The sequence below is a fragment of the Pituophis catenifer genome, unplaced genomic scaffold (genome assembly GCF_029215685.1).
Source record: "Pituophis catenifer annectens isolate HBS135680 unplaced genomic scaffold, rPitCat1.0.hap2 SCAF_1, whole genome shotgun sequence".
NCBI classification, from domain to species: Eukaryota; Metazoa; Chordata; class Lepidosauria; order Squamata; family Colubridae; genus Pituophis; species Pituophis catenifer.
In genome coordinates, this window is record NW_027256881.1 from 161,054,194 (window position 1) to 161,126,282 (window position 72,089).

At 38.2% G+C, this 72,089-nt stretch overlaps 2 protein-coding genes across 2 annotated transcripts in view; one reads left to right on the forward strand and one right to left on the reverse strand.

The window, feature by feature from the left end:
• The window catches only part of MEP1A (meprin A subunit alpha), a 12,716-nt gene extending 6,344 nt beyond the window's left edge, over window positions 1-6,372 (forward strand). The window contains exons 7-13 of the mRNA XM_070956702.1: window positions 375-550; window positions 728-949; window positions 1,868-2,002; window positions 2,908-3,123; window positions 3,422-3,889; window positions 4,908-5,075; window positions 6,328-6,372. Of these exons, the coding sequence (XP_070812803.1) occupies window positions 375-550; window positions 728-949; window positions 1,868-2,002; window positions 2,908-3,123; window positions 3,422-3,889; window positions 4,908-5,075; window positions 6,328-6,356 (1,414 nt within the window). The 3' untranslated portion in view covers window positions 6,357-6,372. The remainder of the gene's footprint in view (window positions 1-374; window positions 551-727; window positions 950-1,867; window positions 2,003-2,907; window positions 3,124-3,421; window positions 3,890-4,907; window positions 5,076-6,327) is intronic.
• Window positions 6,373-25,640: 19,268 nt separating this feature from the next.
• ADGRF5 (adhesion G protein-coupled receptor F5) lies at window positions 25,641-58,991 on the reverse strand. Its single transcript, XM_070956708.1, has 20 exons — window positions 58,890-58,991; window positions 58,139-58,208; window positions 56,469-56,624; window positions 50,624-50,803; window positions 49,326-49,444; window positions 47,716-47,774; window positions 45,633-45,769; window positions 44,649-44,852; window positions 42,043-42,261; window positions 38,825-38,989; window positions 37,641-37,859; window positions 37,204-37,428; window positions 35,847-36,008; window positions 34,644-34,843; window positions 31,864-32,043; window positions 28,865-30,220; window positions 27,922-27,963; window positions 27,703-27,762; window positions 27,275-27,359; window positions 25,641-26,412 (listed from the first exon to the last, which is right to left on the reverse strand). Exons 1-20 carry the CDS (start codon window positions 58,989-58,991, stop codon window positions 26,333-26,335), a joined length of 4,020 nt encoding a protein of 1,339 aa, XP_070812809.1. The 3' UTR covers window positions 25,641-26,332.
• Between the last annotated feature and the right edge of the window lie 13,098 nt (window positions 58,992-72,089).

Here is a 72,089-nt window from a genome sequence, read left to right on the forward strand (position 1 = left end):
GGCCAAATTTATATATGTATATTTTAACTGTATTTTAATATTTGTACTTGATGTTTTTACTTGGCTGTTCACCGCCCTGAGTCCTCAGGGAGAAGGGCGGTATACAAATTCAAAATAAAATAAAATAAATAAAATGATCTTTTGTCTATTAAGAAGTATAAGAATAGTATCATCCAACATTTGCTTTTGGGTGATATAAAGTATATTTTTTTTGAATGGGTTGCTTAGACAAGTAAGATGGTATGCTATGTGGTAGATGGGAAGCTCTCATTCCACTATCATTTGGCTCCTCTAGCCTAAACGGTTATGTATTTATATTAGTTGTCATATTAAATCAGATGTTTTGAATGAATGCACATATCATGGTATAACAGATGCTGGTCTTACGTGGGAGATCTTCAGAATGGCCAGGTGGTTTCTATTGGATCACGCTGTGAATATAAAGAAACTGTGGAGCATGAACTCTTGCATGCCCTTGGATTTTATCATGAACAGTCACGCACTGATCGAGACGACTATGTTAAGATTTGGTGGAATCAAATCATTGATGGTAAGTGGAAGGGACAGAAAATGTATTACAAAGTAAATAATGTATTAAGTAATGTATTAGGGACCAAGCTGTACAAGTTTGATCTGTTATAATTGATTGTCTTGTCTAATCGTTTAATAACATATTAAAGCATTAATTTTCAAACTTGCCTAAAAGCTTTGGTATTTTCTTTTCTAGGTCAGGCATATAACTTTGACAAATATGATGACAGTTTCATTTCTGATTTAAACACTCCATATGATTATGAATCTGTCTTGCATTATGGACCTTATTCGTTCAATAGGAACAGTTCTGTCCCTTCAATTACGACAAAAATTCCAGAATTCAACAATATCATTGGGCAAAGCCAGGATATGAGCAAGATAGATCTAGAAAGGCTTAACCGCATGTACCATTGTGGTAAGTTTATTCTATTTTACTCAATTTTTATGCTATAGTAGTGGTGACCTTACATGTTAAAATGTCTATGGAGATTCTCAGTCATCCAGGTCATGGTTGTCCCAAAGGTGCTTTTTCAAGAGGCAACTGGTCTTTCTGGTTTTTCTTTGAAGACGTTTCAATTTTCATCCAAGAAGCTTCTTCACCTCAGCACCTTTGTGACTTAAATCTTAAATATTCCTTAACAACTAAGTCTATCACCTTATATTATATTAATTATGAAAACTACAGAATTGAAAGCACAAAGGTATTTGGGGGGTTCATCAGAATGCAGACACACCCATTGCAACTTCTTAAGCCTTGCATGACATCCCCCAAGAATATACAACATCATACAACATGTTTTTTTCCCAAGGAATCTTTCAGTAGCTTCTACGCATGAATTCTCCTATCCAATCTATCACCTTTGAAAAGGACCAGTGCAATGATATTAAATTAACCAAAGAAGTAACATCCACATTGTTTCATTCAACAACCACCAAACTTACATAATCAATGAATACACAACCTGTGGCCTAAGGCTGCCTATGATCCTGAAGCAGAAGGGATCAAACTATTAGTCCTCATTAATTGCCTTTAGTGCCCTCTGATCATCTACTTCACTACATCCCTTAGTCTATAAAAGATTGTGTAAAATTGACTCGATTATTTGTTCAGAACGCTTATAGCACATCATGCTACACTAATGCTCACTCATATGGAGCTGGGAATGGTTCTCAAACTGTCCTAGGTTGTCTTAACAAGGTAGTTTTGATGATGTTTTAATTCTCTGAAGGAGCACAACGCTAATTTGGGAAGAGGTTTGTTAAGCAGCACAGAGACCTGTCTTCTTTGTCTTTAGATTACTTTAATCTGAAATGTGGGGATTGTTTCCTGCAGCTTCCAGTCTTACTCTGCTTGACCAATGTACATTTGAGTCCATCAATATCTGTGGCATGGTGCAAAATGAAAGAGACAACGCGGACTGGAAACATACCTTGACTACAAGTCGGGATAACAATAACAACTGCTTAGGTAACATACTAATGTGTAATTTAAATGGATGAGAAAGTGGCTGTACAACTGGAAATCATTTAGTAATGAAAACCAATAGGAAGGATATAGCATATGAAAGAAAAAGACAAAATTAGAAATGTTAATTATATCCAAAGTGTTAATATGTGACAAAGTAATCAGAAATGAAATTCTTTATATATATTCATATATATATATATATATATATATATATATATATATATATGTATGTATGTATGTATGTATGTATGTATGTATGTATGCAAGTCATGGCGTATTTGGGTCTTTTCCCATGTAAGATTGAGAGTATCTTGGCGACGTTTCGACGAGGTCCCATTCGTTATCTTCAGGCTGGTGCCTTCGGCTTCGTGTCTGTGCAAGCAAAGCGTGATATACTGGTATATATATCACGCAAAGCATGATATATATACCAGTATACATATATATATATGTATTATTATTATTATTATTATTATTATTATTATTATTATGTTCCTCTTGCAAATATAGGGGCATTAAAAAAAATTATATGTTGTGGGCAGAAGGAAAAACCTTGAGGATCAGGAGGGAGACCCACAACCAAGGGAATGGCCAAACAAAAGAAATCTGGGGTGCAAAAGTAATTTGAGAAAGTGTCTCAGAATTGACCCTTCCCGGGTTTCAGAAAGATAACAGGAAGAAGGGAAGGAGAGGGAAGCATATTCAGACCTGCAAAAATGATGCCAGCCCCTTGAAGTAGACAGGGCTAGGAAACCAAAGTTATGAATGCTAATATTACTATTATTATAAGATTACAGTAGCACATTTTCACGAGTGCCTCAGTTTAAACCCAGTGAAATCCTGCACAATTGTCTGAAATGAATCATGGTCCACAGGACATTAAATCACCTTCATTTACTTTACAGAGAAAGACTATGTTATGAGCTTTGATACCACCAAAGGCCTTTCAGGTGAAACAGCCATTTTGGAGTCCCGTATTCTTTATCCAAGAAGAAATGAAAAGTGTCTACAATTTTATTACAAATTTGATGGCAGTCCAAAAGATGAGCTGATTATATGGCTTAAAACTGATGATGGTACTGGAAACGTTAGGAAGTCAATGAAAATGAAAAGCATCCATCGTAAGTTCTCAAATAAACTTTGAAGATTTAGTTACAATGACACATCCAGGACTACACTTTATCTTCTAAAGGGAGCATCAGATATCTTTGCCTTCTCCTATGGCAGAGGACCTTCCAACTTTTTAAAATGCACAATTGTTTCTTTAGCTCTTTTAAGTTATAGTAATTTCATCGTCATATCTTCCTCACTTAATGTCTGCTAAATATCGCTTTGAGATAATCGCGGGGAAAGTAGCATAAAATGGGTTGAATGTGTAAATGAATCAAATATTAGATCTCCCCCCCTCTCCCCTTTCAGGTGATGGAGAGAAACAGTGGAACTTTGCAAACATTCCTTTCAACAGCCGGACCAAATTCCGCTATGCTTTTCATGGCCTTAAAGGAGACCCACAGAATTCCAAAGGAGGAATTCACATTGATGATATCACTCTGACTGAAACGCAATGTCCTACCAGCGTTTGGCAGATAAGAAACTTCACTTCCATTTTAAAGAGTTCCTCAAAAGGAGATTATGTGTCAAGCCCTATCTTTTATAACTCTGAAGGCTACTGCTTTGTGCTCGGTCTCTATCCCCGTGGTCCATACAACTCAAATGGAGATTATCTAGGAATCTTTTTTTCTTTATGTAGTGGCCAGAATGATGGAGCATTAGAGTGGCCAGCTGGGAACAGGCAAGTGACATTCACCATAATGGAGCAAGATCCTGACATCACCCAAAGGATGTCAGCAAGCCGAACTTTTATTACAGATCCCAACCAGCGTTACAGTAAGTCTAACAGTTGTTTGGGTTGTGGACAACTGACTGCTTTCTCTCTTGCTTAGAAGCATAATTGTACAGCTGCTAAAAATCTGATCCCTATGACTGGATAGATTAAAATCAAATTGTATAGGTTAAAAATCATAGAATTGTTGAAGATAGTGTAGCATCAATAGAATAGAACTTTTAGTTTTGGAAGGTTAGGTTAGCATCAAGAAGCAGGTCTAATTTTGTGCAGAATTGAATTAACTATTGTATTTTATACCCTTTCCTCCATTTCTAATTTACTGAGTGAAATCCAATCTGGAAATTCTACAAATTCTTTGATTAGTGGTAAATTTGAGACAATTCCTAGAATCTATGACAAATTCAGGTGATAATAAAGTGAAAAAAATCAGGTATAAAAGTATTTGTAGTTTGAACCTAAAAAGAAAACAAAATGTTAGGCACTTGGAAATGTGTTTACAAATAGTATTACAGAAGTCAAGGCTACTTGGATAATTCCCCCAGCTCCTCCAATTGGGACAGCAGGTGCACTCAGAACATGACTCTTTAAAGCTTATTAGTAGCATTTTAAATTACAGCATGTCTCTGAAAATAAACATGCATCTAGCTGCATCTGTATTCACTGGCAAAATAGAATGCAGAAACAAGTCATAAACAAGATGTGTCTAAGCCAAGTCTCTATTTTTCAGAAGTAGCCATACTCTGTAACGTGTGAAGCTAATTATAATGAAAGTTATGGTAATTAGTTTTTTTTCAGGAATTCGCCTGTAGAATGATATAGCTTATTAACACAGATTTTATAAAATAATGTAGGGAGGACAACATTCACACCCCCCACCACCACCACTGAGGCAAAATTATCTTATATTCCAAATAGGTACTTTTTCTATAAAAAAGGTTGGATGGGAATGTTGTCTGATTATTTGAATCTTATATAGCCTACTAAAAATGTTGGTGGTTGTATATATAAAATATTGATCCACTTCAGTTTTTTATGATTATTTGTTTATTTTCTTGACAGATGGCAAATTTTTTTGGGATAAGGCCGACATTACTGGAACTTTTGATCCTTTCTATAACACTCATATAGGCCCTGGATGGGGATGGCATTACATCTTGCCATATAGTGAATTGTATCGGAAAAAATTTGTTAAAAATGACAATCTCATCATTTTTGCAAGTTTTGAAGGTAGGTTCTTATTGTTATTTTATTGAAGTCTTTGAAAGTTGTAGCTCTACACAGGAAGATTTTAAATATTTAAAGCACTGTCGCTTCACCTGAGTTTGAATTGTCATTGGTTTGCCTATTTGTCCCATACTCATTTAAGTATTTATTGAGATGTTGTTTGAAAAGGCCGCACAGCTTTTTAATATGTGTGGTTTGCTTTTTAAGGCTGGACAATAATTGATTCACTTTAAAGGTCTTCGCCCAGTTAGGGAAGATAGCTAAGGCCACATTTGCCAGATAGAAGAAACAGGTTTTTGGACTACATGTGGTAGCAGAGCTGTAGCAGCAACACCAAGGCCAGGCACATATCAGGACAGGACAGTCGAGGGAATAGGAGACCAGCCCCATGGAATGTCGGAATTGGACTCAGGAGGAGACAGGAAGCCCAGATAGAAATCAAAGAAGGGACTGTGGGATCAGAGTGATAAGGGAAAAAAATGACAGAAGAATCATGGACACAAAGGATATGAAGGTGGTTTGGCAGGTGTTTTAAGCAGAAAAAGTAGATAAGAGCACTGTTGCCATTTTTAGGTTTGATGTGATCAGACTGTTGCATAACTTTGATAGGTATCAGATGAGAAGGAGCAAATCGGAGCAAGAGGCAGTATAGGGGGAGGATGAATTGCATACATTTTTGATATAACTAATAGGAGGGGCGAAGGGAACTCACAAAGAACAGTGTTCTTGCTAAAGATAAGCTCAAACAGTGCTCAGCACAATGTGTGGAATCCTCAATGCAAAATCAAAGAGCAAAGGAAATGCTAGGGTGAGAGGAGAAGAAACTTAGTCAGGATAACTTGCCAGTCTGACTGTTAAATCAACAACAAACAACAGGCAGCGTGGATGAAATGTCATAGTGGCCATGATCAAGTGAGATGCATACAGGAACTATATAAGGTATGCTGGCCATGTGATGACCACACACATTTAAACTTACCGGTAGTTGTTTTATGTGGACGCATGCAGAAAAAACCTGAGCTCTATTTGGGCTTCATTGTAAGATAAAATATAGATTAAGGTAATCCTGTAGCTCCCTGGGTTCAGTTGCATGATTGAACTTCTATTTTTACATGAAAGCTCCGCTTACTGGGCAGAAAAACTTTTATCAGTTTATTTCTCAAGTCCAAAGATCATGTAATTTATCGTTCTGCTTCTTGCTGACAATTATAATTAAAAGCTTTTTCTTTTTCTCCCCTTCTGGTCATATCTGCAGTTATTCACGATCCAGGTAGTGTTTTATAAATCCTTGGAATTCTTGACAAACAAATGTCCATCTCATCTGCTTTCATCAGCTATCCCAAACAATTTCTGACAGTTGGCCTATGGATTCACGCTTACTGGCCCTGTTCCCTTGAAAACAGAAGTGGAAAATAAAATAATAATAACAATAAAATGCACTGTTTCATGAGTTAATCTGAATATCTTTTGTCAAAAGGAGACAAGGATGTATCTCAGTCTATAATTCTTCAAATTTTGTTTATAACTGTGGCATAGTCCACATGCTGTATTTGTCAAAAACAGAATAATGTCTTTATAAGCCATTTAAACTGCAAACAAGTTGAAATATCTAATAGAGAAAATTATTATAATTACAATGTCACATTAGCAGTTCACTAACTATTTCTGAAGATAGTATAGATTTAATGTTTGAATTGAAATAAGTTTTATTTGGGGTCAGTTGTTTTTGCAGTTCAAGTAAATAAAAACAAATTCAGTGAACAAACATTCAGGCATGAAAAGGAGAATTCTGAAGAAAAAGAAAGGTACATCTAGAGATTTATTGAAGTAATGCCCTCCACTTAGTATCAAACATAAGATGAGGATTTTTGCCTGCTAGATGCTATCTCAGGTGGTAGATTCTATGTTTCCATAGTAATTCTGTAGATCAAGTGTCTATTGAGATTCTTAGTCATCCAGGACATCGTTGTCCCAAAGGTGCTTTTTCAAGAGGCAATTGGTTTTTCTTCTTTTTCTTTGAAGACGCTTCGCTTCTCATCCAAGAAGCTTCTTTAGCTGCTGAAGAAGCTTCTTGGATGAGAAGCGAAGCGTCTTCAAAGAAAAACAAGAAAGGCCAGTTGCCTCTTGAAAAAGCACCTTTGGGACTGTAGACCAGTGTATCCCACTATTCTTGAACTCAGGATCACATTTAGCATTTTAGTGGCAGTTAAAACATATACTTCATTCTAAATTTAATTAATTAAACCCAGTTAATAATGGATACTAACATCCATTAAATGTTAGTTCAAAAATATTTTGGGAGGTGCCCAGAAGAAGAGCATTATCTAAACCAGGGGTTACCAACCTTTCGGGCCTCAGGGACCACTAATTCATAATTTTAAATCCTGTGGACCACTAATATGATCTGCCTAATGACTGGCTGGGAGGGTGTGGCAAGGTGGTCATGTGACTGGGTGGGCATGGCCAACTCGATGTCACTCACGTCAAGGGGTGCCTTGCCAGCCTCTACTTGATACTCCTTGCCTGCCCGCCCGGGCTCCTTAGGGCCCCAACAGGAAGCAGTTGCTGGAGCTAAGCAGCCACCATGAGAAAGAGTTGGCAAAACAGCTGGCTCAGTTCAAATTGGATCTGACTGAGAAGGAGGCTCAGCAGAAGCACCTCACTGAGGACTATGAACATAGGCTTTCCAAGCAGAAGGAAGACCTGCGGGAGTGCAAGGCCAGGTACTGGCGCTTGGAGGCTCACAAGCTGAGATTGTCAGTCAGTTCCAGGCCCTGATGCAGTCCCACTGGAACAAGACCCACTCGCCCCTTCACCACTAGTGGCACTTCCTTCCAGCCTTCACCCAAAGCCCCGCACCAGGAGGCTGAAGCAGACCCCAAGTCGAATTTCTCCCCCCTCCCCCAACCTGCACAAAAAGACCCCGAAGGGGGAGACTCTCTGCAGCAACACAAATGTTCATTGCATGTATCCAGCCCAGGGGGCGTAGTTTTAGGACCCCTGATTTAGTGCAATATAAAAAATGCAAATAATTTTTCTGCGGACCACCAAAATTTTCCCACAGAACACCAGTGGTCCACGGACCACCAGTTGGTGACCTCTGATATAAACCAAACCAGTGCAGGATATTCTAACACTGACCCTGACAGAAATCTCTCCATCTGGTTAAGAATCTAGTTACTACCAAGGCAGTCTATTACATCAAATACTTTTTTAGCTTCTTCCAATGTCTACCCAGTTCTAAGCCATACACTCTAGAATAGTGGCTCACAAACAGTTGCATGCATACCATAGATTGGATTTATAGTCCAGGTAAAGTATAGCAGCCATTTCTAAATTTATTTAAATATTATATATATATATATATTGTACTAGAGTGAGCTTTAGGTTCTTTGATAAAGTGGACTACTATGCTCTAACGCAATAGAGAACTGCTCTAGAGCAACAGAGAAGCTTACTTCTTCATATTATACTTTGTTTATTTGGTCTCTTCTTCAGACTAAAGAACATTTAAGAACGTTGTTTCTTATTTTTATCATTATTTTTCACAACCCAACCATTTGTTCAACAGTGGAAACTCAACTTTGCAAAATATTATTTCTTCTCATTATTAAAGAATCCCAGGTCAATCACAATGCACCTTTGTCAGTGTAATATAGCTTACTCCATATGATGTAAGGACGGAGGTTTCAAATCTTCCCTTCTAGAAGCCCTCTAGGTCTTTAGATCTGGTTTTACCTCCTGTACCGAGTTGCAGCTCTTTTGCCCCAAGGTGTCTTCCATGAGGTGCCTTGGTGTATGAGAGGTAGGATGGTCACAACAGGTACTGCCTTTCTGGTAATTAGAAAATCAGTATATGGAAGTTGAAAAAAAAAAAAAAGCTCTATAAAGTTCTATCACTTTGAAGGCATATGGATAGAGGATTCAACTCTTCCCTTTTGGAAGACTGATTTTGTTTATTGCTTGTAAAAATATTCTAACTATGGAAAAAAATAAAAGAAATAAAAAATTTAAACCTTAATTTTAAGTAATCAAAAATCTGTGTTGAAGGGGATAAATTGCAGGGCTATTCATATCAAAGGACCCCATGCAACTCTTTGCAAATTAGTTGAAAGGAAATCCCAAAATAAAATGCCGTGTTTTGTTAAGACCACAAGATGGCAATGATCTGCTGCACTATTTTTTAAAAAAGTATATAAAGATATTGCAGCAGAATTCAAATTATTTCAGATCACAAAAATAAAAATGGTATCTTCATGTCTAGCCTTAAGTTTGGATAGAGCTAGATATATACCTAGTTCACCAGAAAAATATAGAATACATAGTATATAAAATACACAGAATATAAAAATGAAACTTTTTTCATTTGGAGAGATTTTTTCAGATGAGAGATTTCTGGTTAACTGTCTATCTAATTCTAAAGAAATAACATGTTTTGAACAAATGTTATCTGGTTCGGTTAATTCTCTCAGCTTCTCGGAAATTCCAAATATTATTCAGTGAGTATAAGGAACATGGCTGTGTCCCCTGCTTTACAGTACAACTTCTCTTAAGTTTCTAGTTTTGAAAGGATCAGGCCTTTTCTTTCTCCTGCTGAGAGAGCAGCTGTGATATGTTATACCTTATGTATCTGAAAAAAGGCATATCTTCTTCAGGAGGGTGCTACATCTAGTCAACAGTCTGCAGTACTGTGTAATAGGATTAAGTAATCTGCTATAATATATAGAGCAAGAATGAACTTTGTTTTCGGACATCTTTGGAGAGTAAATATTTGCTGATGATGCATTGTGCTGGAGCAAGTCTTAGACAGGGCAACACCTAGCAGTGGTAGAGCCCATGTTTCTCTTTCAGGAATCCTTCTCTCCCCTTTGCCCTCTTACAATACTTCCTTTCCCTCTCTCTTTCCCCTCTCCTTCTACTAGATTGGGACAAACTGTTCTTTCGGAAATGTAATTTGGAATTTCAGGAAGGTATTATAATGAGTGCTCCCCTTGAATTCATGATGGCTTGCGGAATTTAAAAAAAAAACTATTATATAGTCCAGAGTTGCTGAGAAGGGGATGAAATATGCCAATAAATAACATATCCAATTATCTCAGCAGCAGATATACCAATATCCCTGATTTATTCAAATAGTTGGAATCCCCTTTTTAAGTCACTTCTTGAAACATTGCCACTTGGTTTATTCATTTTAGAAATGCTGAGAATTCTGCTGAAATTGAGATTATACTTATTTTAGACACTTCACAACTAAGCAATTTTTAAAAAAATAAATAAAAGTGCCATACATATGTATATTCAGTTCCTTCTGATCAGGAGGAATTCATGGGAACTGGTGGGAGACAAAGAGAAAAACTTAAGACAAGACAGAGAGAGAGAGAGATTTATAATTGATCACTGTTCCCTATATCCCATCTTTCAAGATACTAATAATACCAGACAGCTTGCAAGTAACATCAATCATTATGAAACCTAAAGCTATTTTGGGCAGTAGGGGTGCGAAGGAACAGCACCAACAGCTAGAATCTTTTTAATAAGGCAGTTGGTGGAAATGGTCAAATAGATAGTGGAGGGAGGATTCCAGGCTTTAAGTGTGTTTTTCCCCCAGGTTTGAGTTTGTCACTATGCACACTCTTCCCAGAGGGCAGCCAGTGGCAGGGACTTTATGAGGGGTGAGGAAAGAGGCCACTTGAACAGACCAATTCAATTCAGCAAACCTACGCATCTTGAAAAACAGTTACCTAAGGTTTCATAGCTGTGTTTGTAGTCTAAACACAGCTCTGCTATTCTATGGTCCCAACTCAATTGCTTATCACTTGCCTCCTGTAGCCTCCCTAGATAGACCAGAGCAGGAAATCAAGTCCACATGAAATCTACTTTTATTGAAACTGGCCAAAATAACAGAACTTTTGCAAGTCTGATTATGCTTTCCCTCCTCCTCCCCCTTATATTTCAGTGAATTAGGGAAGCATTTGCCTTAGTCACTTTCAAATGTTATACATCGTTCCCTATTTAAATTTCAAACCCTTTTGCCTAGGTAACATTTCCTGCATATTTCTGTCAAGATCATCTTTCTCACTCTCTACACCCTGTTCCTTCAAAGGTCCCATCTTTTGAACGGCTGTGAATATATTCAGCAAGTAAAAGAAAACCTACAATTCTTCCCCTTGGGTGCCTGGCATGTCCGCCACCATACAGCTGCCTGTCTTGCCAGAGAGAACAATAATGAGGAAGGAAGATCCTGGCCATGGGCTGCTTTTCCTAATTTTGCCCCTGGTAAAAAAAAAAAAAAAGGGGGGGGGAACCAGTTTCCTAGTCTTTCAAAGTTTCCTGCACCCTGGAGGTTGCAAAGCTCTCCTTTGGGAAACCGACCCTTGCATAAAAGGCGGCCACTTCCATTAGCGCCAATGAGGCACTAAAACTAAACCCTCCAATCTCTATCCCATTTAAAAACCTTGCCTTGACTACAGGCTGTAGAGGCTGAGTCTTTGCAAGCTTTAGCTGCCCAACTGACTGCCTATAGAGTCTATAGTCTAAATCCAGGTGGGCTCTACTGGCAGTCAGTTGGGCTTGTAAAGACCCAGCCTCCTCCATTTTGTTGCGTGGGTTTCTACAGCAGGAAGCAGCTTTAATACAGAACACTTGAGCTAAGCTATGGCCAGGCTCCTTCCTGTCTCCTTCTTGCTCACACAGCAATACTGTTTCACTTTCCAAACAGCCCTCTGATACTTAGGAGTTCTACTCCCCCTCCCAACCTGAAAAAAATCTGTTCCATGCTCTGATGCTAAGGAGTTCTACTCACTCTCCCCACCTCAAAAGAAATCTGTTCCAAATGCAAAACACAAGCAGAGGAGAGGAGTTTCACGTTCAGTTTTACTTTCACAGCAGCAAGCAGCTTTACTACAGAACAGTTGAGCTAAGCCACGCCCAGCCTCCTTCCTGTCTCCTTCTTGCTCACACAGCAAATGCTGTTTGAGTTTCCAAAAAAACCCTCAACTCTCTCACACACTGACAGGATAATAGCCAGATGAATTCTGATTGATGCTGCAGACTGGGACATTCTACATCCCTTCCCCCTCTGTTCCAACTGCCAGTTGCATTATATCAACACACTCTGATACTATGGAGTTACACATTCTACATTAAGTTTCAGGCTGAAAGTGTCAATTTATCAAGCCTGAGCACATAGTTTCGTAGCGAAGCATGGGCGTCCAGCTAGTAATTAGAATAAATTGAACTTCAATGAATTAAATCGCTGGTCCTTTGGTTGAACTGGACTGAGGTTTGGGTCTGAACTGTACTAAGAAGCTATTTCTGCTGTCTGGGGAAATAAAGGAACTTTTTCTGCCATGATCCCCAAGACTAGAAATTTGGCAGCTGTTCTCATCCATCCTTAGATAATCCTAAGGTATGAGCTAACAAACTTCCAAGAGGCACGCTAAGGGATTTTCCCACTTGCAACAAACCATGGAACAAAAACGCCTTGGCATTACTTTTTATTCAGTTAGATCTCCATGTCATCACTTTAATTTCATGCATGAGTGAGAAAAGATTGTATTGTCTTTAGCTGTACAGTATGGGTAGTAGAGAATAATTTGAATTATTGAGGGTGGATTTCATGCGTACTAGATTTTCCTCTTGTTTGCTGTGATATCTGATGCATTCCGTCCTTATCTGTCAGCATAAGGTTTTGCAGTGACTTTTGAAGTTAGCTACGTAGCCAGTTTGGTTTTTGCGCCAAAGAGGTTTTTTTTTTTAATTGAAGCTTCCTTATTGTTATGGGTAATTTGTTTTTCCTGGTTTTGGGGGTTATTAGTGGTACGTATAGTTTGATGATTCTTTTGACTTCATGCAAAAAAATGTTATAATGGTCTTTGGCAGTGTTGCAGCCTGTGAACAGAGTTTGCCAATCAAGAGATGAGAGATCGTCAGTTATGAGATCATAGTTGGCTTTTCTAAAGTTATACTTTCGGATACCATCATTATGATCATATTTGTAAGGACGTAGATTGAGACAAAAGTTAGCCATGCTGTAGTCACAGTTGGAAAAGGGTTCATTTATTTGTAGACCATAGATTGAGTTTATACTATTGCAGAAGATGAGATCAAGGTAGTTGTTGAGTCTAGTGTTGTTTGTTACTAGTTGACTCAATCCCAGATTAGTAACGGCATTGTACATGGTTGTATGTATTAGTTCTGTTGTACATTTGTTTAGGGTCCAATTAATAAGAGGTAGATTGAGGTCACCAAGAAAGATAAGAGGGCGTGGGCAAGAGGCTGCCCATGTTAGTAGTGAAGTTAGTTTGTTCTCATGTACAAGGTCGTAATCAGGGGCTCTGTATTTGGCCTGGCTAATATTTAGTTGAGATGAATGCCATAGAAAAAATGTTCAGTGTACTTCAAAATTTTACCAAGATTCAGTTTCAAGTTTATAGAGCATTGATAGAACACTGATGCCATTAGCTCTTATTTTCATATGTCATAAGAATGTATCTATTCTGTGAAAACCTAGCAAGAATGTAATTGAGGAAAATGTCATTTCTTTTCCCACAGCAATCAATTGCAAAGTCTTGTTTTATATCAGCTTGATTTTCTTGGCTCTGTGAGTTTTAACCTAGTAGAAAATCCTACTCAAGCAGGTTTTATCTCCTGATATACTTATTTTGTAACCAACGTGAAGGAGGCAGGGAAGCGTGCCATTCGATATCTGTCCATGTGGGTGAGGCAGCAATTAAACAGTAAGTTTTCAGACTTGAGATTGAGATATGCTCAATATTTATTGCAAAATCCATGCTAATGTGTTCTAACAGTGATAAGACAATTTTATGAGTTTTCCTCTGGAACTGAAAAATACTGATTCATGATTTATTCCTCCATTAAGAGGTTTAAATGAAATGTTGTTGCTAAACATTACGTTTCAGTCTAGAAGCATAGTTTGGGGTAGTCATTGTTTCAGTGTATGAGTGTTGATCAGTAGAAAGCCCACGGTCACTCTGGCTTTCTAATTAAAGTTGTACCTTAGCTATGTTGTGTAGATAGCCCACTCAAATTAATATTTATTAATAAATTACTTTTTCCAGAAAAATCAAAATAAATGAGGCAGAATATTTTTAACTGGTCCTTCGAGTACACATGCTTTTACATCGTTGATTTAAGCAATAAAAATTTCACATCTATTAGTTCATCAAATTTTACATTACCAATAGATCTGGTGTTAATGACCAGATTCATGTGCCATATTATATGAACTAGAATTTAAAAAAAATATATTATTTCAGGAAATAATGTATTTATTCATTTTACAGAACAAATGCACAACTTTGAGAAATATGTAACAAACTGACTTGAATATTACCTATGACTATGAATCAATCATGCATTGTGGTTCCTTTTCATACAGTACAGTAAAAACTCAAGTTTAACAACGATTACTGCCAAAATGCATGTCTGATCTAGAAAAATGTAATTGCCTACTGTATACAACTGCACTAAGTCTTCACTCACATAACAAATTTAAATTAAATTAAGTAGTATATCACATTTAAATACATTTAAGATTGCAATCCAATAAACCCTTTCAGAGAATCCCAAAATCATAGTATTTATTGATTCTTCCTTCCTTCTCAGATCCAGAGGTTAGTTGATAATATCAGGGTTATCAAGTTGATAACATCATTAGTTGATAACACCCACAAGGCTGTGTGCTCTCTCCACTTCTCTTCTCTCTATATACCAATGACTGCATCTCAAACGATCCATCAGTTAAACTACTGAAGTTCGCAGATGACACAACAGTGATCGGTCTCATTCGAGACAATGATGAATCCGCATACAGACGGGAGGTTGAACAACTAGCCTCGTGCTGTGACCGGAACAATCTGGAACTGAACACACTCAAAACTATAGAAATGGTGGTGGACTTTAGGAGAAACCCTCCCATACTACCATCTCTTACAATACTAAACAACATAGTATCAACAGTAAAGACCTTCAAATTTCTAGGTTCTACCATATCTCATGACCTAAAATGGACACCCAACATCAGATGCGGGCCAGATACGTTACGCAATGTCCATGACCATGCTCGGTTTAGCGAAGGGGAAAAAAGTTGCAATACGTCACATGATGACATTGTGACGATGTGAGTTTGACACCTGTTCTAGTAATTAAATAAAAACAGGAAACTTAATAAGCCAATTTTTGTTCTGATAGTGGTGCTATCTGGCTAAAGGATATGCTTGTGCTGCTTTAATAACTGCTGATGACATATGCATAAATATTCAAAACATTCAAAAATATTTAGAAATCAAATAGTCTGTCTCAGTCCAACTCATCTCACAAGGTGGGGAAAATAAGAAGAGGAAGCAGTACTATATATGTTCACTGCCTTGAATGATTAATAAAAAGAGAGGGAGAGAAAATTCCTCAAGATAAAAAAAAGCAGAAATGTCGACAAAATCCATGTTCACCATCAGACTTACTTTATATCTGCAATATACTTAACAAAGTAATAAATACGACAATAACAACTGCTAAAAGTTAGGTTTAAAGGATATAGGTTGACATCCTTTTGTAAGCAGCCAGCGTGGACACTTTCAGCTTCAGAAAAGAATTAATTTCACCACTTGGGAGAAATTCTGGAAAAGAATCTTTCCCACAAACATTATCTGATTAAAGTTGTATTTCTGTAAATTCATGGCTCATGGCTTGTTTTTTACACTTCTCTTCTTCACCATCCTCAAATATCAATGGATGTACAATCCCCTTTCAGGATAATACTGTCCACTTCAACACTGTATGTGATAAAGTGGACAGATGAGGTCTTAACCTAAAGCCTATGATGACTGCGCTCAAAGATTTAGTAAAGATAAGGGCAAAAAGATAACTTGTGAGTTACCACTTAACTGCCAAGTGTCAATAAAGCTCTCCGGAGCTGGCTCAGCCTTGAATAGAACCATTTTAACTACCAAAGATTCTAGAACAGTGCTTCTCAAACTCAGCAACTTTAGTTATGTGGACTACAACTCCAAGAATTCCCCAGCTAGTCATGCTGATTCAAGATTAATATACACAGATTGAAATGACTCTAGACCAGTGCTGCATTTCTCTCTTATTTGTTGATAAATAAACAAAACTAATAAAGTAGAAAGAATGAATGAATATTCACTATCATCATTTCCCCTTCTTGCCAAGCAGTGGCCAGTGTTTTTCAGATGCAATGAAGCTAATGAGTTTAGCATCATTAGGCAAGTTAGACTATTTTGCATAGTTCAGGTTATTTTTCAACACTTAACAACCAAATGAAAAAATTAGTAACATCTTAATTCTTGGGGATAACTAATTAAGTGCCCTGCCCTCCATGTTGTATTCATTTAGTTTTCAGTTCCACATTTCCACCATTAAAAAGCAAATATTCTGTTGATTAAAGTACAACAGTTTTAGAAGAGGTTATTTTACAGTTCAGAAGTATACTGAACACTTGCAATGTAGAAAATAGCAATTTGTGTGATGCATAAGGTTTTCTAGAAGAACTATTCTGGGAATCTTCATCATTTAATATAAGAGCCACATCTTCAGCAAAAAGAGAATGACTAAATGGCAGCAGAATGGGTTGAGTATAATAACATCTGTAGTATATCCTGAGAATTCAATATAAAGTACACTCTTTGAGACCAAATTGAACAGAAACCCTAGAGAGGAAAATGAATAGAGCATGTTAAATCACTCATTTAGTCTCTTGACTTAATCCAGTAGAGTTCCAGCAAGTACAGTGGGGCAACTATGAGAGACAAAATGAGAAAACAAATCCAGACAATCACATTGTCTGATTTGGAAATAATTTATTTGCAAATTATGGTGGAAAATAAGTATTTGGTCACCTACAAACAAGCAAGATTTCTAGCTCTCACAGACCTGTAACTTCTTCTTTAAGAGGCTCCTCTGTCCTCCATTCATTACCTGTAGTAATGGCACCTGTTTGAACTTGTTATCAGTATAAAAGAAACCTGTCCACAACCTCAAACAGCCACACTCCAAACTTCACTATGGTGAAGACCAAAGAGCTGTCGAAGGACACCAGAAACAAAATTGTAGACCTGCATCAGGCTGGGAAGACTGAATTTGCAATAGGCAAGCAGCTTGATGTGAAGAAATCAACTATGGGAGCAATAATTAGAAAATGGAAGACATATAAAACCACTGATAATCTCCCTCGATCTGGGGCTCCACGCAAGATCTCACCCCGTGGGGTCAAAATGATCACAAGAACAGTGAGCAAAAATCCCAGAACCACACGGGGGGACCTAGTGAATGACCTGCAGAGACCTGGGACCAACGTAACAAAGGCTACCATCAGTAACACACTACGCCACCAGGGACTCAGATCCTGCAGTGCCAGACGTGTCTCCCTGCTTAAGACAGTACATGTCTGGGCCCATCTGAAGTTTGCTAGAGAGCATTTGGATGATCCAGAAGAGGATTGGGAGAATGTCATATGGTCAGATGAAACCAAAGTAGAACTGTTTGGTAGAAACACAACTCGTCATATTTGGAGGAGAGAGAATGCTGAGTTGCATCCAAAGAACACCATACCTACTGTGAAGCATGGGGGTGGCAACATCATACTTTGGGGCTGTTTCTCTGCAAAGGGACCAGGACGACTGATCCGTGTACAGGAAAGAATGAATGGGGCCATGTATCGTGAGATTTTGTGTGCAAACCTCCTTCCATCAGCAAGAGCATTGAAGATGAAACGTGGCTGGGTCTTTCAGCATGACAATGATCCCAAACACACCGCCCGGGCAATGAAGGAGTGGCTTCGTAAGAAGCATTTCAAGGTCCTGGAGTGGCCTAGCCAGTCTCCAGATCTCAACCCCATAGAAAACCTTTGGAGGGAGTTGAAAGTCCATGTTGCCCAGCGACAGCCCCAAAACATCACTGCTCTAGAGGAGATCTGCATGGAGGAATGGGCCAACATACCAGCAACAGTGTGTGCCAACCTTGTGAAGACTTACAGAAAACGTTTGACCTCTATCATTGCCAACAAAGGATACATAACAAAGTATTGAGATGAACTTTTTTTTTTTTTTTATTGAAAAAGTTTTCAAATACAAATTTTTCCCCCTTTTTCCCCCCCCTCCCCCCCCCTCCCTAACCCCCCCTCCCCACCCTTCCCCCCCTGTGACTTCTTCGTAACAAAAAAAAAACCCTAATTCATAACAGATTACTTACTCCCTCCTCAAAATACTGACCTTTACTTACTAAAAGTATTATAAATCCCCCTTTATCCATACATTTCAGAAAAGAAGAAGAGAAAAAAACAAAACAAAAAACAAACACATTATACTATAACTATTATAAAATAACTTCTAATTTAGCATAATAGTGTTTTATATCTATACATTATTGCAACAATTCAAAACCACCTTCCACTTTAAAACTATACGATAAGTCCTACTTTAATAACATTTCAAAGCGGACTCCCCATAAAATCTAATTTAACATTTATTCCACTCTATCCATTTCCTCCACTCCCCTAAATGTATCACTTAAAAATCCCTTTTCTTAAACTAATCAATCTGTAGCTAGCTTATTCACCCACTGTCTTACAAATTTACCATACACAACAATTCTTGATATCTTTAATTCACTGCCCACACTACTTAAAAATATATATATATATATATTCCATTATATCTAAATAAAAAAAGAAAAGACAATAACTTTAAATTTATAGTCCATATAATATCTTCTTGAAGTCTTTCCACTGGATTGTTAGAACCAACATCCATAATAGGGTAACATAGCTTGCTGATGCAACAGTTTATTCAAGGTCTCCAATCATATCTGCCCCCATCAGTAATAAACATCTTCTTATATATATAAAAGTAAAAACAACCACCCGAGTGACATTATAATTATATTCCATATAATAATAATTGTGGGTTTCATCAGGATTATTAATTTCCATCATCATATTGGGTAACAACCCGATCTTCTGCATGTCCCAATGTGATTCTCTTGCCTTATAATTCAAAATAATTATAATATATTTATCAACACAAAAAGAAGTTTCAAAGTAGATAATTCAAAACCATCAATTTGAGGCTCTTTCCATGTCCCAAAATTACGGCAATGCAGAGATCTGCCACTATCCTCAGGATGATATTGACCAATGTGTCGCCTCCTCTATGTTTTCACATAATCATTCATATTTTAAAATCACTGGCTTCACTGTTGCTTGGGTTAGAAATTTCTATTTTTGTACAACCTATTTCTTTTTTGTTTTCTTTTTGTGGGTTTGACTTCCATCCTAATTTTTTGTGTCTCGCGTTTCTTTTTTATCCCTTGTATATCCTCTAATTGGTTTCCATGCTTGTCCTTGCCTTGATAAGTCATCACATTAAAATCAGATGGCACTTCTCTCGAATTTGTAGATAATCCAGGTGGGGTATCCGATAAATCCAAAGGCAATTTATCTGGTACAGTCTCTGTCTTTAGTTCCAGCTCCTTCTGCTTATCCTGTATTATATCTGAAGACGTTAAATTCATTTTCAACCTATTTTGATAAAATTCTTCCGCTCTTTCAACAGTATTTAACTGGTATCTTTCTCCTTGATATCTCAATATAATACCAACTGGGACGTCCCACCGGAATTGAATATTTCTCCTTTTTAACTCAGACACCAGAAAGCCAAATTTCTTCCTTTCCATTAATATCTTAGGTGGGAGTTCCTTGTAAATCCAAATCTTTCTTCCATACAATTGCAAATTAGAATTGAAGGAATTTTGCACAATTTTATTCCTAATTTCTTTATCTGAAAAATAGATTACCACATCTCTAGGCAATTGCCTTTGCTTGGCAGTCCAGGAGTTTATTCGATAAGCTCTGTCAATCCTACAAAACACTTCCTCAGGTTGAATCTTTAAAATCCCAGCTAGAAATTCAGAAGATATTTTCCTTAAGTCATCTCTGTTATTTTCCTGCAAACCTCTAAGTCTTATTGCATATTCTGTAAAATTATATTGTATCTTTAGAACCTCTTTTTCAATCCTCTGTTGCAGAGTTTCTACATTACCAGACTTTTGATCAGCATCCATTTTAAATTTTTCTTCTGAACTATAATCCTGAATATTTAACAAATCATTTTCAATTTTTTGAATTCTATTGTCCAATTTGTCTTGAATTTCATCCATTTTTGACTCTAGTAAATTAGCATTTGTTTCCAACCGAATCATGAATTCTGACATTTTTAAAAATTTTTGCTGCAAAAAGTCAAACTTGGATTTCACCAATTCCTTAGTTTCCTGCTTAAATTTTTCAAGTTGCTGATTCACAATCTCATCCCTTCTTTCAATCTCCTCTAAGAGAAATTCTATTATATTAAAATCAGGTTTCTGGGACTGAAGAGTTAAAACTTGTTCCTTTAAATTCTTAGTGGGGGAATCCCCCCCACCTATTTTTTTGTCTGACTTCACAAGCCTCAGTGCCATGTTTCCGCCTAAGCAGGCTTTGTTAGAAGGAAAAAAAAAACAAGACAAAAGACTTCCAGCCAGCAACAATCAGGCCTCCAGGGGAAAAAGAGAAAAACAAAAACAGGAGCGGAGTTTTGTCTACAAATGTAGCCAGTGGTATTTATTCCGCTACATTGTAATAATAAAAAACGGAAGAACTTTCCCTCTCAAACTCTTCTCCAGCCGCGGCAGACGCCATTTTAAAAAAAACCTTTTTTCCTCTTTCTCCTCCTCTATTCTCTTAAGTAATTTTTAAAAGATAAGTAAAATACTTGCGCTTCAGTATTACAGGTCCAGCTCACATTTTCTTTGAGTAATCTGTCAAATTCGCAGGCTTGCTTTTGACGCCTAGCTCTGCATTAGCAGAGGTCTCCCAAAGCCCGGAGCAGCGGCTGGGGATATGGGGCATCTCATCCGCTCCATCCCAAAAGTAAAAGAAAAACTTTTGGGACTCTGCAGAGAGTTCTACCCACCCCTGCCGGCTCTATCTCCGTTTCCTCATGGGAACGGAGTTTTTTCGAGCCGCCGTTCCGTTGTGAAGGCGGCTCTGACAGGCTATGGAAGCTGACGATCCCAAAGGAACGTCTGGCGGCGGCCAGCAGCAAACAGGAAGTCGAGATGAACTTTTGATATTGACCAAATACTTATTTTCCACCATAATTTGCAAATAAATTCTTTCCAAATCAGACAATGTGATTGTCTGGATTTGTTTTCTCATTTTGTCTCTCATAGTTGAGGTCTACCTATGATGGCAATTACAGGCCTCTCTCATCTTTTTAAGTGGGAGAACTGGCACAATTGGTGGCTGACTAAATACTTTTTTGCCCCACTGTATGTGTCAATGCCAGTTCCCCCACCCAGTCTTCAGAACAGACTTCAGAAGGGCTGGACTGGAGCTATTGACTCCCAGGAATTATTATCACTTTAAAAAGCTGATGCAGTTAAAACTGCCATATTTCAGTAATATACAATATGATCTGTGAACCCTGTGGTAATAGAGGACTTTCAACATCTGTTATGAATTTCATTCTCACCTGATTTTTACTGAGGGATAAAAAAGCAGTTCATAACCAGCTGATAAATATTTACAGATTAATTGTGCTTAATCGTTTTGATTCAGGAACATTTTCTCTAAAGCATGCATGAATGCTGTACAAAGGACTAAGGTCCTTTGTGCAGGCACAAAAGCTTGTTAAGCTTACATTGTGGAAGGAGAGAAAGTACAGTATCCATTCATCCATTTTAATGATGGCTAACATGATGGTTCCTGAGTCTTCGATCTATATGGGCACCACCAGGGTGACAAAATGGTAAGATTCAAATCTAAGAGATACAGTACAGATGTTATTCAGTAAGACAAAAATTTTATCTACAGACATGGCCATTTCATGTATGTTAATATCAGTGCTGGGTGGGAAAAAGAGAAGCAGATGTCTTACAATCCTGAATTCTCTAACCAAGGAGAAAACATCAGTGTCTCCTATTCTTCTTTAAAATAATATGAAGTGATCAGTGTCTGGGTGGTGGATGGTGATGAAAAAAAATGATAGAAGTCAAAACTTTGCGTGGTAATTATGCAAATCAGTTTAAGATTACTAGAGTAAATTTGTACAGTCATTTCTTTAAAAATACAAGAGATTTGATTTAGTTATCTCAGTGAGTTGAGTGGTCATGTGCTTTTATCAGCATATATTAAATTATTAAATTATAGCTATTACACATTTTGCTGCTTCTGTGGTGGAGAAGAAAAACGCTTTTGTTTCACTGTATTCTTCCAAAGCAGAAATGTAATTCCATGCTATTCTAGAGTGGGCAGACACCTCAAAGTCAGGTTGTGAAAACAAAGGATGTTGCCACAAACTTTTGCCATCAGATAACTCTAGGTAACCAAAATTTGAGAACCAAAGAAATTCCTGAATTCTTTGAGTATTTATTTAACATAATTAAGTGATGATTTCTGCTACTATCTAAGAAGAATATATATATATAGTGTACCTCCAAGTGCAACCACAAATGCAAGGCATGAAACAACTTCCATTTTATTAACTCAGCATTTGATACTTGGTTTTATATTACCGTATACTTCATGTATTAATCAAGCGTGAAAATAATCCTCTAGCACAGAAGAGGAGAGCCCCCACCACCACAGAAGTCTGGTAATCCAACCAGCAAAATGAGTTGAACCCAAATCCCTGCTAGAATGATGACATCTTTGAACACATCAAAGGGAAATGAATTGCAGGCATCCAAGATATTTTTTCTGGTGTCCTGCCATTTTTTCATTTCTCATTTGTGAATTTCTGTGAGAATCCTCTTGCAAGAACAGTTTCAACAGTTTCATACTTTGAGACATGGCATGTTTGGATATTTTTAGCGCTTTTACTCTACATGTTTACTCTTAGATGTGATACTTTTAAGGGACATGGCCCAGTGAAATAAATAGATTAATACATCATCTTAAAGATAGGACCATATAATACTGTGTTTTTCCTTGACCATTATATTTACTATCCCTAAATTCTGCTGAAGCTTTTTCTAAAAATCAGATTTGAGAAACATAGCCAGGCAATGGCAACAATACTGCAACCATACAAATAGTTGCATTTCTCCTTCCTTGCAGCTGTGCTGGATTACAGAGTCAGTCTGACAATTTTAATAATGTTCTGAATGTTATGAAATCAGGCACCTTCAGCTTTTCACTTCTGCTTTTCTTTTCTGTCACCTATGTGTACCTTTAAATTATCAGGGAAATTTATTGCATGTATATGTTGGTAGGCCCAGAATGACAAGATATGATTTTTTGTTTGGTTAGATAGAGGTATGAATTGCAAACAGAAAGAATTGTTTAATATGCTGCCATAAAGTTAATTATGTGCCATAAAGTAGATTATAGAATATAGATCATAATGTGTGCTCATAACATGTGAAATATTAACTCTAGTAGTTTCCCCCAGTTTGTTTACAAGTGCAAGTTTTAATTTTGTGTTTCTGAAGGAACAGTGTATGCTGTGTCCATAAATATAATCCTTATCTTACTCCCTTTTTTAAAATTGTAAGAGATAGGTAGGGGAAGATGTTGAGCAGTACATGCAATAAAAAGCAACCCATTGACTAGATATTCAGGTTTCCTTGTAAAATCTGTCTCTCTTCCTTTTTAAAAATATTTTTATCCAGATGCATCCCAAGCAAAATCTTCCCCTAGAGACAGTGTGAAATGCCAGGAAGCACCCATCCACTGGAATCTTCTGCTGGTTGTGGAGTTGCTGGAAATCTTGCAATAACCATCATAATTGTTTCTATAGTAGCAGGAGGAAATGCTTCTCTGAGAAATATTTTGGGACTGTCATCATATATCAACTCATATATCACCTCATCAATACACAGTATGGGCCTGATGGATCTGTTTTATATTTCTTTTGATAGATGAGTGATATCTGGTCTACCATTCCTATACTGTCCTCTCCACCTCCATCCCCCATTTGTAGCCTGCAGTCCTATGGATGTGGAGAATAAAGGGCCTGCTTCCTCTGTTTAGTTGTGCTGTAGAGAGCAGGCTGCTTTGCTATTTCAGTGAGTATCCTTTCTACTTCATTGTTGTGCTGCTGTTCTTTGGAGCAACATTCTCATCAACAAAGACCAAGAATATGCATTATTAATAGCTAGCACATAGGCTTGCATGAAAATTAAGCGGCTGAGTTATATAATAATCAGTAGATTGTTTGCTTTATAAGAAGCCACTAGATCTGCTGTGGTCTTTTCTGCCAAGGGGTTAGAATGTTAGGTACAAGAAATGCTTTTCTTTTAATCTCATCTCACAATATCTTAATTATTTAGAAGTGATGAAGGCATGAAGAAAATTTTGTGTTACATAAAATTATGTGTTACATAAATCCTTTCTTTTCTTAAATAAACAGACAAAGTATCGCTGAGCTCAACTCCTGTGGACTTCATAGACATGCATCCCTGAGTAGTTGACAGAAATGATCTGACATTGCCTTCTTCTTGGACATTTATTTTCAATTTTCCAGATTAGCCTACAGCCCTGCTGACAACTCATTCAAGGATTAACCTGGCCTGACTTTGCTTAACCTTTTGAGATCAAACAAGGTTTACTAAGTGCTGTCACAAAGTAGAGCTTTTAAAAATATGTTCTTTAGTTTTTTTATATTCTAAAAATGAATTTGTTTGCTTCTTATCAGTAGCAAACCAGTATAGAAATATTTTTTTAAAATATGGATGCTCTTTTGTAATTTTGGAAATTTGCATGGGGTTACCTTCAAATCCTGGCCTCATCCCTGTTGCAAAAGGCAGTTGCCATAGATTCTCTAGAATGCTCGCTCGCCAATGCTTCAAGATCAAGTTTCTGAAACTCACCTTAGAAAGATTCTGCTTGTATACAAAAAGTTTGAGATTAAGTTCCGGGCACTCCAAATGGGACTGAGAAAGACACCAAGTCTATAACATGGAACCCTTCTTTTTGACAAAACAGGTGAATTGTCAGATTTATGAAGACAGTGGTCATAAAAAAAAATGCCCAGCATTCCCTAAGTCTTCTGTACAGGGAAATAATGGTGAATATCTGTAGCTTGGGTGTAGGATGAGGGTGAAGGTTTGTTCTCTGAGCTTATGGGTTAGTTTCCGAACATTTTGTTACCAGGATAAGTAACATCTTCAGCAGAGTTTAGGGGATGTCAGTGTCAGTGTTCTTCTGCTTATAAGGGCTTCAGGTGTGGGTATGTCAAGTGAGGGTCTAGTGATGGGTCAGCTGTGAGTCATCAGTGAGTCTTATGATGGATTTTGTGATGGGTCTTGTGATAAGGAGATTACATCAAGTCAACTCTTCACAAACAAAGCATGCCCAGAAGAAAAATGGCCTCCCCCCCCATTATAATTATATCCCATGTTGCAGTTTTCCCTGTCTTCCTCTCTCTAGAAAATTCTTGCAGAAGCCCATAAAGATAATCATGAAAGAGTAAGACACTTAAAAAAAATTCTGGACAAGCAGGTTTTATTAAGTAATATTCTCATAAATATATATTTACATAGAAAGTCTCCTTTGTTTTTTCCTAGTAAAACAAGTAGCAGAACTGGAAATGTTTCTATAATATAAAAATAAAGTGCTTCTCTTTCTGTAGAGGCTGATAGCACAAATGTTCCAGTTTATTTACAAGGTGATCAGTGCAATTTCATTGCTTTAACTCAGAAGCCAGTCTTGCTAAATTCAATGGAGTTCTTCCCAGGTGAGTATATAATGGATTTTGCCTTAGAAAAGGATGTACCAATGAAGAGAACCACTGAAAATTATATTTACTTCTGAACTGACATCTCTAGGATTGCACTAGCAATTTTTTCACTTTCAGGAAAATAATAAACAAATGCTCCTACAATTTATATGAGCACACATAACTTTTGGGAAGTATATTTGCTCTTGGCAGTGATATGTCTTTCCCATTGGTCCATTTTTAACACTGGATTGGAACAAATATGGCTACATTGAAAGATACTGTAAAATAAATAATGCTGTAAAATAGCATTAGAGCTTGTGTCACAGAACGTCTAGCTTAAAAGATTTCAATTATTTGTCTGTTCATTATGTGGTATACCAGGAAAAAAAAGTTAATTAAAAAGCCACTTCCTTTCCACAATCTGTAAATCTGTAAAGTCAGCATTCTATTATTCACTATTTATTCTGTAGTTATTATTTGAAAAATACTTGAGCTCTTTCAAATATGCAGGTATTTAAAAACTCATGTCAATATAGTATGTGCCTTCGAAGTGCTTTCAGTCAATACAGTTGATGATTCCATAGAAGAGACTTGGTATTTTCCTGTAGAGTAGAGAAGTAAAATGGTAAAAGTCTTGCTTAGTTATTAATTACGGTATAAAGCACAAAACAGTTTCTAAGCCTACTTGCCTTTAAACTGTTCTTTGAGCTTAAGAGGAAACCAAAGAAAACAACAATAAGCCTGCATAAGACCACCAACATTAAAATATGTAGGTTTATAGTAAATTCTAAATAGTCCTCTTCAATTCTTAGCCTGTCAGTTGCAATCAACAACCTTTTTCAAATTGATTTCCAGTGTAACTGCCTGCCTTTCGAGTGTGATAATATCAACCATATCTTGAAAATGCCCAAAGATAATGAAAATACCCACACGGTTTGGCCCAATGGGCCTCATATCAGGACCAATGGAAGAGTTAGCATTGAAGAAGTTACCTAGTTGGGTAGCAAAACATCTTCAAGCAAACCACCAAGTGTAGAGAGCACCAAGGACCCCTCATATCAAGGAGTCAAATCAGAGACTCATTTTATTATCTTTAGCTGTTTTCCAGACATGATGACTGCAGTTATAAGAAACTGAAGTTTCAGAGATCCTGAATGGATTGTTCATTTAAAAGGAACATTTATATTGAACGTATTTGCATACATAACTGAGAAGGCAAATTGTATGCACATTTCAAGGTTACCAAGCCAAAAAGTTGGACTAATTGGATCTTTAATGATTTAATGAAGTTTTTATGTTTCCGAAGGCAAATGTATAAAGAGTTTAAGAATTCTTTAACAGTATAAGTGTTAAGAATTTGACTGCCTATGAAATATAAATTTGAGGATTAAGATGATGAAAAAAACTCAAAACAGAATAGCAACAATGGGAAATGAATTGATGCCATATTTTTTCATCACATACCTGCTTTACCAAACAAATTATTTAAAGTTCTTGAAAAAGGTGAATTGATGGAAAGCACAGGAGCCGACATGCCTTGCGATATTGACTACAAAAGGGAAACAAATACTAATAAAAAAGATATCAAAACCTATGCTTGTACATTTTCATTTTGCCAACAATATACACAATTAGAAATAAATCTCTCTCAAAACAACTGCTTTTATTTTCAAATCAGCATGGATTAATTAGTTTTCTTCATCTCCCAACTGCAGAAATAAAGTGACAAATTCTTCTCATGATTCACTTGCAGAGGTGGAATGCTATCTTTGGATCTAAATCCACCATGCCCTGCTCTGGCTAAAGCCAGATACTGTATAGAATAGCCCCTTTATCGACACAAGTCATTTTCTCCATGTAGAAGGATATTCTTTATTTAGAAAGAATATTACCTTTGAGTGTTGTGAACTCCACTTGGACCAAGAATATTTATTCCGTATAGCTTCTCGTACCTGTGTGTTTCAAAGAAAATGAATGTTAATATTTAATCATGTCTGTAGCTGTAGTTGTAATTGTACAATTACAATTATGTGTAATTGTATACATATAATTTTATTACACAATAAAACAATAAACACAAAACAGTAAATATCCTAAAATTATGTTCTTACCTTCCTATCCCAGAGAGTTCCACCCAATAGAATGAATAATCCCTGAAAAATATTCAAAGATTGAAATTACATATTTCAGTTATTACACTACTATACGAAGTATTCAATACATCTGATTTCCTACTAGTATTATTACAGAGGAAAAAGTATGAAATATGAAGAGTATGAAGAAAATTGCCCTTTCAGCATACAGAAATTGCAAACAATCTAAGACAAAATTTAAAAGGGCCGATAACCAAAAGATTGATCCATACTAGAAACGAATTTGCAAATTTTCAGAAAAGAAATGAGCGTTCTGATCACTCCCTGGTCTGGAATATTCAGAAACAACAAATTGTCTCAGGACAGGTAGCTAGGAATCAGGAAAGAGAACATAATTCCCCACAGTTCTCAAGACTCAGAGATCAGAAATGCTACTTTATTTTTTTTATTTAATTTTACACTCTGGATGCCATTTAGTTCCAACACTGATTTGTTTAGTTTGGTCATAGACTAGCAAAGTATATGCCAATTAAAATCCAAAGAGATAATTATGATTGTTTATTTTGCACAAAGTAGTTTGGCTTATTTCTATGCCAAACCAAAATTCTAGAAGCAGGTAACTGAATTCATTCAGTCATTCATTCATACAATTTATTCATTTATTAAATTTATTAAAATTTTATGCCACCTATCTCACTGTTACAGCAACCCCGGGTGGCAAAAACTGCTATTAGCTTTGTCATTTTCAAGAACAATGTGTTTTTCCAGAAACTCATGGTTCATCTATAGAATGCTGGTATCAATGACATCATTAGATTGCATGTTATGGAAAGAGCTGCTTGAATCATCCCTCAGTTTAGATTAAGTATGTATTATAACACAGTGAGATACCCAAAGAAAATGTCGATGGTGTTTTTGACATCTAACTATTCCAAATAGCTGATATTATCAATCCACTTACCTGAAAAGCATTGAAAATAGTAAATAGCATATGGAATATTTTGGGACTTCCTGGAACAACTGTGGCCAGTCCAAATCCCCAAGTAAGACCTAACAGTGGTGTCAGTACACCAATGCTCTTGGCAATTCGATACAAAGAACTCTTTTCTTCATTGATGGACTTTTCCCCAATTGAACGTCTTGATATTTTTGCTATAACCACAACAGTAACAATAGTATTAATAGCAACAATGATCATGGCAGGAATCACTAAGGCCAAGAGGGCTTTGCTTTCCTCCCAGTTGAGAAAGCAGCTCTTTTTCCTTGTGTAAGAGGAATATGGAAGGGTACTGGCTACTGTGATGGCTGATATTATTAGAGGACAGACGTATCCCAAGCAGAAGCCAATGGTTTTCATGATAGTCTTGCTTGCATTATGTAGAAGAAAGACCAAGTGATAGAAGAGCATCAGTCCCAAAGCGAGCATCCAAAAGAAAACACAGAGGTAGAAATAGTGAACGAAATAAGTTGCTACTATGCAAAGATTCCCCTCCACTGCATAATTTTGGTCATGTGTCGCAGCAACAACAATGAAGCAGATATCTGCACTCAAGAGAGAAACTGCAATGTTCAGAATGCAAACATGGCGCATGTATGCAATTCTTGTTTTAGTGACTGATTTCCACACAAGCAGTTCTATTCCAAGGCAAATAATCAGGCTCACTATAGAAAGGCTCAGGCCAATGTAAGTGATATAAGTCAGTTCATCCAATGAAGTTTCCTGATTGGAAGACATGAGCATGGCAAAGGAGGTTGTGTGATTGCAAGAGCAAATGACACTGTCCCCATCATCCTTAGTTTCACAGCCTGTATTATCCCAGTCTCCTCCTTCTGCCAAACTGAAATTCCAAAAGACACATTGTGGATTGCTCATGGCCTTTTCACGCTTTGCAAAAGTCATTTTGATCTGGAAATCCTCATTTATTTGGGGCTTTATTACCGTCGTCATTACCAAACTATTTACCATTTCCTTTCTATATTGTGGAATGATACGGTCAATTGTCGAATAAGCCACACTGATGATCGTGATTGATTTCTCAATATCAACATTTGCATCCTCAATAAGCACACTTCCCCTGAGGCCTGCAGACTGCAGAAAAGCAAAGCTGCTGTTATAAATGGAGGTACTGCTTTCCCCAAGAACTGTTCCTTTGATTTGAAGACTGTCATGTATGATTGAAGGAATTGATTGATTAATTGGTTGGAGTGATCCTAAAAATTGTTCTACTGAACCAAGTAATTGAGAGCTCCCATTCTGTACATGTTTCCAAGTTTCTGTTGGACTGGTGATAATAGTTTCTACAGTAGATCCAAAGTTCTGCCAAAAAAAAAAAAAGGTGGGGGGGGAGAATAATAATTCTTTTTAATTACCAGGTTGCATTAGAAAATCCTCTTCCTGTCAGTGTATCTCAATCCACTTACCAACTTCCAAAACAAAGATCCTAGTGCTGAAGTCTAAAATTCTTCTCACACTTGAAATATGTTATTAAGTTCAGATATGATAGTATATTATAACAGTGGGGAATTATATAAAGGATTAGTCATTAACCTCCATTAGCATCAGCTAGGCATCTATGAGTAAGGGGCTCCATCAAAATTGGAACCTTGCTCTGATTTTCAGGTTATCATCAAGCTTATCATGAATTTAACATGATCCTCCCCAAATTATCATCATGTCACAGTTATTGTAATTTCAAATGTCCTGCAGTATTTCAAAAAGGAACATTAAATAGAAAGAATTATAAGCACAAAAATCCTATACAGTGCTTTCACTTTGTCATCAGTCAGTCCCAGTCAGGGAGCTTTGACCCACCCAAGAAAATGTGTTTGTGCATGGCCCATTTATGTATCTCTATGCACGTATATGCGTCCATACGTAACCACCAGAAATAGCACTCCAAAAAAGGGCATTGCCAGAAAAAAAAATTAAATCAGTTTGGGTTTCAGTAGTGTTGACCGAGACCAACTGAGCAGTTAGGAAATTTTGGAGAAAATACTGAAAAGACATTCAGGAGTCCTGGGTGGGAAAAGTTGGTTTAAAAGGTCATGAGGATTGACTCCAGTGGTGGGTTGCTCACAGTTCTGTCCGGTTCTTGAGAACCGGTAGTAAAATCAGTGGGAGGCTCTGCCCACCCGCCCTGACATCATATTTGGTGATCTGCGCATGTGGAGAAACCAGTAGTGGATTGCTCCCGGTTCGCACGAACCGTTAGTAAAAATTTGTCGTAGTTCAGAGAACCTGTAATAACATTGGCTGGCCACACCCCCGAACCGGTCCCCAGCCCAGTAGCTGCTTGCTTATTCCACCTCATCAGAGGCTTTTTTTTTTTACTTTTAAAAGTATTTTTTCTACAACCTCTTCGGCCGAAAAAATGCTTTTAAAAGTAAAAGAAAAAAGCCTCTGATGATCCCGTGGCTCAGCTGGGATCGGCAGAGGCTTTTCAAAGCATTGTTTTCTGCAACCTCTTTGGCCAAAGAGGTGGTAAAAAAAATGCTTTGAAAAGCATCTGACGATCTCAGCTGAGTTGCCTGATCGGCAGAGGCTTTTCAAAGCATTGTTTTCTGCAAGCTCTTCAGCCAAAGAGGTGGTAAAAAAAAAAAATACTTTGAAAGCCTCTGACGATCCCAACCTCTTAAGGTAGAAAAAATGCTTTTAAAAGTAAAAAAAAAAAAAAAGTTGGCCATGCCCACCCAGTCACATTACCCCCCACACACACCAAGCCACGCCCACAAAATAAGCCATGCCCACAGAACCAGTAGTAAAAAATTTTAGAACCCACGTGCGCGCGTGCTCCCATTGCGAACCGGTAGTAAAGGTAAGTAGAACACACCCCTGATTGACTCCTTCTGTAGACAGCTGTTCAAGTAGAGCTATTGTGTTTCTTATTCTGTTTTCAATACTGATAATAACTCCCTTCAAGTATAAGCAAGTAAAGTACCCCCAAACAGTTCGCCACTTACTGCCATATTCTCTTCATTTGCCTCTACAGGTATGGCTGATACCAAAGTCAGGGTTTCAAGAACAGCATTTAGGTTTGCAGCAGATTTGTTTATTTCCTCCTGTGTCTGCTTGGTGGTTTCTTTCAGTTTTTTAAGGAATGTGGGCAACTTCTTCTGGGACTCTGGACTGGAGGCCAAAGACTAGAATTAGAATTAAACATGTTAAAGACAAATTAGATGGCACGGCTGGATAATCAGCTAAACTGAAGAGCTTTGGCTACTTGAAAAAAAAGTACTGAATGTTGGGAACTCTGCTTGTGATATGGCAATGAAGGCACATCACTTACGTTTCTTCACAAGTTAACAATGCCCAATTGCCACTGAATGGGACAAAGAGACATTCCACTTTGAAGAAGACACCATAGTAATTTACTGTTTTTCCTTTTTGGGTTAAAGAAAATATAGAATATTTAGCCCTGAATATTCATAAACATGAATATTAATCTGCATACTTAGAAATATGTCTTAATGTGTGATTTCCTTTGTCTGTTAGCTGGAAAGTATGTCTTAAGGCATCGTTCCTGTTTACCTGCACCTTCTGTTCCTTGTTCTATTGAACAGGAGGAACTGAAGTTATGGGGAATAGGGAACTAGGCATTAACAGTACATAGGAAAGGGACACCATTGTAAGATTGTGGTTGGCAAAAGAGCAACGGTGTAAGATTGAGGTTGGCAAGAAAACAATGTTGCATAATTATGATCGGAAAAAAGGGGCAACTGACTCGGTTGCTATGACATTAGGGACAGATCCCGAAAGTCACATGATTTGTGGCTTTAAAGTATAAAAGACAAAGGCAAATAATAGAAAGTTGCCAATCGGCCTCAAGCTGACCCATTTGACTGCTTGTCTGATTGATTGATCCTCATTGCAATGTGATTAATGTAAGCGTTTGATGTTTGCTATGCTTTAAATTCTAATAAACCTCTGAATCCTAAAGTGAGACTTTTTGTGGTGTGCTGTCTGTTCAATTGTTATTACCGGTAAATGAGGCTATGCTCAATAATAATAGTTTTTTTCCTCCTGACAATACTGTTCAGATGCTGGCTCAGTGCCTGTGTAAAAACCTGAGAGGGGAGGGGAGAAACTGGCTGCAACTCATTCCCAGAAAGATGGAGTGGTTACATAGTTTTGGCCCCTTAGAGTCAGGACAATTGGTATCTCTGATTCTGGATGGAGTAATACTCCTCCAAATCTGATGTACAATTTTGGGGTCTTCCTGGACTTATGGCTTCTGATAGAAGAGCTGGTGACAGATGGGGCCAGGGAAACCCTTGCATAAATTCATATCATCCACCAATTTCACCCATTTCTGGACTGGGAAGATTTGCTCATGGTCATTTCTGTCTTAGTCACCTCCCATTTGTTTATTGCAATGCATTCTGCATGGAGTTGCCCTCGAAGACTATCCGGAACCTGCAATAGATCCGGAATGCAGCAGCATATAGTTTTGGATGCCTGATAGTTCACCTGAATTCACCAGTCCTGTGTGAGCTTCACTGGCTCCCAGATGCTTCTGGATGCAATTCAAAGTGCTGGTTATCTCTAAAGCCTTACATGACATAGGGCTAAATTATTTGTGGGAGTACCTCATCCTGAAGTAAGATATATCTATCTTACTAGGTTACGTAGGAAGGGCATGCTTCAGGTGCTTAAATGTTGTCATCTGATATGGTATGCCTTCTCAATGGTCACCCCAATCCTAAAAGGTTAGTGACTACAGTCTGAGGGATCCCTATCCTTTTAGCCTTCCTCCAACATTGAGTTAGGATGAGGATTAACCCAGGAGGCTGTTTGGTCTGTCATCTGCAGAGATGGGTGTTTTTGTTTTTAATATCTATTTTCTTGTTTTGAGACATCTAGAAACATTTAATGAGATAGGCAGCTACAGTATATAAGTTATGTAAATAAATAAAAATGACATGTTAATTAACCCTTAGAGAGAGTGTGATAATGGAACTCTGCTTTTTAACTTTAATGATTCCACAGAGAATCAGAAGCAAAAAGCTGAGCTCACTTATGAACCAGACTGTCAACCTGACACAGACGATAGTCTAATCTAGGACAGAATTCCCGCATATTCTTTAAGAGAGTGGAGATATTTCTTGACATATGTAAATATATGTAAATATATTACTGATATATATATATGTATTCTTGTGTGTGTGTGTCTGTGTATGTGTCTGTGTGTAAAGCCAAATTAATAAAATATGTATCTACATCTAATCTTTATTTATAGCTATAGCTACACACACACAGAGGTAGTTTGCTGTGTAGTTTGCTGAAGTACAGGTAGTCCTTGAATTATGACCATTCATTTAGTGACCATTCAAAGTTACAACATTGTTGAACAAAGGAAACTTAAAATGTTGCAGCATATGTGATATGACACTTTGCGGCCATGTTGTTAGCAATGGCAATTTCAGTCCCATTCAGAAACCGAAGACCACCTGTGCTGTCCAGCTGTTCAAAGACTGTGGAATGAGATGGGAAAATGAATCTATATTCTTGACCATTAATCAAAGCTACTGAGACCTTGTTCTTCCTAAACAACATCAGTAAAAGAGAGTCAGTCCTCCCTATGAGGCAGAAAACACTTGGTTCTAACAACCAGGTCGAAGAACCAAAGGGAAGCTCACTCAGGCCTCATCCATTGATCTCAATTCTCAGAGCACTTTGTTTCAACAGACCTCAAATCCCCTGACTTGGCCTGGGTTCACTGTGGAGACTGGAGCATGATTACCTCAGCAGAATTCAAAAGGTCATTGATGGGACCGGCCAGGCAGCTGTTTCTAAAAACAGTCCATTTTGTACGTTCACATCTATAAGTGATGTTTCCTCTCACAGAGTTACTTGTCCCATGGAAATTTAAGCAAGGCTTTATGATCTGCGCTTCATTTGCTCCCACACCAATGTCTGAGGAATTGCACACCACATTCTTTGCTGTGGGAAAAAAAAAGGTTTTAAAAATTACATCTTGCTTTCTGAGTCAGATGTCTACTTACATATTTATAAAGCTAGCTACAGTTCGTCAGGAATAAGAAATCTCCCATTGCACATATGAACAAAACATCTGCTTCTTAATACATTACAAGGAAACTCCTTTTAACTGAAAAATCCTGTAGTTTATTCCAATGAAAGTGTGTGAAGAGTTGATCATGGATAATTCCCACCCACCGGGGTGAAATGCTCCTGGTTCGGACCGGATCGTCCGATCCAGTAACGATGGCGGCGGGTGGTTCAGAGAACCGGTAGCAAAAATCCCTGCGCCCCCTCCCCCATGCCCAGCTGAGCTGCGTGATCATCAGAGACTGTTTTTTTAACTTTTAAAAGCAATTTTTCTTCTAACCTCTTCGGCTGAAAAAATGCTTTTAAAAGACAAAAAAAAGCCTCTGATGATCGTGCAGCTCAGCTGGGATCGTCAGAGGCTTTTAAAAGTTTTAAAAAATGCTTTTAAAAGTTAAAAAAAAACCTAGTTGGCCATTCCCACCCAGTCACATTACCCCCCCACCAAGCCACACCTACAGAACCGGTAGTAAAAAATTTTACATTTCACCACTGCCACCCACCCCCCAATAAGCTTAACTTTTAGATGTTAAAGGAGGATGGCTTTTTTAAGGACAGAATTATGTAGGAATTCAACGTTGGAAGGAAAAGGAAAGTATGACTTCGTATTAAAATTCCTGTTTTCCAGTGAGGAAGTACAGAACAAGATATTTTTGGAACAGAAAAAATATCTCCCCCATTTTTCTACAACGTGAAAGACAGTCTTCAGAGAAAAATACAAAATATAAAAGACCCAGCATGAACAAATTATCCGTTATCATTCTCCAGTTATTTTTCAAGCAAACTTGTTCCTACTAGAGCAAAGCAGATAATCCTATATTATAATAAGATTGACTTGCATGCATTAGTGACTGATTTATGCAATGGCATTCTCTCTTACCTGGTACAAAATGTAAGACCATAGCTGGACTTGTCACATTTTGATTGATTTGATTCATAAACATACAATGCATCTGGAGAGCATGCCCTTTGGAATTGCAGTATATGTCTGTGAAACTTTGTATGGAATAGTAGCAATTGAGATTATTTTTTCTTCTTCTTTCTGTAAAGGAAGAAATTATTTAATGTGGGGTTAAGGTTTCAACATCCAGAGTAAGAAGCTAGTCTCGCACTCTTAACCTAGATATTAGTCAGGTTTATTAAAATAGATGTATTCATATCTAGCTAAGTGAAGACATTTTGTGTTAAATCACTGAGAAAACAACTTTTTAACTGTTTATAAAAGGCTTGACAGCTTCAGTCGAGACTCTGAGAGCTTAGGCCCTGTTTTCATCCAGTTGCCTTCTATAATGAAGACTCCTGATAATGGAGAATATTTGTAGCTCAGGGTTGAAATGAGAGGTCTTTGGTGCTCTCTGAACTTGGTTTTTTTCTTGCAGACGTTTCATTACCCAAAGTAGGTAACATCATCAGTGTGAGTAAGGAATGGGAATGCTTACTAGCACGGATGATGTTACTTAGTTTGGATATACTACATGAGCACACAATAGATACAAACTTAAAGTGAACCGCTTCAAACTCGATTGCAGAAAATATGACTTCAGCAACAGAGTGGTCAATGCCTGTAATTCACTACCTGACTCTGTGGTTTCATCACAAAACCCCCAAAATTTTAACCTTAGACTGGCTACTGTTGACCTCACCCTTCCTAAGAGGTCTGTAAGGGGCGTGCATAAGAGCACCAGTGTGCCTACCGTCCCTGTCCAAATGTTCCCTTTAATTGTATTCATTTTATGTATTCAATTCATGCTTATATATATTATCTAATACGTACTCAAATAAATAAATAAAATAAAATAAAGTAAAACAAATAATGAAACATCTGCATGAAAACAGCCAAGCTCAGATAGCACCAAGGAGCCCTTCACATAGACACCTGTACAGATTTTTCCTTTAATACTAATCAACATTAGGAAATTAAGAATGTGGAGATCACTAAGGGAACTGGTGCTGAATCTCAGATTATTCAACCCCTGCTACAAAACTCTGGGACAGTGTTTCTCACCCTTGCTAACTTTTAAGATGTGTGGACATCAAACTCCTGGAATTTCTCGGCCAGCATGAATTGAGGTTCACACATCTGAAAGCTGCAAAGGTTGAGAAACACTGATGTAGAAGCAAACAGTGATTTTCATGGTTGCATTTGACCTTGCCAAACCCCCATTAAGTTTTCAAGAGAAATGGATATCTAGCTATTCATCAGCAGCTCTTCTTCCACCCAGCCTATGATTACTTACCTGCCCTAATCGGTAGAGGCATATTGGGATCATAAGAAAAAAAATAAACAATGTAATTTTCCATCCGGCGTGTACAGCATTCCAGACTTCTTGTTGCTGGACAAGAAATGACCGTCTCTATGGGATCTCTTATGATCTCTTGAGGCCGGAGCAAAGGAATAACTTTAATTGTTATATTTCCAAAGCTGCTCAAAAAACTTTGAGAAAAGTTGCATGTATAGATGCCTAGAAAAATAAAACCAGCAGGTTTAACAAATGCAATGCTAAAGAAATTAACAACAGAAAGTTTAAAGCAGCAGCAACTACCATTCAAGTCCTCTAAAATCAAGGAGTAGAAATGATTGAAAAGGCACTTTAGTGAACACGTTATTTCATTGATAAAATTATTTCTCTCATCAATGGGATGGTTGAGTGAAACAATTCATGTTTTGACTCACCAGTCCAATCCTGGTTTGCCCTAGGTACAGTCAGCACAGACGTGGCACCTGTGAAGCTCTTCGTGGTGGTGTACCACATACTATCTATTTCCTTAATAGTCCTGCCATTCTGAATTTTCCAAATGACTGTGTCATAATTTCTCACATCACTCTGGCATGTTAAAAAGAAAGCATCTCCCTCAGAAACAATGTCCTTTGAACTAGAAAGGGTTATTTTTGCTGGTGAAACACAAATAAAGAGACATTATTTAGTATTTCATTATGAGACCAGCATTACAAAAGAGACTTATTGTGGAGAATTGTGTGATTTGCCTTCCTAATACGAAGATTAGTTCTCATACATTAAGATATTAGTTCTACCATACAACACATGTTCTAATTTTTTATTGACTATTCTAGATCTCAGACCTAAAATGTTTTGCTTCCATCATTTGCTGTGTTCCTTAGCATGGTTTAATAAAGTATTACTCCTTGTATTTTTAAAACAGCTGGCACAAAAATATTTGTTTATGTCATCTTGTTAATGGCTGTGGGTGGTTTTTGATGTCTGCAGTCCAGAATGTTTCATCATATCCTATGAAGATTGTCCATTAGTTAACAGGCATGCTCTAACAAAGATTCAATAGCAGAAAAATTGGAAATCACCCCACCCTTCATCTCTCTCTCTCAATCTCTTTTTTAAAAAAGCAGAAAAAAAACCCCTCCACTCTATAATATCAGAAGGATGAAAAGGATACAACACATATTTACAAACAATGTGTGACCAAAAAAAGCAATGTGAAATGAGATGAAAGACTATATGGAGAATTGTATGAGTCAAACCTATATCAAAAATTTAAGAGCAAAGTTTAAAATGAGCAGTTAAAGTTTGAAGAACTTTTAGAATCTAGTGGAGGAACTGAACAAACTTTCCATGGGTCAAAGTCTGGCACTATTGTGTCACAAAAAATCTCCTTCTTGCTTTCTCAGGATCCCGATCTCTTGCCAGAAACTTTGTACAGTTTAATTTTGTCCACATTCATTGATAGTCCATCCCTTAAACTGCAGCCTAGCTAGAAGCATTTATGCAAAAGTGCTAACTTCAATACTGTATTCTAAATCTAGTACTACAGATTTTCTCAAATGATTACTGAATCCATCCACAACAGTCAGAAAACAGGTGCTGTATCCAAAAAGATGCTTACCCACACGAAAATATGTCACTTTGAGTATTTTATTGGCACGAGCACCATAGGTGGTATTTAGCTCACATGTGTAATCAGTGCTGGTGCCAGACTTGTCTACTGGGCACTGAGATTCACTAGCCTGTAGCAAGTAGATGGTACAGTTGTTCATTGAAGTAGTCCTTCCTGCAAAGAAAAGCAATCAATCTGAAAAAGATTGCAAAAAGGCTGATGCTTGAAATAAAGCTATGTAGTATCTCAGTTTCTGCTTCCTATAGCACTTATACATTGCATGCATTGGAATTATGAAGAAGAATGGAAGAGGAATTTGTATGTTGTTGTGATGGTTAAATTTATATACCACCTTTCTTACAGAAGCTCAAGGCAGTATACATAGTGCTCACTCCTCCATTCCCCCCCCCAACAAAAACCTATGAGATGAGTTGATCTGAGAATTATGTTCCCTTTACTGAACATGCATACACAGGAAAAGATTGAGTGCACACAAAATAATAGTAACCCGACCTAAGTTACACAAAATAATAGTAACAAATTCAGACATCAGAAAACATTGTTGCTTTAGATAGTGGGATGAGCATCATATAAATATAATAATTAAATAAATCAACTGTGGGCTCATGACTGCAACAGCAAAGGCTGCTTGGTCTTGCCAAGCTGTAGGACAGTAGGCAGGGGATCCTTTTTTAGCCTCGCAATTGCAGCTCTGGATCGGGTCCAAGTGGAGACACATCGACATAAGTTCAGAGCCTCCTGTACATGAGGAGCCTCCTTCCTCCAAAACAAAGTTAGTATGTGTGGCATTCTGAACAGATAACGTCCATGATCATTGTTAACTTTATAAGCATTTCAAGTTTTAAATTAATAATAATTAAAGTTCAAGAAAGTTCAGAGTACATCCAGAGAAGAAGGAAAGAAGGGGAAGAAAGAGTGGTGTCTATCTAAATACTTTTCATATAATGCTTCCCTCCCTCCCTCCCTCCCTTCCTTTGGAGTCAGACTCTAGGAGTCAACAATGCCTTGAAAAATGTGTGTAACGCATTATTATACCTTTTACTTTCCATATTTTAACGAAGAATATGTGAACATTTTAACATGTCAATATTGCATGTATTTACAATTTATTCATATACTTGCATTGTGGCACATAAATGTGTCCTTGGCTGGGGAAAAGCTACTCAAAATATATATTTTCCCCACATGGCATATAAGAAATTGGAGGGAACACTGGCTGAGAAAGAATAGTTGGATCAAAGCAACCTAGAGAGCTTCAATGCCTGAGGAGGAAGCAGAAATTAAGTTTCCCTGCTTCTCACCGTTAACTCTTGCCCCACACTGGTTCTCTGATCAACGCATTGGTTTAGATGCATTCAGGAAGGCCTAGAAATAAAGAAAGTGGAGCTCTGGAAACAGGATTATGATTGAACTACTCCAGACATACAGATAATAGAAGTTTGTGTTTGACTGCAATTGACTTTGGGTGTGCCAGTAATATAGAATTTTTTTCCATGCTTTTCCAACAATCGCAAGCTTATAAATTTACTGATTGATGGAATTTATCTCCACTACGAAGAGTCTTGTGGCAGTCTACAACACCCATCAGTCCAGAGTTTAAAAAGTGGTAAAAATAAATCGATAGCCAAGTAAGTCCTAGTGTGTGCTACTTTATAATTGATGATTCAAACCTTAGGGGTTCAATTTTAACAGCCTGCAGAAGGACAACAGTATAGGGACAAACTGAAACTCTGGTACAGCCAATTCCACAGACCAGGTGCATCAACTGAACACAGTCCCTGCCAGCATCCAGTCTTCTCATTTTCTTCTACAACATTAGGTTTCCCTTTTTCAGGGAGTTATTTGAGCTATTATTTCCTTGAGTGTGTTGTAGGGGGGATGTCATAAGGAGGTAGTACAGGGCATATATACTCTTCTTCTTCCCCACTTCATATCCATAACTACTTTACAGTTAACCAGTTGCTCCTAGATGACCAATCCACTGAACATACATATTGGAATTTGCACCAAAAGGTGTGTGAATCTCTATGCAATGTATCTCCACTACCATTCAGGTCTTTCTGATTTCAGAATAGGAATCAGAATAGAGCTGGAAGGACCTTGGAGGTCTTCTAGTCCAGCCCCCTGCTCAAGCAGGAGATCCTATACCAGGGGTGTCAAATTCAATTTGTGTTTGACCTTGGGGGGGTTGGCATGGGCGTGGCCAGGGTGGGTATGGCCAGCTCAACATCATTTGTGTCAGGGACCCCTGTGGTGACCCAAGCATTCTGCAAGCGAAAACAGGCTCCCGAGCTCCGTTTTCGGCTGTGACAGCCTCCTGCAACCCTCTGCCAGTGAAAATGGAACTCTGTTTTTGCTGGCAGAGGCACTGTGGGGAGGTCTTTTGCTGTTTCCAGAGTGGCCCTGTGGGCCAGATCTAAGCACACTGCAGGCCAGATCTGGCCCTGGGCCTTGAGTTTGACACCCCTGTCCTATACCATTCAGATAAGTAACTATCCAGTCTCTTCTTAAAATCCTCCAGTGATGAAGCACCCACAATGTCTGAAGGCAAGCTGTTCCATTGGTTAATTGTCCTCACTGTTAGGAAGTTTCTCAATTCCAGGTTGCTCCTCTCCTTGATTAGTTACCATCCACTGTTTCTTGTCCTGCCCTCTGGTGCTTTGGAAAATAAATTGACCCCCCTCTTCTTTGTGGCAGCCTCTCAATTTTTCAATCTCAATTTTTCTGATAAGGAATGCTACATTTCCCATCAACAGATCAACTACTTTCATTCTCCCCTTTGCAGGCAAATCTGGAACTCTAGGTTTTGTGAAGGAGAAGAGAAAGCAGAAATAGGAAAGCACCTAGTTTTCTGCCCCACATTTCCAACTGAGATCAAGAGATTGGAGCTCTCCATGACCAAAGATTATTATCTTTTTGGTCTAGGAAGGGAACAAACAGTGAATTTGCTTAACACATAGGCTGGTGCAAGTTAGGCAATGGTGGAGCAAGAGAAAGTTACACAATTTCAGTTCAGGTCTTGATTTTGCTTTGATGGAAGAATGTATGAAAGTCAGATTCTGGGCCCATGTTTGTGTCCAGTTTACTGTGACCCACAAAACAACTCAAATATTGAGAGATAGCTACACTTTCTATATAAAGAGTGCTGGAAAGAGAAAAATGGTCAGCTATAATCAGCACTTAGTATAGATGATATTGCTACATACCTGAAATATTTATTGCTCCATTGGGTCTCCAATAAGGAGAGAAAAGTTGTATGTCTCTATCTGTGCAGCAGCTCAGTTCTCTTATGTCTGTACCATCACAGACAATAGAAACATTTTCTGATGGCACAAGTTTAATCTGAGAGACCACTACATTAACTTCAGCTCTGTATATTGAGGACAATTTCGTTGAGTCATCTTTAAAATTGCAACCAAAATTATCTGCAAAAAAGACAAATATGTTATGGGCAAACATAGTTTCCTAATATAACACACTTGTTAGGCACAAAAGCCACTTTTGAAATATAACAATCTTATCACAGTTCTCTAATAAAATAAATGTATGTTGCAGTTCTAATACATGAAGATATATTAGAGAAGTAATCAGTCCCAGACTGAGCATGAGCCAGAAGGGTGAGTTTAAAAAGTATAATGCAGTATTATTTTGCTTTCATAGAATAACCAGTTCAGCTAACATTATAACAGCCAGCAGACCTCTAGTCGTGCAACAGGAATTTGTTTTCCATCCTAAATCTGCTCTTGAGAATTTCCCAGAATAATATAGGCTGGCAGGATAATTTTTGTTAATTTTGCTAAAAAGTTATTCAATAAAAATTATGTAACAGTGACAAAGCATAGCTTGTCTTCATCATTTCAGGCACCACATCTTAAGAATGAGATAGGAAAATTAGCATTGGTTCAAAGAAGGCCACCAAATGATCAATCAAATAAGTGCTGTGAGGAAAACTGGTCAGAAACAGGATCCCTAGGCAACTGCAGTGGGCAGACAAGTGCCAGAGCACACAAAGCCTATGACTTACACATTTGTATTCACCACTGAGAAACAAACATGTAAGGGCAAATTTCACATGTCTTCATTATGTGCCTGCTGTCATTATGTACACTGATGTGGTGCTTATGACTGAGTCTATTGACACTGGACAGGAGAAGGTTGAGAGAGAATGTGTCAGCTTTTTACAGGTCATCTGAAGAACTGTTCCATAAATCAAACCAATAATTCTGAAGAGCAGGGCTAGATCTACATTAGGAAGCACCTTTTAACAATAAGTGTAGGTGGAGCCAATTAGCCAGTGGGGTGGTAGGCTTTCCCTCACTGGAAACCCAAATAATGATTCCCCAGCTATTTGTTGGAATGGTCTAAATTCTAAATCTCCTGCTCTGAGAAGGGAGTTATCCATGATGCCCTGTAATACCTTTCTTTCTGGTCTTTGCTGGTTCCATAAACAAAAGGACTGATGTTAAAGTGGCCTAGGTAGAGGCAGATGTAGGGTCTCCTGCTTGGGCAGGGGGTTGGACTCGATGACCTGCAAGGTCCCTTCCAACTCTGTTAATCTGTTAATCCCAGCAAAACCTCCACAGTCTCCCACCACAACTTGGAGACATTGGTTGGAATGACTGACCAAGACCTTTGATATACTGGAGAGGACATGCTGATACTATTGTAGCTATCAGCTCATCCATACATGTTGTTTGCCCTGGCATAAGGATAACCCATTCACTGTTTTTTTGAGGACAGAAACTCATAAAATAATCTTCAACCACACCCCAGACCATTACCAAGGCCATCTCCACCCATCTTTCCTTGCTTTGCCTCCAGACTGCTGTTTTCTGACTTTTGCCAGCACAACACAATAAATGCCATGTGTCTGCCATACAATCAACATCTCAGCAGCCTTCAAAGTTTGCAGAAGGGCAAAATATATTTGGGAAAGGAAAAGGCATGGAACCTGACTAATGATTGGTAGGAAAAATGGAGATCCTGATGGAAATGGAAATGACTAGAGGAGGATAGGAATGCCTAGAATAGTGAGCAGAACACACACTGCACTGAATTCCTGCTTGTTGATTTCAATTCAGCACACAGCTTGGGCTGATATTCTGACTCAAGACTAGCTGAAGCTCTGAGCACAGGAGACCTGCAGCTAATCTCACCACTGATGGAGGAAAATTTGCTGAAGCAGGAAGAAAGATTATTATTGGGAACACATCAGAGCAGGTTCCATGGTGTTGCCAGCATTGATCCAATCTTTTAGTATAGTCTGGCTACAGTTGATAGACTGGCAATATTCAAGTGGCAGTAACATTTTATGTCATACTTCAGTAACTTTGCCTAGAGACAGTGATAGCATGTTGTTTTCCCAGCATAATAGAATAAGTGTGTTTGGTTATACTTGCCCAAATTTTAGATCTATGAGGAATATTATTTTCAAACAATCCCAGTTTAAAAAGGGATGTTGTTGGCTCCAACAATGGACAGCAAGGAACATAAATTTGTATCTTCTGTCTGATCCTGCCTTTGTACTGCACTATTTATAAGAAGAAAATATCTGTAGCTTGGGGTGAACTGTGGACTTCTTGGTGCTCTCTGAACTTGATTGTTTGCTTGCAGACATTTTGTTCCCTAACTAGGAAATATCACAAGTGCTAGGAAGTGTGGGGCTTGTTCCCTGTTTATACAGTTTACAATGGCTTACCCTGCTAATGTTGGCGGGGGTGTTTATAAGAATTGTTTCTGATCCCTTGATTGCTGATTATCAGGCAACCCAAACAACGGCTCCAGCACTCTTCTATTTAGAATTCAGAATTACCTGCTTCGTTCAGCTTGATGTTGGTTATTGTCAGGGTTGCTATCTTGCTTCCCTCTTTAACCTCTTCTGTCAAGGTAAATCTGTCAGGCATGATGACATTATAACTCCAGGACACCTTTCTTGAAATGTATTCTGTCATGCAGGTTATTTTTACTGTATCTCCCTCGAAAATGTGTTCAGGAGAAACAGAGATGTTTACATTACCTAGCATGGCATAAAGAGAGATCTTCAAAACTAGTGGAAAATGAAAGGTTTATTATCACCATATATAATTTAGTGAAATGTATAATTTAATAATTGTACTCTCCTGGACTCCAAAGTATCTTTTGGGGAGTGAAAATGAAACTTTATGTGGTCCTGTAATTCAATATATAGTTAATCTTTCATTCTAAATATCCAGCTAGCCACATATACATATACATCTATACACATATCACACACACAGACACACTGTTTCAGCATGAAAAAATAATATTTTTCAAAATATGAATTCTAAAATTGGTATTCATATGTAAAGTAACATATAATATAAGAGTATTGCTTGTATAATGATCAGCTACTTCATAGTATTATTTTGTACTTTTCTGAACATGTTTTGGAAATCTACTGAAACTACCTAGCAAAATTAAGACATTGGCATGTATATCTTAATTGCCTTAAACATTGATGTCTTCAGTTGAATGGAGCTCTGGTTCAGGAGGTAAGATAATTTTGCATGTGGGATTTTCCAAGGTGATTAACAATAATTTAGCTTAATGAATACAAACATCATTTTGAAACAAAGCGTTGCCAATCAATGACCACCTGTTCACAAATCTGTGGTCCAGACTGAATCTCCAAGTTTGATTCTTCACTACCATAACTTGGCCTGTGGTTGTAAAATGATATTAAAACTCTAAAGATATTTTCTTACCACCAAGGACAGTAACTGTATTCACCAAAACAGAAATACACATTTTAATAAAAGACATTAAAAAACATTACCAAAGATTTCTGTTGCAAATGTGGAAGATGCTAAGTGGTAGGGATAATGTAAAAGAGCAGCTATCTTGGGATGTGCATTTTCAAGCGGGATCTGCCTTGCTGAGGTTATTTCATAGCCAACCATGATGCTTCCAGGCCTATGTAAAAAGAATATTGTCCAGTAAGTTGAAGCTCATTATGTAATAAATGATACACAATATCATTCTCCTGCCAACCTAGCAGTTTGAAAGCATGCAAATGCGAGTAGATAAATAGGTACCACTTCAGTGAGAAGGTAATAGCATTCTGTGCACCTTAAGCATATAGTCATGTCAACCACATGACCATGGAAGCATCTTCAGATAATGCTGGTTCCCTCGGCTAAGAATCAGAGATGAGCACTGCCTTCCTAGGGTCGGACATGACTGGACAGGGGAAACCTTTACCTTTACCTTTTTAAATGGCTTTTAAAGCTATATTTTCATGGTAGCTGGAGGAAAAGAAAACCAGATGTGGATTGCCTCAACATTCTCTTCTACGATTCTGCCTTATCTACTCAGAAAGCAGTATAGTCCAATGTGATAGTTTATGGCTAACAGGAGAAAGGGATATTCCACGGTGAACTCGTGCTTCTGCAGTAGATTTTCCATCTTCCTGGGTCTCCAGAATCTATTTCAGATGGCCCACCAATCTTCCTGACAATTGTTTGTTTGTTTGTTTGCTTGTTTCTTCTAGTAAATGCTGTCCTTCAATCTCTCCCCACCAAAAAACCACTAGTGAGGGTAACCCGAAGTATCTTAACTGCTATAATTTTATAATGGACTGTAAAGATGAATTAAAATATCCACTGCTTTGTTTTAAGTGCTTACATTGTGTTTGTATGTTTATCTCTGCATTTCAATTATGAAGAGAGATATAATATCCTTATCAAACTCAACTACTGTACCTATATTATAGAGTCTATGTGTCTATATGCTATTTCTTAATTATACAATCAGAATGATGAAAATTTCAAACTGGAAGAAAGTTTTTTTTTCCTGATTGGACACTCCAGAATATAATGGAAATGCCCTTAGAGATCCCTTGCTAATTGGAGATTGGCATTAGGATTGAGGAAAACAAATTGTATAGGAGTCAAAAAGTAATCCTTGATGGGTGATCATAATGGGAACAAGCTCTTCAACTTAGAATAGGTATTACAACATAGACAACAAAGATATAGCTCTAGAATGGATTTGAGGATTTTTATCATGGACAATATAATTTATTTTGCTTTCTTCAAATATCTATGCAGTTCTTATGATTGTTTGAGTGAGTTTTGACTCTCCAGGTGACTATATGCAGTTTACTTGGAAACATTTTTTTAAAAAAGTGGTTGGTTAGTACCTTGTTCATGGATGTTTTTCAACTTTCTAATTCAGGGTGACACTGTGTTTAGCCCAAAGTCACCCACTTGGTTTCCATGCAAAGGGGCTTTCTGTTCCCAATACAATACCTTTAACTATGACAAACTTGTCTTTCAATTATCTCCCAGGGGGAGAGCCTTCTCTGTGGGGGCACCTACCATCTGGAATGAGCTCCCCCCGGAGATACGGAGGATCCCGGATCTGCACACCTTCCGCCGCGCTCTCAAGACCTTTTTATTCCATCAGGCTGGCCTGGCCTAATTTTCCCTTTTTTCCTTTTAAAATGTAAATTTTAATCTGTTCTTAATTATTAGGGTGTTTTAAATCTGTCTTGGGCCAAATTGTTTAATTCGGTTTTATTTTGCTTTTAAATTTTGTATTTATGTGTTTTATCTTGTGGCTGTTCACTGCCCTGAGTCCTTCGGGAGTAGGGCAGTATATAAATCAAATAAAAAATAAAATAAAATAAATAAAAAAATCTGTAGGTTATATTTATAGAGGTTGTATTATCTATAGAATGGTGGGGGTTTTTTGCTGATTTTACTGCAGAAAAGCTTTTCTCTGCATTATAAGTTTGCCCTACTTGAAGCTAATTTTCATTTTAAGCTTAGCATTTATCAGTTGGATCATTATGTGAAGTCGAAACAAATCATTTTTTTCCTATAAACTTTTCAAGTGAAACAAAAAGGTTTTCATACCTGAATCCTGTAACTGTTGCATTTATGAAACCCGGTAAAGTTGAATAGCCCTCAATAAACTGAAAGAAAGCAATACATTTTGCAGAGTATTTATTATTAATTAAGACCATATTATTTCACTTACTATTACAGACATCCTACATACTTTCATGAAACATCAAACAAATATTATAATTTTCACAGTCCTGGTCTCATGGACTAAGGATTCTTTGTCGAATCTAATATAGAAATAATCTACTAAAAGTGGATGAAGAGATATGTTGGATTACAATATCCATAACACCCAATCAGCATGCTTATCAGTTAAGAACACTGTTATCTAAAACAGGGCTCCCCAACTGTATGGAACCAGGTTGTGGAAGTGGTGGGTGAGCGCGAAGCTTCATTTGTGAAAGCGACGAACATGTGCCTGCAAAACCATCTGCAAGAAAACAACCAATCTCAAACAGCATCAAGGAACCCTCATTTCAACTCAGAACTACAAATATTTTCCTTTATTAAATTAAAGGCTGTATATGGCATGTGGAATGCTTCTTCTACTCTTTCACTATGCTATTGCCAGATAATCCCTAGTTCAGTGGTGAAATCTGAACCGGTTTGCCACCGGTTCGCTGGCCACATATGTGTGGTGTGTGCCAAACGCGCACTGCAAGCGCATGCACAGTGCACACCAAATGCATGCTGCACACACGTGCATGCGTAGTATGCACCAATATATCACCCGAACTAGTGCAAACCGGTAGCATTTCACCACTCCCCTAGTTGAATATATCTATGTATTATCTTCCATATTAGGAACTTGGGATCCACATATATCTGCAAGCATTTATTACTTTCTGTTATATAGGTGTTTCAATTAAAAATATGTATCTGTTTTTGTAAGTTTGATACTATCAATCCCATAAAAATACAGCACCCTTCATAGATCACTTAAAGTATCAACTCCATTCCCAACTACACACAAAAAGCAACTGGACTTACTTAATTTTTATCCTTGAAAACATTTCGCTTCTCATTCAAGATGCTTCTTGGATGAGAAGCAAAACATTTTCAAGGAAAAAAAACTGAGAAAGTCCAGTTGCCTTTTGAAAAGCAGCTTTGGGACAACCATGACTCCCCATAGACAACTAGAGACCATTTTCACAATTTCAGTGTAGTTCTATTATACACTTACAATAATAAAAACCCAACAACCAACAGTGTTGTGGGAGAAAGCCAATGTTTGTTGCTCCAGGAGCTGTGGCAGTTCAGGGGATAACAATTTTTAATCCTCCTATTGGTCATCTGGAAAGAGAACACGTTGGCTTATTGCCTGCTCTGAGCCACCAGAAATGAAGATAATCTAAGGTCAGTTTCAAATTCTTTTGTAACAGGTTGTAAATGGACATGGAGTGAAAACTGTGCAATATGAAAGGCCTACGGAGAGCTTATTTGGGTGGCTTCAGTTAAGAGTTTAGCTGAGGCACTAAAAAGACTACAAAATGGTATTTGCATTTGTTTAAACCACCTAAAATATCTAGACACCTTCAAAAGAAATCCTCTTCAGCTAAACAATAAGAGTTTTAAAATATCTTGGCCACGTTTTAGCTGAAGAACCAGCTCAGACTTACTGCCTCCTCAAGATCATGTTTGTATTGTCTGAACAACACAGAGGACGAATTCCATAGAGCATTCTTAAAGGGTATATCAAGTCGGACAGACATTTTTGTTATGAGCACTGAAGGAATATCTGTGGTAAAAAAAGAAGAGAAATAATCTTATTAGCTGAAATAAAAACTTGAAAATAAAGCGTCATTTAATCATAAAATTCAGTCTTGGCTAAATGCTTTAGTCCATTCATTTAAAATTCATATTAATTTAGTTATATATTCTTTTACTGGAGCTTGCATGTGGAGAAGAGAAAATGGGAATAATAATCTGAAATCTGGCAGTGTGAGCAAATAGAAGAACATTTACAATAGAGGGATTAAAATCCTGGGACCGGAGTAGGAGCAGTAATATAACAAAAGTTGAAAACAAGAAATTTAATGGAAAATAACTAATAAATATGGAGGATGGGAACAAAGCACAAACAATATGAAATGATCAAGAAGGGGTTCTTTTGTGAAAAGATAACTTTTATGTAGTGCCAATTATGTATACTAGTATGCAAGAGAGACCAAGCTAAGGTCGCCATGCTTGGGGATCAGTAAACATATTTAGAATGTTGATCGAATATCATAGGCACCTTCCCACAATGGTTGTGTTGGTGGATACAGCTATTCATAAAGGATCCATTTACCAGAAGATTGCAGCCCACCCATCCTCTTATTTTCTAAGAATACCTTCAGTTTCTGTGTTGGGAGCATGAGAAATGCAGGTAATGCTTGAGATCCATGCTTTGATTTGCTACATGCTAGCTTTCCATTCAATTTTCAAAATCAAAATATTCTAAACCAATACAATTAGATGTAGCAGAGAACTCAGCAAGCACCAAACAGTGCATGGTCACTCCACATTGGGGATTTAGGCTAAGTAGAATAAAAATATAATGAATGCAGTTGCAAAATGCAGGTGGCTTTTTAAATTTTGCAAACCATAGGATGAAGTTAAAGATCTGAATCAGATTTCTGATCTGAAATTCCAGTATTTTGTTTGATTGCATAGATTATAGAAGCCAAACATTATTTAGATGACATATGACAGATTCCAGAAAGTGAAGAATTGGCAAATAGCTATAGTGTAAAATATAGGCTGAAAAGGCTGTGAGCTGCTATCCTAGTGCATGTAAAACTCAATCAGAACTTTCTGATTTGAAAGTAATTTAAGCTTCCATTTTGGCAGATTACCCATGAAAAGTTATTTTTTCATGAATGAATTGCTGTTGCCCATAAACCACCATTCATCATCATTTGCCACCTTCTCTTACCTTCTGATTGAAGTTGACAAAAGGTCCCTTGAGGGGGAAGCTGCGCAATACAGTTGCAGTTCTCTCCTCCTGCAGTTGTAGTATTATGGCAGACAGGATATGCTTTACAGATCTTGGCAGACCATCCGTAATCAGGCTCACAGAAACAATGAGAATGATTAGTGCCAACTGAGTTGCACACTAATGTGAGAAAAGAGAAAACAAAAACAAAAAAAGACTTAAATCATTGTATCTTACTGATGTTATTTATCTCATTGATTATGTTTACTCTGTATGCATTATTCAAACCTTATACAAACTTGGAGGGTTGAATATCCAAGATCCTAACCCAGTGTTTCTCAACTTTGGCCACTTGAAGATGTATGGACTTCAGCTCCCAGAATTCCCCAACAAGCCAGGCTTTAAAAATCGCTTTAAGCAATTTTTTTTTTAGTATTGGCTTTTCAAAAGTGTTTTAGGCTATAAATCGTAAATACACTTTGAATATTGGTTAAGTATAAATGAATAAAATATATGAAAACACATCTTTAGCATCACCGGTTGATTCATGCAATAATAAAAAATATTGGAAAAGTCATAAAATAATCAGATCTGTAGTAGCAAAGGTAATGTGTTGGGTCTCTTATTGAGTCTCAATTTGTCTAGCAAATATTAAGTGTGGTTAATCTGTTCATGTATGAATAGATTAATAAGTTAAATCATTACATTGGATATTATTGATTTCAGGGTGAGACATTCAAACCCTACGGACTATTTTGCAGAACATCAAATGTCAAGAGGAACTTAAACCTTCATACAGCCAAGGGCTTCTCATTTTTCAGGTATAAAACAATTCTTACCAAAGCAGTCTAAATAGGAGGAGGAAGGTGTGTTGGATATGTTTGCTGCTTTGAGTTAATTGTAAAAATAATAAAGGTGGGACAAAAATAAATATCTGCAAGTAATCTGCAACCTAACCAAATAACAAAATAATAGGGCTTGGAGGTTTCTAGTCCAACCCCTTGCTCATGCAGGAAACCCTATACCATTTCAGACCAATGGTTGCCAAATTTCTTTTTAAAAACCTCCAGCATAGGAGCACCCACAATTTCTGGAAGCAAGTCATTCCATTGATTAATTGTTTTAACTGTCAGGAAATTTCTCCTTAGTTCTGGGTTCCTTCTTTCCTTGATTAGTTTCCATCCATTGCTTCTTATCCTGCACTCAGGTGCTTTGGATAATAGCTTGACTGTCTCTTCTTTGTGGCTTAGATTTTGGAACACTGTTATCATGTCATTTCTAGTCCTTCTTTTCATTAAACTAGATATACCCAGTTCCAGCATCCATTCTTTATATGTAATCATCTTGTTGCTCTTTGCTGCACTCTTTCTATAGTCTCAAAATCTTTTTACATTGTGGCAACCAAAACTGAATGCAGTATTCCAAGTGTGGCCTTATCAAGGTATTATAGAGAGATATTAACACTTCACGTGATCCTGATTCTATCCTTCTGTTAATGCAGCCTAGAACAGTGTTGGCTTTTTTGGCAGCGGCTAGCTCACACTGCTGGCTCATATTTGATTGTTCACTAGGACTAAGCTGAGCTGAACTCTCCCTACAGTCCCCCTTACCAAGTAGAGATTCCATTGTAAATGTCATTCTTAGAACAAGGAAGGATCTGGATCTGGTTTTTGTCTCTGGACAGTGGCTGAGTGATCTTGAGATAGGGGATATAGTTACCGAGCCCTTGTCATGGTCAGATCACTCTCTCCTTCGTCTCGACCTTCAAACCGCTGCACCCCGCCGCAGGGAGGCGGAGCCGGTAAGATGGTTCCGCCCCAGGCGCCTGATGGAACCTGATAGGTTCCAGATGGAGCTTGGGCCATTTCCCGAGGTTCTGGCACACGCCTCGACTGGAGACCTAGTGGCCGCCTGGGATAGGGCGGCTGCTGGAGCTCTGGATCGGGTCGTGCCTTTGCGGCCTCTGACCCGGCGCCAATCTCATTTGGCTCCTTGGTTCACTGAGGAGCTGAGGGAGTTGAAGCACCGGAAAAGACGCCTAGAGAGTAGTTGGAGGGCCAATCTTTCTGAATCGGACCAGACACTGGTAAGATCCCATATTAGGAATTACCTAGTGGTGATAAAAGCAGCGAAATGTAGTTATTTTGCTGCTCTTATTGCGTCATCAGATAACCACCCAGCCACCCTGTTCAGGGTGACCCACTCCCTGCTCCACCAGGAAGCGCGGGAGGACCCCTTGGAGGGTAGAGCCGAGGATTTTGTTCAGTATCTATATGACAAAATCACTCAGATCCGGGAAGATCTGGACTCCGACTGGATAGTCTCAGGGGGAGGGACTGGGGCAGGTCTTGAGAATGTTATCTGGGATGAGTTGATCCTGTGACCCCTGAGGACGTGGACAGGATTCTGGGCAGACTGAACACGACCACTTGTTTATTGGACCCGTGTCCCTCCTGGTTAGTGCTGGCTTCCCGGGAGGTGACGCGAGGCTGGCTCCAGGGGATTATAAATGCTTCGTTGGTGAGGGTGACTTCCCCGCCGCCTTGAAAGAGGCGGTGGTGAGGCCTCTCCTCAAGAAGCCTTCCCTGGACCTGGCAATGTTGGTTAATTATCATCCGGTCTCCAACCTTCGTTTTGTGGTGAAGGTTGTCGAGAGTGTGGGTGCGCAACAGCTTCCCCAGCACCTGGATGAGACGACGTATCTGGATCCGTTCTAGTCGGGTTTCAGGCCCGGGTACAGCACGGAAACGGCATTGGTCACATTGGTTGATGATCTCTGGAGGGCTCAGGACAGGGGGTGCTCCTCTGTCCTGGTCCTATTAGACCTCTCAGCGGCTTTTGATACCATCGACTATGGTATCATGCTGCACCGGTTGGAAGAGTTAGGGGTGGGAGGCACTGTACTACGGTGGTTCTCCTCCTTTCTCTCTGGCCATTTCCAGTCTGTGTTGGCAGGGGGGCAGAGGTCGACCCCGAGGCCCCTCATATGTGGGGTGCCACAAGGGTCAGTCCTCTCACCCCTTTTGTTCAACATTTATGTAAAGCCGCTGGGCGAGATCATCCATGGTTTCGGGGTGAAGTACCACCAGTACACTGATGACACCCAGCTGTACATCTCCACCCCGGACCACCCCAACGATGCCCTTGAAGTGATGTCTCGGTGTCTGGAGGCCGTGCGGATCTGGATGGGGAGGAACAGGCTCAGGCTCAACCCATCCAAGACTGAGTGGCTGTGGTTTCTGACATCCCGATATAGTCAGTTGACGCCATCGCTGACTATTGGGGGCGAATCGCTGGCCCCCATGGAGAGGGCTCGCAACTTGGGCATCCTCCTGGACTCACGGCTGTCTTTAGAAGAGCACTTGACTGCCGTGACCAGGAGGATCTTTCATCAGGTTCGACTGATTCGCCAGTTGCGTCCCTTTCTGGACCGGGACTCCCTACACACAGTCACTCATGCCCTCGTCACCTCCTGCCTGGACTATTGTAACGCTGTCTACATGGGGCTCCCCTTGAGGAGCACCCGGAGGCTCCAACTGGCGCAGAGTGTGGCCGCGCGGGTGGTTATGGGAGCAACATGGCGCTCCCGTGTGACACCTCTCCTGTGCAAGCTGCACTGGCTCCCGGTGGTGTTCCGGGTGCGTTTCAAGGTTTTGGTTACCACCTTTAGAACGCTCCATGGCTTAGGACCTGGCTACTTACAGGACCACCTACTACCACAAACAGCCTCCCACCGGCTGGTACGCTCTCATAGAGAGGGGCTCCTCCAGGTGCCGTCAGCCAAACAATGTCGACTGGTGGCCCCTAGGGGGAGGGCCTTCTCTGTGGGGGCACCTACTATCTGGAACGAGCTCCCCCCAGAGATACGGAGGATCCCAGATCTGCCCACTTTCCGCCGTGCTTTGAAGACACTCCTATTCCAGCAGGCCAGCCTGGCCTAATTTTCTCCCCTTCTTTTAAACTTTTAAATTGAAATTTTAATTTGTTTTAAATTATTGGGAGTTTTAATTGTCTCGGGCAAAAATTATTTAATTGGGTTTTAATCATGTTTTTTAACTTTTGTATTTTGTGCCTGTTCACCGCCCTGAGTCCTTCGGGAGTAGGGCGGTATACAAATTTAATAAAATGAAAAAATAAAATGAAAAATGATTGTGTAAATCTTTTCTGAACAATCTACACTAGAGGTATCAAACTTTATTTCATTGAGGGCCACTTCAGGGTTGTGTTTGACCTCGGGGGGCTGGTTGTGTGTGGCCGGGGGGGGTGGGGTGGCCAGCTTAATGACACTCATTGAGGCTCCATTTTTGACTGCAATGGCCTCCTGCAGGGTTCTGCCAATGAAAATGGAGCTCAGGGAGGCTGCATGTGGCCTCCCTGAATCCATTTTAGCTGGCAGAGGGCTGCAGGAGGCCATCATGGATGCATGCAGTCCTCCCAGCTCCGTTTTTGCTGGAAGAAGCACCATGGACAGGTCCTTCACTGTTTCTAGGATGGCCTTGTGGGCCAGATCTAAGCAATCTGTTGGCCAGATCCAGCCTGTGGGCCTTGAGTTTGACACCCCTTGAGTTTTAAAACCAATAACAGAACTATCCAATCTGAACTGCAAAGCTCCAGATTTTACAACCCAGATATGATAGGTCCAATGCTCACATTTCTCCACTGGATTGAAACAATATGTTGAGAAACAGGGAGGACAAACATTTAAGAACATTAAACAAATTAATGTACCGTTTTGATAAATCAGATTGTTTTACAGAATTTTATCTGTTGCAGGAAGTATTGCTAATCTTTTATAAATATTTTAGACTTTCCTGCCTATCTTAATTCTCCTAAATACATTTTAGTTCTGAGTCCTTTTATAACTTCCAAAAGAAAGTCACCCTCCAACTTCTCATCAGGACATTAAAGGAGAAAGGAACTAAGTGAACGAAATGTGCTTACAACTTCCTGGAACATGAGAACATGAGAAGTTCCTAATAGAACTTCCTGATTCCATTAGGTTGAACTGCAAAGAGCCACCCTATACCGCAAAAACGCTCTTGTGTTTTCAGCAGACTTTCCCTTTCTTTTTTCATATTAAAAGGCATATAAAAGGCATGTCAGGCATTAACAAATGTTTATAGAAAGTGTTTTGTTTCATTTTGAAAGAATAGATAAGTCTCTTGATAGCTATTCCTGAACATATAGTCTTTCCCTTGGCATCTCGACATGGCCTGCCAAAATTGTAAGGTGCCAGCAAAGGTAAAATGGTCAAACATTTAGTGATTGTTTAAAGCAATGGTTCTCTATGGACTCTGGGTCTCTGGGACTTTTTCAAGGGGGGAGGTCTGAAAATTCTATAAAACTATTTTTATAATGATACTAAAATGTTATTTAAGTTTTCCATTCCTATTCTCATAAAGGTAGACTGCAGTTTTTTAGGGGCTACATGACAAGTGATGAAGTCATCACTCTGATGGGTAATAACATATGTACTTGTGTTTCCCCATATTTGTTGGGGTTTTTTAAGGGAGCAGGTTTAGGATATAAATATGTGTGTTTTCAGAATAACTCAGTTTAGGGTTAAAGTTAGTTAACATGTAATGGGTTTATTATTGTTATTTTAAATGAATAAATAAACCCAACAAACCATAACTGTTTGGTGTCTTCAATAACTTTTAAGGATGTAAAGGAGTACTGAGATTAAACAATTAAGAACTGTTGGTTTAGTTTTGTACCACAGATCTAGCAACCCTGATTAATCATGATGTATCTTAAGCCACACAACACACACCAAAAATACCCCAAAATTAAATTAAACATAGAAAAAGCAAATGTTGATAATAAATGGTCAAAGACTACTTACCAGTAGTAATATTAATTTGTGAAATGCTTATATCTGAATCAGGGACATTTACTGAAACTGGGAGACTAAAGTTTTTGAAAAATCTTCTGAGGTCCTCCTGGAGTGAGATGTCTACAAAGTTTATCTCAACAGCAATCGTGTATTCTGGCGACATGTCTAACAAGGGAGAAAATGATCTGTCATAATTAATTGTGTAATAAGAGTGACTCAGCCATGTCCTACTATCTTCTTCTCAATGACTGTCCATGTCAGAAAATCTCAGGCCCAGGAGTCAGAAAATCTCTCACAATGAGCATATCTTGTCAACTACCTTGCAAGTTTCATCTAGTACAGAATGCAGCAATGTAAGCAAATACGTGAATTTTTCAATCAGTTCTTGTTGTACCTCTGTTCCAGCAGCTGCATTGGTTGCCAATATGCTTCCAGGTTGAATTCAAGGTGGTGGTAATAAATTCATGGCATGAGGCTGGGTTATTTGAGGGACCACCTCTCACTGGTTACATCTACCCATCCCATCAAGATTGACATGTTGTAGGTCTTGTCCAAGACTCAAGAAGAGAGCCTTTTCTATCATCGTTCCTATCCTTTGGAACATCATCCCCCACACTCACCCGAAAGATTAGATTGGCTGCAAATTCTGCTTGTACCCTCTTTCCTTGGTCTTCCTGTGATTGTGCAAGCACGCACACACACACATGCTCCCTGCCCCCTGGTCTCCCTGCAATTGCACAAATGCATTCACCCAGCACCTTTTCCATGGCCTCCCTGCAATCACAACTACTCCAGGTCCTCTTTCAACAGCTTCCCTACAATCACACACATGCACATGCACACATACATCAGCTCCCAGGACCTCTCTACCCCCCCCCCCCACATTCCTTACCTGGGACTCCCCACTTAATGACTCACACATCTTGGGTTACAAAAACAACCAGGACTGCCTGAATTGCTGTTGGTAAGGGTCATGTGATATTGTACTTTATGGCCCCCTTACTTAGTGATGGCAGTCCTGGTCCCAACTGCAATTGTAACTTGAGGACTACCTTTATCTCCATTTAACATGTTATACTGTATGTTTACCACAACAAGCATTGGTGCTTTTGAGCTGCCCTGTATCCTATCTATGCATCCCCCAGTGTGATGCCCAATGATCCCAATGACATCTTCCTTGATGACTTTCGGATGCTCTTCCCAGTTTGCTTGAGACTGACCATGCTCAATTGGCATCCTTTTGTGAATAGGCAAGCTCTCATACCAATGTGCTTTAACATTGCAAATGTTGATATACCCATCGAAGTTGACATCCTATGTCTACCTATTAAGAAAATGTCTGCAAGAAAACAAGCAAGCTCAGAGAGCACCAAGAACCCCTCATTTCAACCCTGAGCTACAAATATTCTCCTCTATCGGTATATAACATTGTGCTTAACAATTGCACCTTATTTGTTTCACAACTGCAGTTGGAACTGATGTCATAAGTCAGGCATGGTCAAGTAACATTTTACTTTATGATCACACTGTTAACAACGGAGTTGTCAGGCCCAGTTGCAGTTGGCAAGCAAGGCAGAAATCAGATCATTTATCAAAGCAAAGCGATTGTACAAATTGATGTATATCAGAAGATGAAGCTACTATTTGTAAGCAAAAGACATTAAAAGATATCCACCTACCCTGACGCTTTTGTCTGTGTAACTCTAGTTGTGTGGTGTTCTCCTCTATTTTGCCCCACTTGCTGTGAATCTGAAAGACAGGGATTTTCCTCTTTATAAGAAAAGAATTATACATTGGGAGAGGGTTTTCAAGAAGAACCATAAATATTCATTCCTGGTGAATTAAACACCAGGGATTTCAACCACCTGATGACTCAGCTGTCTGGAGCCAACATTTACATAATAGTTCATGAATGAAGGTGAATATACGTGTCCCATATAAAGTTAAAGTTGCAGGACCCAATCTGGGCTGGTCATCAGGACCAGAGGTTTTGTCTTCCGAGCTCAGGAACTTCTTTCTCTCTCTCCCTAGGCTAGAGATGAGTTCCCTGAAGATGGGCACCAGCATGAGTCCAAAAGCTCGGAAGACAAAACCTCTAGTCCCAGTGACTAACCCAGATTGGATCCTGCAAAACTATACTTGTTAAAAGAATGTTCCATTTTTGAGAATTTGCTGCCTCCAGCAATTAGAGCTTCTAGCATTCCCTATTATGCGGGAGAAGCTATTGACAGTGTGAAAAGGCATAAAATCAAGGTGCTGCTGAACTGCGATATCCAGGATTGCTCCTTGGAGACTCAGTGACACATGCCACTTTCTCTTATTATAGCCTCTAGATATTCAGAACTATAGATTCTCAGAATTCCAAGTTACTACGTCATGTGTAAGATCTGATCCTCAGCCAGAGCAAGTATGAACATTATAGGTACTCACAGATGAATAGATGAAGGTGTCCAAGATGAAGTCCCATGAAATCTGGGAAGAGGTGTGCACCCTCATGAGAGCGCTGAACATGGCTATCCTCCAAAAGAACATTATTTACTGTGTTTTGTTGCTGCACCAAAGGAAAACAAGTTTTATTTATGTTCATAAAAAAAGAAACACTTTGTTCTTTACTCAAAGTCAACCCAGAGTAATTAAGCTTACTTTTTAAAAGTAAGTCACGTGATCAAAATTTGAATGCTTGGCAACTAGCCTGTATTTATGATGGTTGCAATGTCCTGAGGACATGTGATCACCTTTTGCAATCTTCTGACAAGCAATATCAATGAAGAAGCCGGATTACTAATTTAACAACTGCAGTGATTCACTTAATGATTGTTGAAAAAAAAAGTCATAAAATGGAGGAAAACTCACTTAAGAACTGTTGCTTAGCAACAGAAATGTTGGGCATAATTGTGGTTGTAAGTTGAGAACCACTTGTACAAGTTGTTCAGTTACAATGCATAGCAATTATTGGTCTGCAAATAAATTCCCTCTAATCCCAGAGAGCGTCAGCAACACCTTTTGTCCTCTACTGTTTCTTTCAGCATATCAAAATATTAAATCCTCTTCCGCCACTTGTATCCAATCTAGCACTTTTCTGGATTCCTAATTGAAGGTGGCTTGGGAATTGACCAGATCAGAAATCAATCCCTCAAATAAACTCATCCTGTTCACCTAATGCCAGCTTCCCTTTGGTATCTGAGTGCCTTTTTCTTGATTAACTTGTTGTTTTACCCAAGCCTTTCAACTTTAGGGCAACTAAATAATACAGTACATACAATTGTCCAATTTATCCTCAGAACAACCCTGCTGGGAATGTTAATTAATAAACTACTGGCCCAAATCCCTAAGTAAGTTCCTAAGAATCAGCACAATTCCCTATTTTCCCTATTTTCTATAAGATGGGAAACTCTCCTTTGTCGTTTTGAAACACCTTGTATTTATTGTATATTATTATTTACTATTGCTTGCTTTTGCCATGGGAGCTCAATGCACTATATTTTGATCCTCTTTTTTTTCTCCATCAGTCAATTATCAACTATCAAAGGTAAACTAGTGGCTTTTATGGTTAAGAATATGCTGGGCATCTGTTGGATAAAATCACTCAGATCTGCTCCCAGTTAAATTCTCGTTTTGGAGTAAGTTCTGTGGAGATACTTCTTGCTTAGTTAGTTACAGTCTTGCTTCATTATCCAGGAGGAATTGGATCCTTTTGGAGCTGAGAAAGCAAATGGGATCCTCATGACTGAGAGCTATATATTAGATGCCCAACCTGCCTTGATGAGGCCACTCGGGATGTGACATGTGATTGAATTCTTCCATGAGTGAGGGGGCTGGTTCCTCCTCCTTTTAAACAGGCAGTGGTTCAGCCCTTAAGAAGCTAATGCTAGACAGTTTTGCACATTTTTGCCCTCCTTGCTTTCTTTTTTAGGAAAGGTTGTTGAGAAGTTGGTTGCACAGCAGCTTTGGAGGATTCTGAATGAAGAAATTTCCTGGACTCTTTTCAGTCTGGATCCAGGCCTGAGTATGGAAAGGAACAAATTTTTGGATGGTAGACAAAATTGAAAGTAGTGTACACATCCTTGATATCCCAGTGGCTTTCAATACCATCAACCATAGTATTCTTCTGGATCAGTTCTTTATCATGGCCCAGGACTCAGATTCTGAAGAAACTATTCTAGCTGAACAAGAGGAACGTTATCCTTAGGAGACACTAAACCAGGAATCACCTGAGGCTGATCCTACTCGGGCACCATTAGAACAGCTGGAGTAGTCAGTTGATGATGTACGGTCTCCAAACTTTCAGAGTTGGCAAGTAGAGCAGACAGCAGAGCAAAGAAGCTCAATGAGGGCCCTCCTCCAAGTAAGGGAGTAATTCTCTTAATAAAAGACAGTTGGCTACAGCCTAATTTCAGATACAACACTAACACATTTCTCCATTGGAAACATCTATCTGATTTCCTGCTCTGGTATGTCATTCTTGTGAATCTCTGACCTTGGCCTGGCTGACAAATCTGACCTGGCTCTCTGAACTTTGGACTGGATTTGACTACTTTTCAATGTGCTTCATTTGAAAGCAAAACCACTCAGGAAAGCTTCCTTATCAAGAGACTTTGTTGATTATGTTTTCTTCTTTGTCTGCTACTATTTGCTCAGACTTAAGTAAGTTGCTTTCCTCATCTAGCAACTATGTGAGTTTGAGACCTGAAACAGGACAGCTTCAGGGATAGGATGTTGGTGACATTTTATTGTGCCGGTTCTCTTCCTTCAGCTGGGGTGGTTCCAGGTACTGTTGATTGGCTGGGAAAGGTCCTTCACTTGGCCTTGACTTTGTAGAGTGCCTTACAGTTTGTTATTTTTTCCTCTCTGGTTTAACATCCAGATAAAGCTGCTGGGTGAGCTAATGGGTAAGTATGCTGATGATACCTAGCTTTATATCTCCACCCTTGGACTACTACGTGAAGCTGTGGAGGTCCTACCTTGATGTTTGGAGGCTAAAGGGGAACACACATTCAAACTTGCATGATCATTTTCAGCTCTTCAAGGTAGATCAGACTAGTATGTCAGGATTATGAATGACAGTACTACTTCTACTAACAGGTTACTGAACAAGGGAGAGGTACTTACTCAAATTACAGGCAGTCCTCAACTTATGACCACAATATGTCCAAAATTTCTATTGCTAAGCAACAGTTGTTAAGTGAGTTTTCTCCCATTTTACAACTTTTCGTGTCACAGTCATTAAGTGAATCATTGCAGTTGTGAAATTAGTAACACAATTATTAAGTGAATCTGTTTTCCCCCGTTGACTTTGCTTGCAGGTCACCAAAAGTGATCACATGATCTCAGGACAGTGCAACATGATAAATACATGTCAGTTGCCAAGTGTCTGAATTTTGATCACATGACCATGGGGGTGCTGCAACAGTTGTAAGTGTGAAAAACTTACGATCATGTCACTTCTTTCAGTGCCAGTATAACTTGGAATATTACTAAATGAATGGTTGCAAGTCAAGGACTACCTATACATTTCTGCCTGAGACTGAGATTTCATCATTTGACTATTCCCATTTCTTGTTTTTTAAAAAATATTATTCATATAAAAAAGAAAAAAAAGAAAAAAGATATGTTGAAATTATAAACACAAATATTAGATAGAAAGTTTGTAGAGTAATATAAGATAAATTAGAAAATATTGCCATATGTTACCAAATCTTTCTTATTGTAATTGTCTTTGAAATAAAAAGGATTTGATAATCATGCTAATGGTGAAATGATAGTATGTATCCTACCAAATTTTAACAGACTTTAATTCCAGAGTGAACCGGTAGCGGCGGCAGCGGGAAGCTCCGCCTACCCACCCGGACGTCTCTGCACATGCACAGAAGAGTTGTGACTTCTGGTGGCAACGCGTCGTCGATGGCAGCTCCTTTCGGAGCGCTAGCCCCGCAATCTCGTCAAAGCCGCTAGAACAGCAAAAAACAGCTGTTTAGCGGCTTGAAAATTTTCCCCTCGGGAAAAGAGGGGAAAGAGAGCAGCCAGGCTTGGATAGAGCTCCCCAAGAGTCCCAGGAATAATTCCTGGGGCACGAAGGGTGAGAGCTCCCTAGAAGCCGGACACAAGCTCCGGACCCAGGACGCTTCTGCATTTAGCAGAACAAGACGCTGCGACCATCCCTGCAACATTTTAACACCATTTTGGATACAAAAGCAGGCAGAGCAAAGTCAGGAGGAACTCCAATTGCAAATATTAAACTTTAATTCCTGTGTATTGAATACTTCCTTCTTGACTGCTGTGGGAAGAAAGTGAAAGGAAATGGCGCCAAGCCTTAATTGGGTGTGGTAATGAAAGTTAACTTTAAAGTACTCATCTGCGCTGACAGTCTCTGCTGCTAATAAACGGAACTTGTCTCAAAAGAAAGAAGAATTAAATTGGACTGTAGAGAAATTTAAATTTACTGAGGACTGAAACTAATTGGAAATTGAGTTAATTTCTGGGATTGGTTGTTGTAAAAGTTTTAATCTGGAACTGAAAATTGGAAAATGGCTTCTAAGCAAATAAAGATTGCTGGGGCTAAAATTACTGTGAGTTCCCTTATTCCACCACCCAAACCGCAATCTTTGACAGCTCCAGCAGAACCACAAGTTTTAACCCTGGAAGCCTTGCAGCAAGCCTTAAAGCTGCAAGCCTTCTCTTTAGAAGAAAAAATTACTTCTGTTCTTGATGAAAAAATGAAAGTGGTGACTGATAAAATGGATGAAGTAACTGGAGAAGTGACAGAAATCAAGGATGAAATTCAAGCTCGAAATAAGGCAATTAGAGAAGACATTATTTTTGCATTTAAAGGTTTGGCAAGCCATATTGAAGGGTTAGATGAAAGATTAGAGGAAATTAATCAATCAAACGTGAATTTGGAGAATAAAATGGGAGAGGTTCAGACTCAGATAGAAAAAGCAGACTCAAAGGTGATGATGATACAATATAGATCGATAGAATTTGCTATAAGAGTAAGAGGCCTGAAAGAAAATACCCAAGAGAATTTGAGAGAGATCTTTGCAGAAGCCTTTGCACAGATAACTCAAGAAAGAAAGGAGGATCTGGATTGGCAAATGGATAAAATTTATTGCGTTAATTCATGGGTGGCCAGGCAGAGAAATTTACCAAGAGACATTGTAATTTACTTTACAACAAGAAGGCTAAGAAATATGATATTGCAGGCTTCCTACAAAAATAAACTTCAAGTGGCAGGGCAGAAGTTTTAACATTAAAAGAAATCTCTTCCAAATGTTGAGAGCAAGGAAGGACTATGCTTTTGTGGTGGATGAACTCAGAAAACGTCAGATACAGTATAGATGGGAGATTCCAACTGGATTGGTGGTGGATTATTCAGGACAGAGATTCCATCTTAATACATTATGGAAGACAAGGGATTTTTACTTTAATGTATTGAAGGCTGGAGGTTCTTCTTCTCCAGAAATCAGAAGAAGACAGGAAATAGAGGAAACAAGAGTGGGAGTGAAAGAAATTACCCAGGCTCAGGCAGAGGCTCAAGGAGGGGCTTCGATTGTTGAAGAAGATTTACTACAATTTATGAGCTCTGCCCAAGATATGGAGTTATATGGCAAAGTAGAAGAGCTGAGGGATCAAAGACAGACTCGAGCAGCAAAGAAACGCCAAGAGGAATTAAAGGTGCAGCAAGCTCAGATCAAAGCACAAGAAACTACAAAATCAGAAGCAGTGGGAGGGGCAAGGCCGAAGATCAAAGTGAAAGATGACCTTCAGCTAATGCTTGAAAAGCTTCAAATTGCCAAAAATGGCAAGTAAATTTCTAACCTGGAATGTCAATGGATTAAACTCACCGCAAAAGAGGAGGAAAATATTTCATTATCTGAAACAGTATAAAAATGACAGAATATGCCTTCCAGAGACACATATTAGAATGCAAGATCAAAAATATTTAACAAATGCAAGATTGGGGACACATTTTATAGCATCTGCACCGGAAAAGAAAAATGGTATAGTTATATACCTAAAAAAAGGCTTAACAGCTAAATTAATTGAAGCAGATCCACAAGGAAGATATATTGCAATTGCAATCTTAATAGAAGGGAAAAAAACATTATTGATTGGATTATATGCACCAAATCAGCAACAAGAAAGTTTTTATAAGACTTTACATGCTAAATTAATACAGTGGAATTATAAAACACATATAATGATGGGAGACTGGAATGGAGTTTTGGATATTAAAAAGGACAAAAAAGGATCTCTACAAAATATTCAAACACGTGCTAGATTGCCTAAATCTTTTTTGATATGATGGAGGATATGGAGCTGATAGATATTTGGCGTGAGAGGAACAGAGAAGAGAAAGATTTTACTTTCTTCTCTGATAGACATCAGTCATTTTCCAGGATTGATTTTATATTAATTTCTAATGAATTTTTTTCTAGGGCGAAAATATGTCCAAGAACATTAACAGATCATAGTCCAGTTTGGATGGAATTAGAATATGAAAAGGCACCCAAGAAGTCCTGGAGGCTGAATGAAAAATTGTTCAGATATGAGGAAAATGTGAAAGAATGTAAACAATTTATGAAAGAATTTTTTGTTATGAATTTGCATAAAGGTACACCTATGGAGATGGTTTGGGATGCAAGTAAAACATATATGAGAGGTATTTTAATTTATTTGAATAATAAATATAGACGTAAACAGGAAAGGAAATGGAAGGAGTTAGAAGAAGAAATAAAAAATAAAGAGCAAGTATTAATTTTAAACCCAACTGATAAGAAAACAAAAGAAGCAATTAATTTATTGCGAGGACAATTTAATATGTTGATGGCAGACCAGGTAGCAACTAATTTGCAATATGCCAAGCATAACTCTTTTTGTAATGCGAATAAGGCAGATGGTTGGCATATTTGCTTCGGAAAAAACAAAAGCTACGTACTATAGAGAAAATAGAATATAAGGGTAAAGAGGTGTACCAGCAAAATATGGTTAAAAAAGCATTTTCAGAATTCTACACGAAGTTGTATACTAGTGATAAGATTCAAGGCATAGATATAGATAAATATTTACAGAGGGGGAATATCTCTATAATCTCAGAAGAACAAAGGGAAGGTTTGAATCAATTGATAACTGTTGAGGAAATTATTTTAGCAATTAAACAATTGAAGGTGGGAAAAGCCCCCAGGACAGATGGGTTGACAGCAGTTTATTATAAAAATTTGCAGGCAGAAATGGTGGAACCACTTAAAGAACTATTTAATAAAATACAAACTGGAGGATAAGTGCCTCCTTCTTGGAGAACAGCATTTATTTCCCTGATTCCAAAGGAAGACCAAGATCATACTCAGCCAAAAAACTATAGGCCTATATCATTGTTAAATACAGATTACAAGATCTTTACTAAAATATTGGCAAATAGGTTGATGCCAGTTATGCAACAAATGATTCACAATGACCAAACTGGTTTCATTAATAGGCGATACATGAAGAGTAATGTAAGACAAATAGTTAATATATTGGAGTATTTGGGAAAAAAACAACCAGGTCCCTGCGGTGCTCATATTTTTAGATGTAGAAAAAGCGTTTGATCGATTGAACTGGATTTTTTTATTGAAAATAATTGAAAAGATGCAATTTGGAGAGTATTTTATACAATCTATTAAGGCAATATATCAGCAACAAACAGCACAAGTAATAATTAATGGTAGTTTAACGGAAACTTTTAATATAGAAAAGGGAACAAGACAAGGATATCCTTTATCTCTATTATTGTTTATTTTGACTCTGGAATTTTTGTTGAATAAAATACATGGTTCAGATAAAATAAGGGGAATTAAAATTAGGAATGAGGATTACAGGGTACGAGCATTCACAGATGACCTGGTTGTGACTTTGACCCAATCAATAAATTCGGTTATAGGTTTAATGGATATAATTAACCAATATGGACAAGTCTCTGGATTTAAAATTAATGCAGGGAAAACAAAGATAATAATTAAAAATATGGTTACAAGTCAAAAAGAAGAAATTGAAAGAATAACAGGATTTGAATCAGTTAAGAAGGTTAAATATTTAGGGGTTTATATTACAACATCAAATGCGAAATTATATAAGTGTAATTATGAATTACTGTGGCAAAAAAATCCAGAAAGAGATGGAAAGTTCGAAAAAAATGCAATTATCATTGCTGGGAAGGATAGCTACAGTGAAGGTGAATATTTTGCCAAAGTTCTTATTTCTTTTCCAAATGATACCAATACTGAAAAAAGATGGAAATTTGAACGAATGGCAGAAGGGTATTACTAATTTTGTGTGGGCAGGAAAGAGACCAAGGATAAAACGGAAAATAATGCAAGATATACGTGAAAGAGGAGGTCTCAAAATGCCTAATTTAAGATTGTATTACGAGGCAGCTGTGCTCTCAGCAATTAGTGATTGGATTAATTTAAAAGAAGAGAGAATATTGAATATTGAAGGGTATGATTTGTTATATAGATGGCATGCATATTCACTATATGATAAAAAGGTGGATAAGAATTTTAAAAGTCATATATTAAGAAATGCATTATTACGTGTATGGAAAAAGTATCAATATAAATTAAATAGTAAACTACCTGTTTGGACAATACCTAGACATATGATAGAGAATAAAAGTGTGGAGCAGAAACAAGATGTGACTACTTACAAAGAGCTTCTTATTCTGGAAAGAGGTATATTGCAATTAAAATCTTTAGAGGTATTAAAGGAAGAAAGGAAAATTCAAACCTGGTTTCAGTATGGGCAATTGTATACTAGGTGGAAAGAAGATCAGAAAATTGGCATTTTGCAAAATGAAGAAAACTTAATAAAACAAATTAGAGATCAAAGTCCAATGCATATTAAAAGGTTGTATAATGCATTGATAGAAATAGATTCAGAAACTGAGTTAGTAAAGGATTGTATGATAAAATGGGCACAAAACTTTGGGGAATCAATATCTATGGATGTATGGGAGAAAATATGGGTTAGAAATGTGAAGTTTACTCAAGCCCAAAATCTAAGAGAAAATTTCTACAAAATGTTTTATAGATGGCATTTAGATCCCCAAAAGTTAGCCTGTATGTATCCGAGTTTACAACCTACATGTTGGAGATGTAAATGTGATGATGCAACGTATTTTCATGTATGGTGGACATGTAAGAAAATTAATGCATTTTGGATTAAGATATGGTGGATTATACAAAATATTCTTAAAAGGAAGATAAAATTTACTCAACAGTTGTTTTTACTGGGTATAATTGAAGGATGTACAGTTATAGAGACTAATCTGATTTTGAATTTAATAACTGCAGCCAGACTTTTGGTGGCGCAATATTGGAAGAAGGAAGAAATACCTACTATTGAAGAATGGACATTAAAAGTAGCTAATTTGGCAGAAATGGCTAAAATTTCTGCATATTTGAAGGATTGTTCGAATGAAAGATACATATTGGAATGGAGAAGATGGATTGACTATATACAAAACAAATATGGGACTAAAAAGTTGCAAATAGCTTATGAATGAAATATTTAGATGATTTTTCTTTTTACTTTGATATTTTAGTACCTATGGCGGAGTTAAAGAGTAAGGGGAAGTTAAGAGTTTATAGTTAGTTTGCTTATGTTAGCTTATGCTTGTTAAATGCAATACCCTGTATTTTGCTCTGGGAAGTCGGGGGGGGGAGGGAGAGGGGAAGGGGGGGAAGGGGGGGAAATTTGTTTGTAAAACATTTTAAAACTTTTCAATAAAAAAAAAAAAGAGTCGTAAGTGCACGTGTACCCACGAACGAACCAGTAGCTGCCAAAATTGAAACCCACTACTGCATACATACATACACAAAAACAGCTCCTTTTATCATTGATATTCTGCTTTTAGGAAAATTTATCCATTCTGTTTTTAATTATAGACAGTTTACTGTATTATATAATCTGAGATTGGAAAAAACTATACCAGCTCTCTTTTAAGTCTTGCAAATTAAGTTTTGAAATTCACTCTTGGCTCCTTTTTTCCCCACTCCATGTAAATATATTAATTGTTCTTTGCTAATGTTGCAATTTTTTAATCTGTGACTTGAATTGGTGATATTTGAATTGAAAAGTTTATATTGGGTAATACAGTCATTTTTAGCCTTTCTATGTTTCAAGACCTTGCTTTATTTCCTTCCATAATTTGTTGTTATTATTTTGAAATACATCTTTACTGCATCCTGTCATGTAAAATTCTATACATTTCAACATTTATTTATTTATTGTTCTCCCACAACTGGTCACTTTTTTTACATTTTTTCCTTTGGAAGTTAAATGCTTTATTATTTTGTTGTGGGCTTTTTTTTTCATTAATTTTGCATCTGGAAAAGCAAACAAAATATTTGAGTAGTTTTATTATAGAGAGCCATGATGTTGAACCTATGGCAGCGTGTGCCTGAGATGGCATGCAGCGCCCTCTCTAATGGCATGCGAGCCATTGCCCCAGTTCAGCTCTGCTGCGCATGCATGCACATCTTCCACCGGCCAACTGGGGGCTGTGCGCGCATGCACAAGGGGAGTCAGGTGTGCATGCACGGGGGGCAGGGAGCCACGCATACATGCGCAGAGGCAGGGTGCGTGTGGGGGGCTCACATGTGCATGGGAGAGGGGTGCATGCACAGGGTCTACACGCACATTCCATTTTGGGGGTTTGGGCATGTGCATTCATGTGAATGCACGTGCTCTTTGGGCACTCGGTCCGGAAAAGGTTAGCCATCACTGCAGTGGTGGGTTGCTACTGGTTTGCACTGGATCAGGCAAACTGGTAGCAGCAGGAGGCTCCGCCCACCCACTCGGATGCTTCTGCACAGAAGCGCTGCACATGCGCATGAGCAAACCAGTAGTGACGGGATTTGGAATCTGCCCCTGCATCACTGGTATAGAGCTTTGTGGTTTTACAATTGTTAATACCAGATCATCTGTATAACATTTCATCCTGTATTCCTCTCCTTGAATTTTGATCCAAATTCCATATTTATCGTTCCAGATCTTGTTCACCAAGACTCCCAGAACAATTACAAATACAAATACAAGTGGACACTTTTGCTTTGTGACTCTGCTAAGTGAAACGTTTTCAGAGAGGGTTCTTATTTAAACCCTCCTTTAAATAAACCTTTGCGGTTTATTGTTGGCATGTACTCTCCTTCCAAGTTTTGAATTCTTTTCTGGGATATATTTTGTTTATGACCTCCAATTAAAAAAAAGACCATTCCAAATTGTCAAAAGTTTTTTCTGCAGAAATAGTACTGTAGCTTTTTTTTCTCCCAATGTTGATAAATTCTAGTGCATTTATGAAAATGCACTAGATGATTATGATTGTTTTTATAAAACAATCTGATCCCTGTGTATAATTTTGGGAATGTATTTCCTCATACATTCAGCTAATATAACAGTGCATATCTTGAAATCAATATTCAAAAAGAATTTGGTTTACATGTTTGAGGTTTCTTCAGGTCATTCCTTTTTTGTATTATTATACATGCCTCCTCCCATAAATTTGGTATTGTTTTTGTTGTTTTAATTTCTTTCATCATCAGTCATGGTACTGCTAGTTTCTCTTCTTTGTATTTTTTTTAGTGCTGGCAGCCTACCAATTATAATTTTCTTCTTTAATCTCTTTCTTAATTGCTTCTTTAATCTCTTAAATTGGTATAAATTTCTGCCCTTCAAAGTTGCTCATGCTCAGAGATCAGACAAGTCACCTCATGGCTTGACTACACGCATTATGGCTTCCAAGTCAATGAGGATTAATAAGATTTGTCTGGATAAGCCTTAGAAGGATGTTTTCCATGGTTTGTCTTCTTCCTGGAAGGAAGTGGTGCTTAAGGACTTGAAACAGAAAGTTGCCTTATGGCCATGTTGGATGCCTAAGCATTCCATCTTATTCCCATGCTTGTTAAGATAGACTCCTAGAAAAAGCCATCCAGAGCTTTAAATTAAAATGCAGTTGATGTCTGCTCCTCTTTTCATTTCCATCTTCAAGGGGGAAATGATACGTAGCATAGTCCCAGTGGGCTTTTGTTTGTTTGCTTCTTTATTTATAGATTTGTATGGCTGCCCACCTTAGATCATAACTCTGAGCAGTTTACAACAATAATCTCAAGGGTGCTGTAGGAATACTGAATAGGTGTTTAGTTCCTTTACAAAATAGTGATGACTTAACGTAAGAAATCAGTGTTATAAGAAGATGTAATTGTGATGAAGTGGATGACAGATATAGTTTTCTCTTCAATAGCATCTGCTCCAAATGCAGAGTTAGTCAGATAAAGGAAGGTGAGGAGCAAGCAACGAAAGAGCAAGACACAAGAAACAGAAGACCTGTTTTGACTTATTTGGGACTGGGAAATATTTTGATATAAAATGTGTTCTCTCAGAGAGTAATATTCAACCTTTTCAATTATCCTACTTTTTTTTTTCAGTTACAACAAGGAAAAAAGCAGGGTGACAAATCCACATGGAGCATTGGAGCAAATCAGGAAGCAATGGCTTTCTACTTCATTTTGGGTAGGCTGCCTTTGTCCACGCAGGAACAGATGGGAGCCATGCACAGAGGCGCTGATAATGCAAATGTTTGACTTTTATAGAAATCAGAGCATCACCCCATAGACCCCTACCTTCTTGCATCATCTTAGGTAAGTTAGGAGCAAACTGATCTTTGGCTATGTCCTGATCTGTGCTCTGTTGGAAACAGCATTATGAAACTGAAAACATTGGGAAAAAAAAGAGAACCATAGTGTTCAAAGCATGGGAGCTTTTGAGAATGGAGTGAGATTTGTGTACTTACAAACACAATAAAAATTGGATGCAAAACTGTTCAGGAGTAAAACAGTTAATACAATACAAATGCAAATGCAAAGATTTTCCCAAGGGACATTCAACAAATGCTCAAATAGAAAACCAAGTATTCAGCTGGGACTGCTGAACAGCAGTGTGGGGCCAATCTGGTGCTGGGGGGAAGGGCTTCCTCAAACCATTGTATTTCAAAAGAAAAAGCTTTATTCCCCTTTCCAGATAGTGCATTTTGCCCAGTCATGAGGCCTTGAGGTTAGTTTCCTGCCCACATCATAGATCTTAATATTGGGGCAGAAAAAGTGTTACCTAAGTATGAAAGTCCAAAATCATCTAAAGGATCCTTCAAACATCAATTCAGCCTCTATATCATATTCAGGAACAGATCTAGATAAAGTCCTTGTAGAAATATATACAACAGGGGTCCCCAACCTCCGATCGGTGGACCAGCACTGGTCTGCGGCAAGCCAGTAACTAGGCCAGGCAAACAAGCAAAGTTCTATTTGTGTGATGCAGGCAGCACATGAAACCATGCCCCCTCCAGTCCACAGAAAAACATCTCTCCACAGAACCAGTCCCTGGTGCCCAAAAGGTTGTGGGGCGTTGGCATACTAAATGTTGACAGAGCAGAACCACCACAGCCTGGCCACCCTGTTTAGCAAAGGTATGCAGCTGATAAACTAGTTGCAACAGGCTGCATGATGCCCAGTGGGCCACCAAGGTTCCTTGTGCCTCAGATGAATGAGGTGAAGTCAGGAAAAGAGTACATTCACATACTTGTTCTTTCATAAGTGTTTACAG

Excerpts from the sequence above, each read along its gene's own strand:
- ADGRF5 (XM_070956708.1), bottom strand. The coding sequence starts at position 58,991 with ATGTTCTTTTGGAGGATAGCCATGTTCAGCGCTCTCATGAGGGTGCAC. Across the intron at positions 42,262-44,648 it reads CATCAAGCTGAACGAAGCAG|ATAATTTTGGTTGCAATTTT; the intron begins GTAATTCTGAAT and ends TCTTTTTTGCAG. Across the intron at positions 32,044-34,643 it reads ACCTTTTGAATTCTGCTGAG|TCTTTGGCCTCCAGTCCAGA; the intron begins GTAATCATGCTC and ends TTCTAATTCTAG.